This window comes from Numenius arquata, chromosome 2 (genome assembly GCF_964106895.1).
Source record: "Numenius arquata chromosome 2, bNumArq3.hap1.1, whole genome shotgun sequence".
NCBI lineage: Eukaryota > Metazoa > Chordata > Aves > Charadriiformes > Scolopacidae > Numenius > Numenius arquata.
Window position 1 is genome coordinate 125,643,724 of NC_133577.1, and position 72,089 is coordinate 125,715,812.

The 72,089-nt window shown below is 43.0% G+C and overlaps 2 protein-coding genes across 2 annotated transcripts; both read right to left on the reverse strand.

The window, feature by feature from the left end:
- Nucleotides 1–349: 349 nt before the first annotated feature.
- PROSER2 (proline and serine rich 2) lies at nucleotides 350–14,028 on the reverse strand. The gene is made up of 3 exons (XM_074144243.1): nucleotides 13,849–14,028; nucleotides 2,227–2,479; nucleotides 350–1,341 (listed from the first exon to the last, which is right to left on the reverse strand). Exons 1-3 carry the CDS (start codon nucleotides 14,026–14,028, stop codon nucleotides 350–352), a joined length of 1,425 nt encoding a protein of 474 aa, XP_074000344.1.
- Nucleotides 14,029–44,054: 30,026 nt separating this feature from the next.
- On the reverse strand, nucleotides 44,055–53,055 carry ECHDC3 (enoyl-CoA hydratase domain containing 3). The gene is made up of 5 exons (XM_074169030.1): nucleotides 52,884–53,055; nucleotides 52,646–52,767; nucleotides 50,323–50,420; nucleotides 46,907–47,107; nucleotides 44,055–44,537 (listed from the first exon to the last, which is right to left on the reverse strand). Exons 1-5 carry the CDS (start codon nucleotides 53,012–53,014, stop codon nucleotides 44,208–44,210), a joined length of 882 nt encoding a protein of 293 aa, XP_074025131.1. The 5' UTR covers nucleotides 53,015–53,055; the 3' UTR covers nucleotides 44,055–44,207.
- Between the last annotated feature and the right edge of the window lie 19,034 nt (nucleotides 53,056–72,089).

Consider the following 72,089-nt stretch of genomic DNA (forward strand, 5'->3'; position numbering starts at 1 on the left):
TTGCTATGTACAACAATACTGCTCTGTACACTTCATTAACAAGACGCTGCCTGCTACAGTTCAGCATTACTTAAATAAAATTCCTCTTAGTCACAAAGAGCAACAGATGAGTATCCCTGTAGGAAGGAGAGCTGAAACCCACCACTGTCCATGACCACGCATGGTGCCAGTCCTTCTGGGATGAACACGAGAGGTCATTCCACAGCATCTAGTACCTCCTCAGCTTGTCAGAAACAGAGACCTTCCCCTTTCTTCTTCCAGTTTGTTTGATCCCAATCCTGTTGGGACAATTCTAGCACAAAGCCACGCTACGACATCCCCCCAAGTTGCCAAAACATTCCCATCCAAATTACGCAGTCTCCTTCAGTAGCCCCAGTTTCCGAAGTGCCTCTCTCCTCGCTTCTTCTGTTGAGCCGCGGCCAGAAAACTTTACCGTTATCCCTTGGGATCGAAATCCTGAAGGTCTAGGCAGCGAACCTGACCTCCTCCTCATATCCAGGTTTAGACTAGGTTGTTTGTAATCATTAAAAGTTTTTGGTGTGTTCTGCTGCACGCTGCTGACCTTGTTAGCAGCAAGGGCTACCTCTGGTTTGATTGTTACAGTTTTGCCCATAGGAAGGAAAGGGCTGGGCTCGCTTTTTAAAATCTCGTGGATGTTTTGATATCCATTGGGAACAGCGTCTGCCCGTTTGGGTTGCACATCAAGCTGCTGAGTGCTTGGGGCATGGTCCACTTGGTCCTGAGCTGGCTTTCCCTTAACTAGGCCAAGTTTTGTCAGGGCCTCGTATCGCGTTTGCTCAGAGGAAAGATCCCTTAAGGAAGAACTTCTGTTACGTGACAAGAAATCATTTTTCTGCAGCTTCTCCTCCAGATCAGGTGCCAGAAAAGCTCCTCCATTGATGTTGGCCAGCACCTGAGCTTTCCGCTCCTGGACGTTAACGGCTGCTTTTGAAATAGTCTCATTGAATTCTTTGCCACTGACATTTGTTATGTTGATGTTGCTCGGGAACCGGTGCAGTTTGGGTGCAGGTGCAGGAGGGTGCTTCAGAGCTGCAGAATAGTTACCGTTGGCTACAGGGGTTTTCTTCCTGTCCGAATTCCCTTCCTTGAGGGCACTAGGGAAACGCGCCCTGCTCTCTGTCTGCTGCTCAGACATCTTCTGGGCTATGATGAGCGGGGTGGGGATAGAGCGAAGCAGTTTTGGGTGCTGCACTGGAGGAGGAGGTGGAGGAGGAAGGGGAAGCGTCTCAGACATCGATGGCGGTGGTACCGGGGGGCATGGGGGAAGATCAGCAGGTACAGCTGGCTTAGGGCTCTCGGTGCTCCGGGAAGCATCTGACACTTAAAAAAGACAAAGCAGCAATAATGTCAGAATACAATACAATGAGCAGAATACAAGGCTTTCTTTCACCTAGGATTAGCAGGCATCAGTACTCCCCTCCCCCAAACTTCCTAATTCAAACTCAGCCCACATTGCCAGAAGAAACTATAACTGAACTCCCAGCAATGGCATCTTGTAGGCGATGCTATAGTTCAAATCACCATATATACAATGCATTCACTAGAAGATCTCTTTCTGCCATTCATTCACCATCTGCTTTACTGTGTTTCAACGGCTAATTTTTTTCTGTCAGTTATGCAATTCTTATTTATTATAACAGCCAGGGGAGGACACATTACATCCCACTGTATGTACCAGCTGATAAATCCATTCCCTGAAAACAGAGAGAAGAAACTCTACAGGGTGAAAAAACAATATGCCATGTACTACCTCGTCACAAACTTATTGATAGGATCACGTGCCTTTCAGTCCCACACGAAGTAACACTACAAACAATTTGCTATCTTAAAACTCTTTGAGAAAGTCTTAAGAGGTCTTGGAGAGAAGCAGAGCGTGAACACATGGATAAGCACAAGTCTGCCTTGCTGTGATGACTCTGCATAATACTCAGTTCTGTTACAACTCAGTCACCCGGCGGGGCACTGAAATAGCAATCCAACAACTTAATCATATGCATGACCTCCATGAGAAAAAAAACAGTTACAGTAACAGCAAGAATTTCAGAAATCCCAAGTCAATCACAGTCCTTAGAGCTCCTGATGTGTAACAGATTCATGTTGACATAGTAAGGAAGGTATGGAATTTCTTTAGCTGTTTCTATTGAGAACTGGAGTATGTCAGGGCTAGGTCAAAGGGAAAATCACACTTTCAAGCAAGACTACTACCTGGTTCTGCATCTCTGCTAGGAGGGCCTTCGTGGTCACTGCTCTCAGGTGTTGACTGTACTAAGTCGATGATATCTTCAGTCTCTGAATGACTGGACACATTTTCTTCCGTTGACCTTGGAGACTGACAGTGGATGCCGCTGTCACGTAGGACCGACTCCTCCAAGTCATCTTCTAAGGCATCTATGGTTTCCTCAAAGAACATGAGAACATCCTGCTCTTCGTGAGTTAAGTGTTTCAGACTCTCATCATCCTATGAGGGGGGAAAAAAAGAAAAAAAGCCAGAAAGATTAACACCCTACAGGTGAGTACAAGTAAGCACACTGATAGCAAACACAGCACCCTTTTTCGAAGGCTGAAAAGGGCAACACGAAAGAAGTAGCAGTCACAGTAGAAGCACCTCCTGCTTGGTGTTTCGTCCCTTCCCAGACATGGCATGCAGCCACTACAATGCAAGAGAGGAAAAAAAAAAAAAAAAAAAGCAAGCCAGGAGTTTACAGTGCATTAGTTTTGACCAAAGAACAGCAACTGGTATTTCATCCTTTGAAGTACCGTTCAGCAGACAAGCATCCATTTGACAATGGGACAAACCGGGACAGTTGGAAAGAACAAATTGATAAAAGATCATAAAAGCAGACCAAAAAGCAAACCCCACTCCACACCTGCGCCTTTACAAGGATTAAGACGCTTCTTCGGGCTCTAAACTGGAGTAAGGTGTTTCAGTTGCTGTGTCAGGTCAGGGACAAGGCTTGGGAGCAGCATGGGAGGGACAGGGGGCATTTAGGACAGGCCAACGAAGGCGTTGATTCCCTTTTTGTTCTAGAACAAAGTGGGACTTTGCTTCTAGAGGCAGAGCTGGAGCTGAAATCTGGCTCTACCTCTGCAACCTCTGAGTTAATCAGAGTTACACGGTAGATTACAAAGAATAATATGGAGGGAGAGAATTTCTGAAGCTTTTGACCTTTGAGTTACAGAAAAGAAAAATTTTAAATAAATACGAAGATGTGTTCTGTAGCAAGAAAGTGCCTTGGGCTATTTTCTCCAGCAGGAAATAAACCTGTAGACCACAGAAGTGATAAATAATCACTTGAATTATCCAGTCTTCATTTTCTATGAGTCACTGCTCTTGATTAACTTGATTAACACAACATCACAATGAGAAGGTAGGCAGCAACGCGTAAACTCTCCTCCCTCCACCTACACCCTGGGAAACACTCACTTTTCCAGAAGCTTGGAGGTGACAAAGGATGATTAGGAAAGACAGTATGTTAAGACAATGGATACAGGAAAGATATTTCCCAAGAGAGCTGTGTAAGTTCTGGAATGTAACTAAGTATTGTTGAAAATTAAGTGATGTTTTCCCTCTTCTGGATTGAATTTCTCTCCCACCGGGCATATACTGGAAACTTCGCCATCAGTAACTTGACAAGGCGGCACCAGCAAAGCAAGGCAGTTTCATTTATCATCTGTACTCTTCACTTCTCCAAGGATATCTCACTGCGCGTGCAGGTAAGGTAACAAGGCTACTTCTCAATGGTGGATCAGGGGAATTTAGGTAAATACACAAAAATACGCAGTGCAAATATCCAAGAGGTAGACATGTTCTTGCTGAGGCAGCACAACTTGCTTCAAACTCACCGTGCCTGTTCAGATCATCTTACAGTACATTAGGATAGAAAAAAAAAAAAAAAAGATGTGCAGCTCTACCCATTAATTCAACTCCTTGCGCAAACAAAGCTTTTATCCCTGTCCCCAGCATTAAAAATAAAAACAATATACCCCTGTAGAAAAGTAATGCCTATAGATTAAGAACTATGAAGTGCCGCATTGTACCAAGTGGCAGGTAGTCTCTAAGCACTCAACACACTACAAATGAGAAAATAAATGCTTCAGGGCTCTTAGTTGCCTTCTCCTGTGTAGCCTGTTTTTTCCCTGTAAATAAATGAATGAAAACCAGGAGACAGTTGCCTTTCAGCCGCTCTTATTCAGCCACTTCAGGACAGGTTTGCTTATCTGTGGCTGCAATCATGTGAACACTGCAGTGTTCAGTCACAGCCGGCAGAGTTTTCTGTTAAAACAGAAGACTGAAGCTTTGCAAGGAAATATAAAGTTGGTTTCAACAAGAGGCTCATGATGCAGCTACATTTCTGGAGATTCAGATCTATTGTCGCCAGGGTGAGCATGGTTTGATGGCTGGGAAAGACATACAGAGGTGTGGGTATTCGTAACTTAGCCTCACCATCCACAGTGCACTGTCAGAATAAGAAGTAGCCTATTCCAGCTTGCAGCAAAACTGCTACAAAAGTTTAAATTTGGATGCCATTTGCAATTGCCTATTTAAAGGCCTAACTTCAAAGGCTGACGTATTCCACAGCTTGCACCCACTACATGGCAGAGCTCAGTTTTCAAAGGCCAAGGAAAGTTTTTTACAGCTGCATTTGAAAAGCGAGAGACAGACAAACCTTCCTTTTTTTTTTTTTTTTTTTTTTTTTAAACTTCTTAATGGATGTTGCAATCTCCTTCCTTCCCCACCCAAATACTCATAAGGCTGCTATGTCTAGTAGGCGAGAGAATGACAGGAAAGGAGCCGTTGTTAGGTAGGCCCTGGCTGGAGCTGAACAAGGCTCCAAGGAGCTTTTGTTGCGGGTGAGCTCATTGCAAGAGCCAGACTTCCGCAGGCAAAGGGGAAAAAAAAGGGGGTTGTGTTTAAGAAGTTCATGGTGGCAGCAGAGCCAGACTGCGGCACGGTATAGAAGCGACTGCACCACACTTTGTTCACTTTAAAGAACAACTGCTCCCACGTGAGCTTAACTCATTTGGTTAAGAGCTGAGCAAAAGAGCACGTGGATTGAAGCAAGGCTTTCAGAAGGCCTTCCTTCTATCTGTTTTTGTGCTACAAGACCGAGTGCTTTTCCACGTCAGGTAAGATGTGCAGGAGGGTCGGTCAGCAGAGCCCTGCCTGACTTACCATCCCTCACGGATCTTACCCAAGCGAGCAGTTTCCCGTTAGGTGAAGGATCGGAAATGACTAATCACCCCTTTGCAATTCCATATAGTAACTGGCATACCTAGATTTAAAAAGGCCAACCTCATCTCAGTTAGCACTTTGATCTCTTTCCTCATGCTGTTTTCCTTCAAGATGACCAATGTCACACTTCCTCAGGAGGGGAAAAAAAAAAAAAGAAAAAAAAAAAAAGCACAGTTCTAGAGATTAGGCAGCATTACGGCAGGTCACCATACTGGGATGCAAGGCATCCAGCCTGGCTAGAAATTCCCTCAGGCAAGCCATGTTTCAGTTTGCTAGACAAGGAAATAATCCCATTTCAGACACAGAAGCACAGTGAAGATAAATCTACTTAAACTGGTCAAACCAAAGGAGCTCTGAGATCTAAAGTACAAGCAGTGACTTGCTTTACTACTGGTCTGAAAACAGTGGTATATTATTAAATGCTCACCTGTATTACTTATATTATAATAGAGCTTTCTGAAAAAGATGTAAGGAATTTTGTCATGGTTAACTGATGCCCGTTTTAACTAAGGTTACCAAGTCTATTTCTAATTAATTTATTTCCCACATACTCCAAGTAGTGGAAGAGTTCATATTCTTTCTGGGCTGGTTTTCCAGGCCTCCTGTCTCCTTGAACAATCTGGGTTTTTAACGGTCAAAGCAGAGTCTTTTCAGTCACTCGAGTTATTCCTCTCGTTATATATAACGAGATATATATATATATATATATTATATATATCTCGTGTATATATATATAACGTTATATATAAGTTATTATACTTTCCACCAACTCCCTACACGTAATACACAAAACTAAATCTCACCTGCACCTAACATTATGGACTTTAAAGCTACGGTCAAAAGACAAGATTAAATTTGAAACTTGAAAATTGTGCCTTAGCTGAGGATTAAAGAGACTGCTTGGACAGAAGAAATTTTGGATGCAAACAGCTGAAATAACTGAGTCTGCTCAGCTGGCATTAATATTTTAGATCCCTGCACAGTCAAACATTTCCTGCTTATCCCAAACAGGAAGGAGTCTGTTATGACGGTATTTGGTATAAAAGAGGAAAAAAAGAAACAGGAAAAAAAAAAAAAGAAAAAAGAACAGAATCTATTTCATAGAAAAGATCCCTTTCCTACCTGTCCAAAACAGTGACTTAATATCAGAGGCCCACGATTTTTCACATGGATCTGAAGAAAAATCTTAATATCACATCCAGACCTAGAATCTTAAGACCAGCACAGCTTTGGCAGAAACGGAACAGCAGGGGAAATCCCAAGACATCTGCAGTGGCTAAAATAAATAATTAAATAATTCTTCTAAAAACTGCTAGAAAACTAAACTTCAGTTAGCAAAATACCAGCATGACATCTGATTTGATAAATCACTTGATGGTGCCAAAGAATTAATAGGCACAGCTCCACGGGAGAGAAATGACTGGATGCTTCTCAAAAAAACGTAAGGGGAGCAAACTATTCTAATATGCAGTAGAAAGAGACCAATGTAGCACCACTTAGTCCTTAGCCTGTTAAGAACAAGGCAGGCAGTTCTATTAGTAAAAAGAAAGGGTGGGAATAAAAAAAAAGCCCTGCATGCAGGAACAGCATCAGAACAGGTACAAAAGCTTCAGCACAGAAGAAAAAGGCAAGCACCTCTGATTATATTTATAGAAAAGGAAAAGAGAATGGCTCATACCCCTGCATCGCTTAAGTCGGAAGCAAGTGAATTACAGATAAGAACAAGGACTACCACTCAGGATCAGACCAAGTCCATTCAGCCTAGCACCCTGCTTTCAGCCACCAGTAACACACAGGACAGGGGAACGGGGTTGGGAAGAGCACTGCTGTAAATTGGATGGATTTGTATGTTTTTTCCCTGCATTCTTCCAGTTTCCAGCAATACATGGCTTAAGGACTTCCCAGTTGCATCCGCATCTGTGTACTTAATAGCCCTTAATGAGCTTTTCTAGCATGAATTCATCTTATTGTTTAAGCCCATTTAAATGGCTGGCATTCACAACATTCTGTGGGAATGAGTTCCATAGTTTAATTGTGTGCTATGTCAAAAAGTACTTCCTTTACGACACACTATCTGATAATTTTGATAATACCATCTCATTTGGTGAAGACGACTATAATACTGAATGTTCTTTTCTTCAGTTTATTAACATAATTGTACCTGTGTGCTTCATAATAGTTAGCAAAGCATATAATCAATAGGTCATAAGTGAGGAAACAAATGATCTAGAAATATTTAAAAAAAATAAACTAGACGAACTGAAGTCATAAACTGATTAAATTACTCCTAGCCTACTTTTAAAAGAGCAAGCTAAAGCAATGCAAGATCTACTTGAACTCTGAAGACATCTCTTTCGTCATCAAAGTTAGTCTGATCGTCTTACAATTTCCTCTTCCCTTTAATTTCTATGTTAGAACAACATTGAGAAAAATTGGGAGATGTTTCAGGCACAAGCCACTAAACGCTTTTTATAAAATTCAAATAATTTTACCCCAATCTCATTTCTCACAAGAGGGTTACTGGCTTGGCCAATGGGCATAAGCACGAGGCATGATAAGGCTTGACTTGAAGGCTTTATTACATGGTCTCCAAAAATACACTCCGAGCTGAACAAGGAAACTATGCCTAGATGAAGTTACTGAAGGTACCTATGGAACCGGGGTCACAGGGGAGAGACTTGTTTTTGAGAAATAGCATGATGGATTGTAAATTGTATAATGAAACAAGACAAGTCCTGAGCAGATTCATTCCTACACCTCTATTATCTGATACTTCACTAGCAACAGCAGACAACTCACTTAGTATCTGTTGATGCCCTTATGCTGGAAGATGTTGCTGCAAGAACTAGGTAGGACAGAATGAGACCTTCACGACCCATGGAAGTGCGCTGGTAATCCACAAGACGCAATTCAGTTGAAAGACACGTAAATATAGAGTGATGAACAACATCTAAACGGCAATACAAGACAGGAGTTGCAGATCAGTTAAAGTGCCGTAAAGAGGAAAGAGAGGGCTGTTCAGGTACGCAAATGCTGTTCTGGGATATATTAACCTGGGTGATGAAATAACAGCACATCCTCGTTTGGAACACAGAGTTCAGATGCAGTCGCTGAACTTTGGAAAGGATGCGGCCAAGCTGGGCTGGGTCCAGGACAAAGCGAAGAGCACTGAGAGTTTAGCTACACCCCAATGCTGGAAGAATAGAGAATGTTATGTTTTAAAACAGGGAACGTTATGTTTTACTGGGCGGCAGGCAGTCACAGCCCTGATTGCATTTTTATATATAAAGTGTTGACCACTATGTGCACTAAAGGCAAGAGAAGTGAAAATTGGCTCTCACATTACAAAAACGCTCATCCAACTATCCCTTGAAAAAGAAAGTAGAAAAGTAGTGCCATACAAAGCAACTGCTTTGGAAGTTCAGGAACGCCTGTCAGTGAGGGCTAGGGAGCACAGCTGCCCACCTGCTGGAATAATCTCTATCTACCAGATGCCGCTTCGAAGCGGAATGATGTAGTTTATAGATCCTGAGGGTAATTTCTGTTCTATGCACATTCTCACCAGCACATTTTACAGCAAGGTCACTTCTTGTTAGGAGTCAGGCTTTTTACCTTAGTTCTATACTCATGGCCCAAAGCAAGCCGACTTCAAGCCCCTCTTCCTCTCCGCTTCTTGCCCTGCTGGTAGGAACAATGACTCTTATTTTTCTAAGGCATACTTGCTTTCAAGTCACACTTAATATCAGTTTAAAGTGAATGAAGCATAACATAGCTCTCTCCACACCCTGTAAGGAATGGCTTCCACCTGCCCAAAGACAGCTGTATCCACGGAAAGCATCAAACGGTCATAAAAATTCTTCTCCTTTTTTTGTGTATTGTTACTTACCAAAGTATTTGGACACAGCGAAAGCCCTTGTAGTACAGTAAAACCTGCAGAGTATCAGGATCAAGGGGGAAAAACACCTTAATTTTATGAAAGGAGTCTCTTTCAGGACTTTCCCTTGAATGTACCTGAAGTGCAGCTCAGCATCACAAGACTGTGCACTCAAACTGTGAGAGAAAGGGTGGCAGCGGGCTAACAGACACACAGTCTGTCCTTTTGCAGTAACTCCTAAAATCACACTGGAATCCCAGGACCTCTTCAGAGAGGCTGGGGCAAAGAGGCAGTAATGCAGTGCACTTAGAAAACCAGCTCTGTTGCATTTGAATGATCCAAAAATTATAAAGGTCATAGCAACTAATATTTAGGCTCCAAGAGACATCATGACTACAAAATAACCAGGTCAACCCTCAGTTAAATGGCTGAGTGTGAGAAATAAGATAGTGAGCCACCTCAAACTACTCAGAAGATACTTGCTCTTCTTGTGTATGTACCCAATGTTCAAAGTGTCACCTGTACTGTAAAAGGCATTTGTTAGTGACAAACCATCTTCAGTGACTGGGTATCAGGTCTTGTTAGAGCCACAGAGGAAGCTTGTTAACAAACAGAATAAGCAAGGCAAGGTGTCTTTAGAATCATGGCCATCTGCTAATTTAAGCCATTTGATTAGTAACCAAAAGAGATAGTCACTCGACCAAATTCTCGAGGTCACCACTGCCCCAAAAAGAGCGGTGATGAACAGTGGCATTAACCAAGGATCTGTCTGAACCAAAGGCAAAAATAAAATAAAATTAAAACAAAACAAAAAACCCACAGCACGATCCCTTGAGAGTAACAAGAACTCATTATCCCTCAAACCTATCACTCAGTAAGACACGTTCAGATACAGAAGGTAGGTACTGAAGTCACATCAACAGATCCAAGGCCCTGACACAGCTTATTACTAGTGCAGTTCCAAGTAGTACAGCTCGCTTCAGGTACAACCAGCACCTTCTGACATGATTTTTGTAGGCGATACCACTGTCCTGGCATGTTACTCACACCTGGAAACTGAAGCAGTTACTCATGGCTGAGAATAGATAGACGGTACAATTACCAGAGTAAAGCACTTGAAAAAGAAGGATTGGCTTTACGTAGTCAGTCTGTGCCTATTCGGTCAACGGAACAAGACAAATGGCTTCAAAAAAAGCTGAGACCTAGTTTTATCTCTGAATTAAGTGTCCTTAAATTGCTGCAAGTGTATTTCACTGCAAGTTAATTCTTATACTTCATACCAGGGAGTGTCATTCAAGAATGGGTTTTGGAAGTCAGAATTGCCAGGCAGAACAGGGTGGGTTTTTTTACCTTCCCCTTTGGATAGTGCAACTCATTCTGTGTATCAAGAAGGGACACTTGTCTCATCCTTTTGCCAAGCATAAGTGTGGATACCACCTTCATTAAAAAGAAACCATAATATATGTGCAAATTCATGTCCTCCTATATAAGAAATTCTATGGTTTCAAAAGTTGGCATGAGATGAAAATATCAAGGCAAATATTCCTCCCATTTAAATGTAGGCTCTTGTACTCTTCAGCTGCTGTGACAGATTTCACAGCATAAATCCAGACTCAAACATCTATCATTTATATGGGAAACTCTACTGCAGTCAAGACAGGACATCAGCCCCTTGTTTCCCATTTAAAAAAATAAATTGGGCTTTAAGGCCTGCAATTGTCAAAGATTAACTAAAAGCACCATTGTGTAGGTAAGAAGCTGAGAAATCTGACAAAATTAAATGGAACTGACAACAGCGGACTGGCAAGAATCACACACACACAGAATTTTAAGACCTTTCTGGCACATGGCAATTCATGTCCATCTCCTAGTCGTTCCTAAACTGACAACCAGTTCCGCAGCAAGTAATGCCAGCGCAGACACAGCCAACAGTCAGCCGCAGCAGCTCCAAGCACTCAGCACAGGCTAAAGACGGTCCAAGTGTTTGTCTCTATTATCGCATCCCGAGGTTTGTTTGAATTCCACAGATGCAATACAAAGGTTATATTTAGTGACTAATGTAGTTGGACTCCGAGAAGCTTAAGAGCCCCCTTTTTTTTTTTTTGTAACCGAGTAGGAAGAAGCCTGCAGCAGTACAGGCCTGTCGTAAAAATAAACAACACTGCTACACTTTTTAACTCTGCAAGGCCATTAAAAAAGAAATTCAAAGTCAACCCTGACCTTCCTTGTTGTGTCTCTAGGTGAACAGACCCAGAAAAGCAATAAATGAGGAGGCAGGTAAGTCTGTAGTTGCTTCTGTTTCAGAGTTAAGACGGTCTGGTGTGCTTGAAAAATCTGTCCCTTCTTCCCTTTCTCTCAGAATTTAGGTCTAAAATGGAATTACTTGTCTACACAAAGTTACCCATCCCCTCCCTCTCACTAGGCCATCAAAACTCTTGCATCTTCTGAACCTTTACAGCAAAACTACTGAAGCACAAAGATCAGGTCTCTAGGAGCATGTTCTAACAACTAGCTTTTCCTCTTACGAATCCCCTGATGCTTAGCGCACTGTGGAAAAAAAAAAAAAAGAAAAAAGAAATTCCTACTTTTAATACACAATTACACAAGCATGTAGAAATACAATTATTTGAATAATATTGCTCTTTAGCCTGAGGTTTTCTAAAGCCTGTTTCAGTGTTGAATAGATAAAAGGTATCTGTCAGTGGAACAATACTGTTTTCTTACATCAGCTCACAAAAAGGAAAGATCTGAGCAGCACTAAAGACTCGAGTGCTATTTCCCCAATTACAATTGCCCAAAATCTCCTTCATATTGAGTTCACCATAGACCCCCCCCTCAAACTCAGAAACTGAAATTATGCCTTTATTGAAAAGAGTTTCCATTCCCCAGCCTGTTATTGCACGCATGCCAGTTGTCTGCTTACTACACTGCTGGAAGAAGAGTCATGGAAGGGGATCCGTGGCACCAGAATTAAACTTGTCGGTACATGCTTCAGTTTCTTCATGCACAAACTCAGACAAAGGCTTCAGGAACTTCTCCTGCTGATGCACAGGTCTGATGGGAATTGCCTAAACCTGCAGCCAGCTTTTACTCTGTCTATAAATTACTGCATTACACAGTAGGAGGGGATTCCAATTCCAGCTGATGCATCATCATACGGGTTATCACATGGCAAGATCCAGTTAGACTACGGGAATCTATGTCATTTTCTGACACAGCAGACTCAGGATGAGACTCTACAAACATATGGATTTATACATAGCCTCACTATTCAATACTGATTTTTTTTTTTTTTTCAAATAACCAGTCTCATGCCAGCTACTGCAGCTAAGAATAAAACCCATGGAAACACGATTGGCTACTAGTTTGATAACCTGGAAAAATGGAGTCAAACATAAAATTAACATGTAATTCCACATAAAATTAAGTTGTATTTCTTTAACAAAGTGCAATTTCCACTGTAATTCGCTAAGATCCTATCAGTTTTCATAACATAAACAACATACTCTAAATACCTGAGTCTAAATGGTGCACTTGGCTACTCTCTCAACCTCCTCCACCCTGACCCTTCACAGCTTTTTTTCTAGAGCAGATCAGAAACAGTTAAGGGACTAAATTTAGTAATACTGGTTTTGTGTTTTCACTAGCAACACAAGCTGCCTTAAGGATATAGCAGAATATTAACCGAGTTATATTTTTGCTAGAAACAACCAAGACAGAATATCTTTAGAACCACCCGAGTTGCCAAAAAGCTCACAAAGTAGCACAAACCACTGAGAATTTCTGAGGTATATAGATAAATACAGGTCTCGACTTGCCAACTTATCTTCATCACTTACTCTTTCACAGCAACAAACTACTTCACTAAAAGGAAGCTGGCAGGGAGGACAGAGGGAAAGATATGGAAAGGTTAATTTCATGTTTAAGGCAAGATTGAGATTCAGATTCCCATTTAGGGAAAGCATGTTTCCGGAGTGCACTTTGTTCAATTAAAAATGGATGTTTTTCAAATGGTTGTGATGATTAAAAAAAAAAAAAAATGCAGGGAACCATACCTGCTTTCTAGGCTTAGCCTGTCACAGTACAAACAGTACTGTTGAGTTCATTGTCTGAATCATCCCGCTAATTGGAAAAATGCAGAAGTGCATCCTACTCCCTCAATTACTCACACGCTATTTAAATAGCCACACACTCATATGCACTAATGTGAAGACAGCTTTGTTTATGGTGACGTATTTGTTACTCACCTAATTACCTGAAGGTAGAATAAGCCGAGACCTTCATTCAGCAGTGTCAACAAGGAGCTTAAGCAAAAGAGAGTGTATAGAACCAACACTATCCTTATGTTCCTTTACGAGCTACTTAAAGCGAGAGCAGAGATGGGCACCAAACTGTGCACCACACGCGGGTGGTCGCACCGAGCTGCCCAGTGGAATGTCTGCTCCTTACTGCTTTTCCCAGTTCTCGAGGAGGAATGGCCAGAGAGGAGCACTCTCCCAGCTCTCAGAGACAATCAGACCAGAATAACAAACTCTTGTACCAAATCCGAGTAGTTATTTCTGGCCTTGCAGTTTGTTAACGAAAAAGACCACAAGCAACCACTTAGGACTAGAAATGGCAAAAAGCAACGCTTAGTAATAAAAAAAAAAAAATCCCACGAGGTAAACAAAGCTACTAATGTAACATGTATCACTAAGCATAAGGCTCATTAAACACTTACCAAGGCAAGATTTCTGCATTTAGCTTGGCTTCCACGGTTCTCCATGCTGCCACCGCTCTCCGTGCTCCCGAGCGCATGCTTTGGAGAGATCTCGGATGCCATTTCAGGAGAATCTGACAAGAGATTTCTAGGCATCACACCTTCTTGACCGATCGATCCCGATGCAGCGCAGAATGCCATCAGCATATTACGTCAGGCTGCAAGCTTTACTCATTTCTGAAAACAGAGAACAAGGTATTATATTTAAATCTGGTTTTTAAAATACTTGAAAAGGAGTTGAAAATGAATATCCCACAGAGGTTAATAAAAGGCATATCTTTATGCTCTAGAACACATCTACCACCTATGGGCACTTTTTAAACCAATTAGTCTTACTCTAAAAGGCGATTTTAAAAATCCAACATAGCAAGGTTCTGTACCCCATCTCGTGTGCTTCCATTTTCTACAGTTCCAAGCACAGACCCTGTATACATACCTGTCCTACAGATTCAGTTTGTGTTTTCCATAAACAATAATAAAATCCCATCGGCTGAGATATCAACTGACCCAATTCAAATATCTTCATCCTTTATTAGTTTTTAGACAAGAACTCTATTTATGAGATCACATGAGAGAAACGGAACCCAGTTCCTTTCCTAACACTGCTGCAGTTAATTCGTGTGTTACCGAGGCAGCTCTATGCCAACTACTTCTGGTGAAAGACCCATGAACAGAACTTAGCACCATTGTGTTACACAGCAAAATTGCATTTTAAAGCTTACAGAGCTTTCATTTCACTCAGCCATGAAGACACAGTGCTTGTACATTTGGAAGATGCTTACTGGAAAAGCAATATGCACCAGCGCTTACTGGAGCAAAAGCTCCCAGTTTTTTAAGCCATCCTAGTGCGCAGATCTGTTATAGACCTCCGAATTGTCATCGTCTCCCAAAACACTCTGGTAGAATCTCTTCCTTCATTCTCAAAGTACCACAAAGATAAAAGTCATCCTTGTACACAAACAGAGGGTGGGTAAAAAGCAGACCCCAGCTCATTTCTCTCTCCAAAACATTAAAACATCCTTTGCAACAAGAAATTGCCTTGTTCTTTAACAGTCCATCATTTTACCCACTCTGCCTGTGACCAGGAAACAGCAGTGATGCATTCATTCCTCAAAACACTTGGTTCTGAGGTACCACATTATATGCAACCAGCTGGGAACTGGACACCATTACCCTGACACTGCACAAATGAAATGAGATGGTCCTGCTTCCCGAGTGCTTCTCCCTTTATTATGGTTTGAGAGGTGACATGAGAAGCAAAGTCAAGCCTGCATTTCCAATTCAATTGGATTACTTCTCCTTCCTCCCTACCCCGTCAGCTGAGGGATGAGAAACCAGAGCCTCCTGGTAAGCTGATTAGTGTTTCATAGTAGTGAGATAACATCTGCCAATACTGAGCAACAATTCCATCCCGCTGATCATTTCCTCCCAGGAGAGGGCTATGACATTACCAGAGGTACGTATGAACCAACGCTCCCTCGTCTACACCGTAGCACCAACATGAGTCCTGTGGGAAGGCTCCCACACAGTGTAGCTAGGCTGCAGTCCAGCAACTCTTGGAAGCACGTTCCACATAAACAGAGCACTGGATTGCCACAATAAAAGCATCTGATAGCCTTTCTTATGAACATTAGGTCTAACAATTAAGATTCAGCCTTGCTTTTACATAAAAAGAACATTCTTCCTTTCTTCTATTAATAACATTAACTATAAATAGATACAATGCATCCTCAGGATAATGATCTTTAAGTGATGCCACAGCGGAAGAAACATGCTCTTGGTGCTGTTTTTCAGAATCACAGGAGACAGGCAGAGAGGAGAGCACTGTAGCAACTGCTGAACCTCTGGGTTGCCACATACCCAGGCCCAAACCAAAAACGTATGCTGCAGAAAGTCCAACTAGAAAACAGTAGCGCAAGTCTAGAACATATCCTGCAACAGCAGCCCCATCTACAAAACCCATGGCACTGAACAGCCATCCACGAGCAAACATACACACAAGAAAATATATCTTATTTTTTAGAAGACAACACTATCAGTGAAAATCTTGACTCCTCTGAAATGCTACAAACACACACACAAAAAACACATACATAATTTTTCTAAGGCAAGACTATCAGAGAAAGTCTTCACACCTCTGGCATTCACAGAAAACTCCCACTGACTTCAGATTTTATCCCATGACTTTCAAGGTGATGTTCAGATGGAAGAGAGTATTTTTCTAAGGAGGGAGCAGCAAGAGGTGATTACTCCTACTGACATCCAACATAAAGCGAGTACTATTTTTCATCAGCACTTTCAAGCTGCAGCATCAATTTTTATCCAGGTGTCCCCAGTACAAACTGAACACGCCATGGTTGTTCAGTCCCTCAGTGATGCCTTATAGACAACTACTAGACTTCTAGAATTATACTCAAAACCATTTGTGAATGTTTTATAGACTACATTATGAGATGTCATAGCTCCAGATCACAATAGGTATCATAGACAAGACCCACATTTAAAGACTAACCAAATGAAGATAGTAAAGTTCCAAGAAACCAATCAATGGACCAAAACTTTGAGGCAGAAGAAAGTATTTAAGAGTACTGTTCTGTTTTCCCCAACAGCAAAACCTCAGCTTCATAGCAGGCTATCTACATTTAGGACAGCAGGAACACTCAGATTTAGTAGTAATAAACATTAAAGCCACAAATTCTAAATAACAACAAATAACTCTGCTCCCAGCAAGATCCTGTTACTCATTTTGGAGCTCAAGCCCAGTTGTTTCTCAAAGCTCCTGAACAATGAATAAAGGCAGTGACTGCGGCTGGTTCAGAGAGCCACCCACACAAGATCAAGTAGCAAGCACTATGGCACGGGTTCTGCATTCTAAGCCGTGGCTTCTTTGGAGGTTTGATTCATTCCAGCAAAGCTTGGGAGCAATCGCCTGTGAACCTGCAGAAAAGGGGGGGGGGTGGAAGATCTTTTCCTCTTCTCTCTTTCACATCATCTTCAACATTTCAAGGGTACACATCAGTAAGATCATAACCCATTCATATAGGTTATTTCTTCTCCACTTTTGTCTTTTATGGTCTAAGGGAGAAACTCTTAGATATCTATTTGCACAGTGCTGAGTGAAGTTACAGCTGATGTGAGGCTGCCCAGCGCCGCTGCAATACATACAACATGCCTTACAAATTCCCCTCCTAACCACGGAAGTCCCTTCGCCCTTTCTGTGTCCCCTGTATTAAGTGAAAGACTTTGTGGATTTAAGACAGAAGTAGCCAAGAATCTAACGAATTTCAAGAAGACCCCACAAGCCTGTTTCAGTAGGATTGCCTAGGTAACAAGCAAGGGTTCAAAAATAAGGTAACCATCCTCAGAGAGAGCAAGAACAGCAAGATGACAGGCGGCTGTTCCTCCCGACCTTCAGAGGTGCATTAAATATCAAAGTCGCTCGCAACAGGATTTGTTGGTCTGTTCAGTGCATTGTTGTGGGGTTTGGTTTCAGTTTTTTTTTTTTTGTTTTGTTTTTTTCTCGGTTTAAGAGATGTGTGACTGTACCATTAAGGATTAATTAAAAAATAAAATAAAATAAAATCAGACCACGACACTAAAGTGCAGAAGTGTGATAAGAACAGTACTATTTGGAGAGAAGATCCCAAATGTTAAACCAAAAAGGCATCTTAGGGCAGCTGTGATTCCATCAGCTGAAACGATCGCCCCCTGGTTACACTAGAGCTAGCCCTTATGAGATATTTAAAACAATACAATTCACATATCATGCATGTTTGTCAGAGGGCAGTAGGAGGAAATTGAAATATTCTGAAGTTAACATTGAATTTTACCTCCAAAGATTTAATTTTGCTTTGACAGAGGCACATAATTCAGAGACACTATATTAAGTTGTGATCAAAGATAAGGTGCAGTCTGCCTTCTTTTAAAAGGATATTTTTATAGTTTTGCTGACTAAGTTTACCTCGCCACTGAAGTTCAACGTTAGCATTTACAAGGGACTGCTTCTGTAGCAGCAAGAGATTGAAAAAAATTGTTTCTTAATAATCCTGTTTGAAGACTAGCTTAATAGGCAAAAAAAGATCAATCCCACAAAAATGGAAGACATTTAGAGGCTAAAAGTCAACTGCTACATGAGCCAGGAGCCAAAAGCCAGGAAACAAACAGCATCATCCCATTTACTGCACAATATATTTAAGACAATTAGAGTCGACAATTTTTAGAAAGTTATCATACATTTTTAAAAGGGCACAATATCAGTCCCTCCCTCCCCTCGCTGTACATACGATTTCTAGAATACTCTTTGCATAAAACATCTTTTAAGCTACATTTCCAAGCCTAGACTGTACTCTGGGCATCACACACACACGCTTTACCTCTTCTTAAACAGTGATACAGCTGAAACAGAACCGGCCAGTGAGCTTCAAGGTTTGTTTAATCCGTCAGCTGTACCCAGGCACAGCAATGCACGCACTCAGCTCCCCGCACACCAACACTCGCCTTGTACTCCACGGCCCTGCTTGAGTTTGGAGAGTTAAACGGCAGCTGGAAAAAACACCTTGAAGTACTCCGAGGTCATTCCAAGCGTTACTGTGGGACAGTTTTTATAAAAACGAGGGTACGGGGGCAGACTAGAGGCCTGTATCTCCACTAGCCACTGACAGCGGCAGATGCTGAGGGAAGAGCGCGTGAAACAAGGCGAACAGAGACTAGGAATTCACTCCGATTCCTGCACGTTGTGGTCAGGAGACCACAGGGATTCCCAAAACAGGCCAGGCGTTTGTGTCTAATAACGTGACGGATTTTTCCTTGTATTACGTGCTCCTGCAACATACCTCTGAGCGTGCTGTACGAGATCCCAGCTAAACAAAACCAACCGGCCCGTGACAAGCCTTCACCCAGCCACTGCTGTTACAGACTCCTCAAAAGTAACCGATCCAGCACGGTGCACACGTTTCCTCCTCGGGAACAGAGCTATCAGCAACTGAATTCTTACCTCCTTCGGTATATGAAATACCTTGAACTTCAGAGGTAACCCGCGTCCTACCCTTGCGATATACAGTAGGATTTAAGCTTTCTGGGAGAAGAATAGACAAAGTGACAGCGCCGCCTACAAAGGACAAACCTCACGGGCATGCTGACTAACGCTAGCAGCACACAGGATGGATGAAAAGGTATTACTTTGAGCCCATAAAAAACACAGAACCAGACAGTAAATTTATAAGCTGTTCTTACAGAAAGAGTCAAACCAAAAATGAAGTAACAATCAAAAATTCTTTACATTTAGGAACCAAGGCAAACCAGAACTGGCCAACACAGTTAAATTCTGACTTTTCTTCTCCGTTCGTGCAGACCCTTCTGATAATGTGCTAATGCATTTTATTATGATGCACATTCCTTATCTTCTTGTGAAAAATCCTGTCTGTCCAAACCAGCCATGGGTATTTAACATCCAGTAACCAGGAAATGTTCCTGCCCTTGTTTAGAGAGGGACTGTCACCATAGTACAGCCAGCCAAATAAAAATGGTGACCATTAAAAAAAGAAAACAACAAAAAAATGACCTCACCGTATGACAGACGGTCCTCTAAACAAGAGCCAGGCCAACAGCATTTTTATGGTCATTACCTTGGATATGAATCCTGATTGATATTTTCAGAGCAGGCATTGAGTAAGCTGAACACTGTTTAGCAAAAGTGGGAACGCGGGGTACTCTCACAGTAGCATGTCAGCCCAGGACAGACATGCAGCTACAATCAAAAGTAATTAGAGTGTGAACAATCATGCGAGACTCCCAGAATTCAAGGGAATTTAATGCAAGTAACCCCAATATTTTGTTTTAAACTTTCTGGTTTCTGTGGTGCACTTGTGACAATTCAAACTTTCCTCTACAGGCTGGAAAGCTGCAAAATCCGTTAGTTTTAAAACTAAAAACAAAGATTCTCTCAGTCCTCTAAATCTGGAAGCCAGAGCCTCAAGAAACACACTGAATGTCATTCATACAACTTGCACTAGAATTTGAGGGAGCTGCCAACAGTGAAATAATTAATCCTGTGTACATAAGTTTTTAAAAGAACTAGATGGGCAAGGCACCAATTCAGTAAAACTTAAATCCAGTTGACTTCACTAGGATATTTCATCACACGCTTAAATGGTTTGCTGAATTGGATCTCAAATTAAATGTAGCAACCACTTAAAAAGAAAGGAAACAATCACAAACCAACATTTTCATCACCTCAGTAATAATTCAATTACTACACTGAATTCTCCAAATCATCTTTTGCTCAGAAACAATGCTTAAGGTCACACCTTTGAGCACGTTAATCCAAGCCTCAAGATACCAGAAAAAGAGGGTTCAAAACTGTGCTTCGTTCTTAACTGGTCTTTCTGGATTTGCAAGAGCAGCCTTTTCATTTTTTTTGAGACCCAATACTTTAGAAACTTCGTCACCTACTGAAGACAACTAAGCCAAAGCAAGACAATAGACCTTTTGCAAAAGCCTAGATCATCATTACCTCATCATCCTCTCTGCAGCGCTTGGGAAACGCTGCTTCTTTTAAAACAGGCAGTGAAATACCAGTGCGGGATTTGATGATGCTAAGCACACTGGTCCAGATTCAAGACAGAATTTATTCAGGAGAAATCTGTGAAGCAGGATCTCACATGCCTTATCCCTTGCAAGTAAACTGTTCCCAGTTCACTACATCAACAGCAGCTTCAGGTGAATCCTGTTGCCTAAAGCAAAGAAGGCCAGTGGCAAAGGTCCATATACAGCAGCATAGCTTAAATCACCGGAGAAGGATCCCCGAAGTGCTCACATTTCCCATGCATTTACAGCAACAGAATCCTTCACTGCCCCAACTAAAAATAAAACTAATAGCCAGTGACAAGTAGTTACTTTTCTTTAGATTAACGCCTTACCCAAGGATAAGGATAAGGCTCTCACTGGGACTCTACAGCTGAGATTTGATGACCCGTGGGAAAACTACATACGATACCCAGGGCTGTCCAGTCCAGTATTACATGGGGCTTTCAACACATGCAGGTGATGGCCGAGGTCTTCTCTGACTTCAAATGCCCTTATGCCAATTTCAACAAGGAAGGCATCCAATTCTTTTAAAGTTACTCTTTTAAAATCTCCCCTGTTAACATCAGGGCGGTGCTAGCTATGACAGCCAACGCTTTAGAAACAGGAAATGTACATAAACAATTTCAGGCACAGACTCCTCTGTAATTAGTCAACTTCTGCCTTGTTACAGGTGTAGCATCACCGGGGTTTAGGGTTTCATTATGTAACTGCTGCTACAGTCATAGCAAAGGTGAACCAAATCCTGTTTTACAAAGCATTTAAGACAGCAAGATAATTTTCAGCCCCAGTACGTCTGTGTCACAGCCTCACAGCTGCATCTTAGGTAGCTTTCCTATGTTTCTTCTAGTGATTGCTGTACTGGTATAGGGAGGAGGGCAGAAGACATCTGAAGCACAAAGCAGAGGTGTTTACTTTAAAAAGCAGGTAATTTAATGCACGTTTCATTCCTGTGTAAGTACATAAAGGTCTGCCTGCCCAAGGCAAACAGAGCTGAAAACAGCACTGGCAAAACATAGCAGTAAAGTCTTGCCCTAGACATTCCTTGGTACAGGGAAAAATCAATACACGCCCAAATGAAAATGATATCTTTAAGCAGTTAGTTACACTGGAAATTAAAATTCCTTGCTTTTATTTTTTAATTAAAAAAAAAAAAAAGGAGGAGAGAGGACTTGGTAACAGTGTTTGACACAGCCTGTTTGGCTGGCTTTGAAAGCCACATTCATATGCTCATTTATTTTCATGCTCCAGTATTTTAGAAGGTCAGTCAGCCTGAGACTTGTCAACTGTTCAGGAGTTAAGTTGTTCCAGTTACTATGTCCAACCAGCAAGCCCCTCTGCCAACATTCTTGGTTAATATTTCTCTCAGAGGCATGCAGAGAAAAAGCAGCTATGACCAACAGGAGTTTTACTATTGACAAAATAGAGAGATGTAGTATAGAATCTCTCCGTTCCTTTCCAGTGTCTGGCATTACTTGTACTTCTAGTCATAGAACCTCATTTTACTCATTTGTTCTCTGTTGGAAAAAACCCAAACAAATCCTTGATAAGAAAGGCAGAGTTGGAAAAATCTATTCCATTTCTGAGAAATAACTAGTATCTTCATTTCTTGGAGTCCTAACTTTTTTTTTTTTTTCCTGTTTAAACACCAACTCCCCCCTTATACAGCAGTAATTACTGCAAAGGAAGGAGAAAAGCCACAATCGCTATTCTCTAATAGCACCTGTGCAATGAAGGCCATCTGCAATGCTGCATTAGTCAAGGATCTGTAGAAGAGTCTTAAAATAATACCTTTTTATTAGCCTAATCCAGAAATTGCAAAAGCTTTTAAAACTAAGACTTATGCTTTAGGGTTTGGAAAGATGTCTTTCCTGCTGTGCCCTTCATAAAAGGAATGGGAAAGAAAATAGTTGTTACTTACATTTCTGATACCTGTTATAGCTTAAAATCCTTGCAAAATTTTATAGAAAGGTAGACAATAATGTCCAAACTCTTTCCTGTTTCATCTGCATGCTCGTTACTGCAGGAATCACCTTTTGCTGCACCCGCGCACAGGACCAAGCACCACAGAGCTCTGCTTTCAGCTACCTCCTCTCCGTGCCACACTAAAACAAAAACTCTTCAGGAAACATGCTCTTGAGATCCCGGATTACTGGAAATCCCATGAGTGTTTTTAAGGCTGTGGTTTCTCTTACACATACTAAACCTCGCCCGAGCTACCTAAGATTACGATCTTAAGAAGCACCAGCCATCTCACGCTTGCCATCTCCAGATGGAAAAGGCACCTGACACAGGGTAGGGGGAAAAAAAAGCAGCATTTCAGCCTAAAATCTGCTACTGTTTGAGCCAATAGTTTTCGCCAACGGTAAAATTAAATTGCAGGCAGTCTGAAAACAATGCAGAGGAATAAAGCAGCTCTTTCCCATCACCCTTGGTCTGTAATACCATACATCAAAAGTTTAACAATGCACGGGTATGAAACCATTCTTTAATTCTCTTTTCCTCCTTCTTTTCTGTTGGCTTGGTTTTTGTTTTTTTGGGTGGTTTTTTTTTTTTTTTTTTTTTGAAGTTGCCAGTTATGACACACAAGTTGTTTGTAGGCAGGATGTGATGGGGAAGAAATCCAAGGAAAAAAAAAAGAAAAAAAAAAAAAAAAAAAAGAAAAAGAACCCTTAGCGCAGCTCCATACCGGGAAACTACACCTCGCACGCAGTAGGAAAGCGGTTATCAAAGAGTTTTTCTCCTTCCCCTCCTCTGTACACAGGGCAAACCCCGTCCCGGGCTCCCCTTCCCGCCCGCTCCGGAGAGAACAGCGGGGCCAGAGCCCGCACAGCGACGCGGAGCAGCCGCAGCAACTGGCGTAAGGGGGGAAAAAGAATTATTAAAAATCCATTAGTGAGTAATAAGGCCAATATTGAAACACTGCTATCGAGGGCTGACAAACGCGCGGAGCGCTCGGCGGCCTCTCCCCGAAGGGGCCGCTGAGGGAGACCCGGCCGGGGGCAGGCGGAGCGGCGGGGGCTCCTCGCCTCACGCCCCCGGACCCCCTCGCCCGCTCCCGGGAGGCGGGCACCGACGCCGGGCGCCAGGGGGGGGAAGTGAAGATCCCCTTCAGCCAGAGCAGAGCGAGAGGACAGGCAAAGATCCCTTCAGCCGAAGCCGGGGGCGAGAGGGGAAAGCGAAGAGCCCCCTCAACCGGAGCCGGGGGAGAGGGAGGAGAAGCCAAGATCCCCTCAGCCGGAACCGGGGACGAGTAGGGAAAGCAAAGAGTCGCCTCAACCGGAGCCAGGGGAGAGGGAGGAGAAGCGAAGATCCCCTCAAGCCAGAGTAGGGGGCGAGTAGGGGGAAGCGAAGATCCCCCTCGGGCGGAGCGGAGCGAGGAGGGAAGCGAAGATCCCCCTTCAGGCGGAGCCGGAGGCGAGGGGAGGCTGCACTCACCGGCTGCGGGGAGCCGCACCGGCAGGGCGAGGAGCGGGAACGAGCCTGGACGAAAGACGGCGACGGGCAGGTGGCTGGAGAGACCCCTCCGAGCGGGAGCGGGCTCGGCTGAGCAGCCGGCCCCAAACTCATGCGCACTGCGGCCGGCCACCACCCACGGCGGGCGGTTAAAGCGACAGGCGCGGGCCGGCTCGTCCCATGTGGGGAGCGGCGCACCGTCACGGCTCCGCCTCGCCCGGGCGGGACGGCCGCCTTTGTCCCGGGCCGTCTGGGCAGGGCATAGGGCCGGTACTTCTCCCTCCCTCCTTCCCGGGCGGCCGCCAACGCTACGGTCGGGTTGGAGGGGCTTCGCCTGAGGTAAAACCCTGCTCAGACCGTCGCCTCAGGGCCGCAGTCCCCGGCTCCGATCGTGAGGGGAACGGCCCCGATCATGAGGGGTGAATTGTGTCAGATCTGGTGTCTGTGGGGCTTGTCCCTCCGCTGAGCCTCCCGGAAAGTTTGAGGGCAAAAGAGGTGAAAACAGAGGGTGGAAAACGACTGGCCTGGCTGAGCTCCCTGCCTGAGCCTTCCTCTTGGATAAGGAAAAGAAAGGGGGTTGCGTGTCCTGTTAATGTGTGCCACCCATATATTTAATAGCTCAATAACAAATACTGCCTATTTGTACTCTTATTTATTGCTAATATATCAGCATACTCGCTGGTATTTATCAAATAACCATGTCCCCTCCCTCCTTCAAGGTACAAGGCCAAGGCAGCCATCAAATGAATGATTTGGCTTATATTACACTTTGAAAACTTAAAGCCACTCTCAGGAATCCTTATTTCTCACCCATGCAGTGGTGGCAGAAATACTACTAAAGCAGAATGTACCTCAAAGTATGGAAGATGGAGATGTTTCAAAAAGATGCGACCCTACCCAAAACAAATGGTGTAACAGAACCGGGAAGCGACAGCTGTGCAGTGTGGGTCAGTAAGGGCTGGGAAATGGTAAGACCATCCCCAGTCTGTAGCTTTCTCTTGAGCGTCCTCCAGAGCGGCAGGAGTGGTGCCCAAGAAGAGAGCAATTGCCTGAGATTCCCAAAAGAAATTCACCTTACGTAATTTTTGGTTATTTTAAAGCTGGCGTCTAAGCTGTTTGGTCATTCTGTGGTCAAGAGAGATAGGGTATCTCCACCAGCTGCTTAAGACAGCTTGGACAAATCATGTTGTGAAGGAACGTGTCTCCAGTGGTTGTAGAGTGGTGAAGCCTGACCAGAGTCCTACGTGTCTCTCTTGAGTGAAGGGCTAGTTTATAGCTTGCTAATGTTAGGTTAGATCAATCCCACCTCTATATTTTATTCTTGGCTCTACCAACAGCTTGGTACAGGATCATATGACTTTCCCATGTAACATCTGTTACACAACAGTACGGGAAAGTGCCTTATTTCATCAGGGATCAAAGTGGGAGTGGTGTCTACTATATATAGCATGTAGACCCTGGTTAAGAAATACATCTTTCTTCAGGAAAACATATTCAAGAATATACTTAAAGGCAAGCATGTGCTTTACTGATTTCCAGTGTGGGAACATCAATACACAGATGCAGAGTGCTTTGAGATTCATTCATCAATGTGGGATGTTAGATAACTTCCATCTATTACTCTTACAGCATTATGTGTAAATATATGCTAACTCACCCTGCCTAACCCAAAGCTCTCCTTGCTGAGTAGGACATCGCCTTGAGGAAGCTCTTAGAGTTCCAGGGCTTTGTCAGCTCCACAGTGTTATATTCTTTATTTCTTTATTTACTCTCAGCACCTTGTAATATCAGGTCTAGTCTTACGTTAAAAATGTTCTCTGTCTACATTTTTTCTACCCCGGGCATGTCTGAAAGAGTTTTTTGTCCTTTTGCTCATCATTTTGTATGTTTTTTCTTCTTTCCTCGTTCTTCAACATTACTGACTGCTAATCCCAACACTGACTTTATTCTAGGAGGGCAACTGTGTGTTGACACATTCTGTCCTGCAGGTGGGGAAATCTATGGTGCACGTTTCCAAGTACACAGCCCATTACTATGTATTATAGAGAACTTCCCTCCTCTTCGCTGCGAAAACTTGTTATACCAGTTTAAAAATATGTCAGGCATGCATCTCCTTCCTCTAACATTAATCATTAATTAACATGCGATACTGACATTTCTGGTTGCTACTTAATAGAGCAAAACAGTATTTTGTGTGCACTTCTGACTTCTTCTATCATACTCCAACATCGACGTCTCAACATACCCAACTGTCAGTGTCAGTACAGTCCTATGTACGGGAAGCCCATTCTGCAGCCCCTCTGGAAGTGCTGCCCAAACCAAAGCCAAGAGAACAAGCCCATGTTTGCAAAACTCCTCTTGGCTCTCTGACTCTTTTTCCTTGTGTTACAGGCCAAAATTCAAGTTTCTTCTCACAGAATGTGCTAGTTGTAGTTATTAATACAAATAGCTGAGACTAGACACGCTGAACTAAGCAACTATGATCTTATTCACCTGTTTTGGACTTTCTTCACAAACAGTTTTCATTTTGGGTCTTTTTTTTTTTTTTTTTTCTCTCTGCATGTGGCCTGGATTTGATAAGCAACTGGTAGAACTGATCAGTCAAGAAAGAAAATGTAAAATGGTGGAAAACTATCTGTTTTTAATTTGAATTTCAGTAAGCTTAAAAAGCTCCAGAGTAAAATACAGAGCCCTCTTGTGTGAGGCAGTGTATATAAAGTAAAAAAAAAAAAATCCATGTTTTAGGAAGCTGGTAATTTACATTTTGAATGTAAGGCAATGGATAGACAAAATAGGGAATAAACGTGCACTGGGATACGAGAGAACCATGAAAGAAACAGGGTTTAGCTAAAGTGAAGGTTGGGTTACATTGATGGTCATTCTAGTTGACTTACCGTTGTGATAAACATGGTATTATGATTTGTTGTTTGTGTGAGAGTGGCTGTTGGAAACCTCAAGATAAGGCCATGGCTGATTGTACAAAGTATTGTACAAAGAGCAGGTAGCGTACAGTCACTGCTATTCTTGTTTACAATCAGTAATCCCACACGAGATATGCTTCCTGACTCATTTATACAACTTTTCCTCATGATTGACCACGTCCTTTTTTTGGCCGGGCACTTGCAGCTAGAGCCAATGAAAGGCTTTGGTGTCACAGCACGCCTTGCCTTTCGTTGGCTGGCTGGCAGAACGAATCTCCAAACAGCAAGATAAAATTACAGTGATCAAAACTTTGGCATTTGTCTGTGACTCAGCTGACGTCCCAGCCCAGATGTCACTGCTGCCTCTCTCGTACCAGCTCAATGGCTTTTGTGGTGCTGTCAGTCAGGTCTGTGTACTGATCGAGACTAAAACAAACAAGACAAACCTCCAAGATACAGATGAGATGGGTGATCTGCAAGATGGGTAAGAAATTGGCTCACAGGCCACACTCAGAGGATAGTGATCAACGGTCTTTACTCAGGCTGGCCAACTGCCACAAGCAGCGTCTCCCAGGGATCGATACCACACTCCATGCTTGTTCAACACTGGATGATGGGATTGAAAACACCCTCACCAACTTTGCTGATAGCACTAAAGTGGGTGGTGAGATGGACATGTCAGAAGGAAGAGCCATCTGGACAGGCTGGAAGAATGGGTTAGCACAAACTGTATGAAGCTTAACAAGGGCAAGTGCGAAGTCCTGCACCTGGGACAATATAACCCAAGAGCCCAATACATGGCAGGATCTGTGTGGTTGGGGAGCAACCTTGCTTAGAGGGACCTGGGGGTCCTGGTGGACAACAAGCTGAACGTAAGTCATCAGTGCACCCCGGCAGCAATGAAGGCAAATACGATCCTGGGCTGCATCTGCAGGGACATTACTAGCAGAGATAAAGACAGGATCATCCCATCCTACTCAGCACTTGTCAGGCTGCTCCTGGAGTGTTGCGTCCAGTTTGGGTCTCTGCTATTTAAGAAAGACACAGACAGACTGGAGAGGGTCCAAAGGAGGGCCACAAAGATGATCAAAGGGCTGGAGAACTTGCCCAGTGAGGATGAACTGAAGGAGTTAAGTCTTTTCTCCATGGAGAAGAGAAGGCTCAGGGAGAACCTCATCACGGTATTCCAGTACTCAAAGGGCTGCTACAAGGATGGATGAGGCTCTATCTTCACAAGGAGCCACATGGAGAAGACAAGGGGCAAGGGGTACAAGTTGCACCAGGAGAGGTTTCATCTTGTTGTAAGAAAGACATGTTTTACAGTGAGAACAATTACCCTATCGCTGGAGGTTTTCAATATGTGACCGGACAGGGTGCTAAATAATTTCATCCAGGCTCCCTTTCCCATGAAAGGCTGGACCAGGTGGTCTTTTGAGCTCTCTTCCAGTCTGGGCTGTTCTATGGTTCTATGAACATTTTTGGAAGGAGCTTGTATTTTTTTTTTACCCAGATATTTTTGCATTTGGTTTAGAGTGTCATGGGATAAAACCAAGCTTTAGGTTAGAGACGACAGATAGCAACCTCTGAAACCAGATCCACTGCCGTAGGGACAGGATTATGGAACGCCAAAAGTGGTGAGCCAAGCTTCAAAAAACCTAAAAGTGTTAACTTTCTCATAAGTAAAGATGGGAGGTTTATCTCCTATCTTGTAAGCTGCAGAGAGCAGCTTTCATTCCTCCCCTGGGTGATTAGGGTATATGTGTGGAAAATGAGAGATTAATTGGAACAGTCAGATGGCTAAGAGACAACTGAGTCTCCTAGACTGACTCTTCCTAGACAAGCACTTGAGATACCATCACTTGCTGTAAAAAATGGCCAAGATAGGATCTGTGGAGAGCAGAGACAGTCAGCATTTATTGGGAACTCTCTAGGAACGCCTTTAGCGTTTAGTTCTATTTGCAATTAAGCCAGAAGAATATCTAATTTCCAGGTTATGTTCTAACTTAATTGAGAAATAGCCCGAAGCTACTGTGGCCAGTGCTGTGCTTTGCCTGTATAGAAGCAGATCCGGAGGCATTGAGAGCTGTGGTTATTAACTTCTCTCCAGCCAGCCTTCACACTCTTCTTCTGGATCTCCAGATTCACCCCTATCCCCTTCTCTCCTCAGTACCTTATATCCTCCTGTATTGGTGAGGCCATCTCACTGTCCCCAAGCCATTCCTTCTGCCTCCTCCATCATCACCCCCACCCCACCAGTGCTTCTTCACCCCTCTTTTTCTCCAGAACTCTCCATATTGCGGAGAGTGGCTTCCTACTGCCTTCTCTCTCCATCAAGCCACGTTCCTCTTCCTTGCTGGTGGCTCCAGAGCCTACTCTGATAGACGTACTGGTGAGTCGTCCAGTAAGTTGGACCTAACTTCTCTCATCACCTTACTTTTGGTGTTAGTGCACTTCACTGCTGAGACAAGATTTGCAGGTGTGAGGAAAACTCCACAGAGGAAGAAGTTACCTAGTGTGGTGTGCTGTCCTCGAGGTTTGTCTGCAGTTCAGCTGGGGTGGGGGGACAGGGGAGCTGGGGTGTATTTTTAGCATTCAGTATCTCAGTTGCACTTAAATTCTAGTTTCAGCTCCTAAATCTTTTATTGACTCTAGTCCTTTATATTTTCCTTCAGCTGATTCTACTCTCAGAGCAAATACTTCCCTTTTGCCATGTTTTGTCTATTTAGAGGAGGGTGAGACTGCCTTCTGCTGGTTTTGCAGTATCTGGTTCAAAGTGGCCCAATTTTACCAGGTTCCTATAGTATTAATGCAATAAAAAGGTATACCTAATAGCTCTTTCTTGGCTTCTACTATTTAAAACATATGTTTTCTGACATTTAATGATAGTTTCTTCTCCCGTACATCCCAATGAGTATAGACAGCTAGTTATTTACCAGTGTCAGTGAGTTTGGAATGGATGCAACTTATTTTCCTGTGGGGAATGGAGACATATGTCACTGAATTGAATTAAATATTAATCGTATTATTTCCAAAGGGGAGGAATGCAAGTAGAATCATAGAATCATAGAAGATGATTTATTCTATGAGAGCATAAAATACATATACTTGGAAATAAACTTGTCTTTTTAAATTTTTGTGGGGTTTTATGGTTTGGCGTTTGGGTTTTTTTGGTTTTGTGTTTTGTTGGGGTTTTTTTGTTTTTTTTTTTTTTTTTTTAATGTCTGTTTTGATTCCTGTTAGAATTGAAAGTTAATTCCTCTAATGGTCTTCCACTGGCCCACGGTATCAGTCTGAATGATCTTAACTCCAGTTCCCAAGGACAGGGTGTCCTGTCATACAGTGAGCCATATTTTGCATTTGAGCTGTATTTTCTGTTTCAGCAGAACCGAATGGTTTATGGAGAAGGAGAGCAGCATGGAGGGATTCCTTATCTGTCATGTTTGAGGGAAGGACTTGCTGTTGTCATCCAGGATAGGATTCTGGTAGGGCTCTGGGCTCTGCCCAGGGTCAGCTTCAAGTCAGTGGAACAAATCCTGGTAATTTCATTAGGAGCTGAATCAGGCCTTTACTAGATCAAGAAAGGGGTATAGACCTCTGTAGCAGAATGTAGATGGACTTTAGACATTTACATTTCATCTGCAATCCAAACAATCTCTGCTTATCAGCCGTCTAAACCTGCATCTGCCTTATCTCTGTAGGTGCCTCTCAGTTTGACCTGAAAGTTCATTGGATGCACATGCTGTGTGAGGTGAACAGAAAACTTCAGCAGAAAGAGAACCTTGTTCAACATCGTGGCATACACATTTTCCATCCTCAGTGTCACTCAGGCTCAAAGTGTCCTCAGAGCATTTGGGGACACTCGGTGATATTTATTTATGAGTTGAGTTTCTATGTACAGTATCTTCACAGAAACTGGGCTGGGTGGATAACCTTCATGCTTCAGAAAGTGAAAGCAGAGATAAAACCTTCTAATCAAGGTGTTACAGCAAGAAGATGGAAGGAGAAAAGAGGGATGGAAATCCTCACCTCCAGATCTTCAAGGACAAATCATGTATTTTATATTGCCATTGATGGATAAAAAAATTCCCCATCGTGGCAATCCTCTAATCCTACAGGACAAGGCTATTAGAGGATAATCCTAGCCTAAATTGCAACCTTGTGCTTGAGCATTGGTTCTCCTAATGCTGTAGGATACAATTACAGAACAAGGCCTGGAAACCACAGCCTTTGTTCTGCCTTATTGCTTAATTGTTTAATGAACTATTCACTTCATCTAAGTGAGTGCTTTGTAATTTTGCACTTGCATGCAGCTGGCAGTGGCAACGAGCAAAGAACTGGCATTTTTACAGAATAATTTGTTCTCTTGGTAAAAGAAGGTACCATTAAAGATATCAGGCTCTGATAGTAAATAATTTGAGAGTTCGCCCCATAAAAGGGAAATCTCACCCTTAAAAGTGAGGAATGAAAGCACATTTGTTACTGCTTTTTTCCCTCCTCGCCTTTTCATCTTGATGCTGTGCAACGACAGATGGAAGAGGTAGTGTGACAATTAGTCTTGCACTAACAGCTCAGTGTCTAAGGTCAGGACACTGCTCTCATGCACACCTCTAAAACTGGAGTGGGAGATGCATTCCTGACTGGAAAAAAGGTATATAAAAAAAGGCTCATATCAAGATGAGAGCAATATTCAGGCCCTTCAATAAGTGCAAAGTCACTATATATAAGTGCAAAATAACATAAAAAAAGTTTATTGTACTATCTTCTGTGGGTTTCAAGAGAAAAACAGTGGCCCTTTTCTATTCTTGAAAAATATTCCTGTGCTCAGGACAATGTGTCAGACTCCAGCTCCCAAGGAGTTCCCTGGTGAAGGTCAAGTGTTCAGAGACCTCAGTTCCCTACCAGCTACTGCTATGCAGCTCTGTACCTCCCAGCATTTTGGGTGTTTTGATCTTTTGAAGCATTTATTTCTCTTTATAACTACAGAAGAAACTTAGACAATTAGCTCTGGGCTTGGATGTCATTTTTGGCTGGGGACCTGAGCTCCGGACACCGGATATCAGGAGATTTGCAATAGGCTAGTGAGAGAATACGACCTTGGGAACAGGAGAAAATTGTTTGAATGCCGGAAGCTTTTTTGAGTTCCAGCCATGCAGGTTCTCTTGCAAATGCTGAATACCAGAGTAACATTGCGAGTCTTTAATATCAAGCTTTTCTTTGGTATCTGTAAAAGTGTTTTATGAATAACATCAGTACAAACAGAACAGGTGAGGTCACCTGTGCACTAATCCTTTCCTCTTTTCCCAGCCCTTGCCTCTTTGGAGGTAGTGCCTATGGATATTTTGGTGGTCCTCACAAAGAAAGGTGCTGTGTCACTGAGACCACATTGCTAGATGAAGATAGCAAGGAGAGCAGTGCTTTACAGCTACTTCACTTGTCACTTTCCATGTAAACTCTGCTATAGATGCCGTTCTTGTGAAGTCCCATGAAGACGATGGGAAGGAAGCCATCACACAGTGGCATTTGGCACATCAACAAACAGTATGGTATAGGGCACCTTTATGTATATAGTAGGTACATGTTAATACGTTGTTCTTGGTCCCAAAGGGGTGACAAATGCATGGCTTGTACCTGTTCCACTTAAAAGGAAGTACAGTGCAAACCTTTTGTTTGTTGGGATGCTTTGTAACTTGTTTTCATGAAACTGCCATTTTCAACATCGTTTAACAAGCCATTATAGGCCTTTTAATAAATTGTAGTCATTAACCTTGCCTAAGGTAACTGAGGGCAGGGTTTCAATTCAGGCAATAAAGAGTCTGTCCTCTAGGCCTGAATGTTCAAGATCACAAGAGTGTCAGAGCCAACACCAATTCAAGGACCAACAGGAGCAAAACTGGCTCGTGGCCACCTTTTGTACCTTTACAGTGCTGACCAGTTCCTGCCTGTGCCAATGTACAGAGACTTCTCAGGCTGCTTTTATCTGCGCTCTCTCCAAGCTGCTTCTGTGATCTGTTCTTGCAGTTGGAAGAGCTAAAGCATGGGAAGACCCTGGTTCCTTTGCCTTTAAGGACGTACCTGCCAGCTTTTCGCTGGGGAGTTTCCTGCAGAAGGATTGTCACCGAGGCAGTGATCTGACTCATGGCTGCTAGAGACACCTCCTGGAAGAGATGTCATGGAATAGCCACCGGGCAGTCGTGAATCAGTCCGGAGCAGTCTCATTAGCACCTGATTTCTTAACGGCATCCCGTATATACTTATGTTACCAGCTATTTTTGTATCCTCTACGCAACCACCGCCTTAACAGGAACTCTCTGTCCACATAAAAGAATGTGGTGTTTTGGTTTTTTTCCCCATCTGTATGGAAATGCATATAAAACTTCTGTTTAAAACCTTTAAGAAGCAGATTTTTAATTAAGAAGAAAAAAATAACTTTGCTTAAAACAGATGTTCAGTACCCTTTTCCTAAAATGAACAATTTAGCTTCTTTGGAGAAAAGATTTCAAAATAGGCTGCAAAAATATATCTTTAGGACATTTTTGGCTTAAAATTCTGTCTTGCCAGGTCTGTTATTATAGCTGCTTATCACTCTGAGGTAACATTTGCTTTTTGTTTCAAAGTTTCAATTGCTTGCTTTTAGTGTTATTACTGGCGGTGGCTCAATTTCTGTGGTTACAGATGGCCATAGTCTGAAATGGCCTCAGTGTGAACCAGTTTAAGCCTCCACACTGAGTCAGAGAAGGATCAGAAGTGGCAGGGAGGAAAATGACGCAGAGGGCACAGATCACCTCGGTCTCGGCTGTGCAGGAGCACAATTGTACAACAGGCCCGAGGGCTGTCTGGTGGAAAAGGCACTGAATCATGACTCTGGTCTGAGTGGAGCCTTCATAGTGAAAACTGATGAAGCAGTTAGATTACATCTTCCACTGGTTCTGCTGGGGAGAGTTGTCCAGAAGCTGCCGGGCACAAAGCTGACATAACCTCTACCCCATTACCACGGGTTCCTGCAGGTTTAGTCTGGGCTGGACCCCTCTTGTCACCTTGCACACTTATCAGTAATCTTGTTGACCTAGCTGGGTTCACTGCATTCCAGAGCTGGTCATTGAATGTTGTTTATTTGAATTCCTCTGCAGCTTCAGCTGGCTCTTTTGATGTTTGAAGTTAGAGGCTTCCCTCACCGTGATGGTTTTGAACAATGTAATTTCTCCCCATCCTTTTCCTACAGTATGGGAATTTGGGGAGAATTGGTTAATTCAGACTGAAAACCAGCGTTCTCTGAAATTCCAAATATTATTAATGCTATCATTATGGGCGTTCACGCTTTCTTACTGTTCATGAAGCCAGGCGTAAGGCTGAAGCTCAGATAAAGAGACACCTGGCATTTGTATTCTTTAATATTTGCAATAGTCTAATGATTACCATTGCAGACTCTTGCAAGGTATTCACCTGCCCTGAGGGATGGAATGACTCGGCAGGATATCTGCATTACAATTGCAATATTGTTCCTGCTGGGAGAGGAGTTGAGAGAATATTTTTATTTTTCAACAGTTCCTGCTGTGCCTTGGCATTTACAGTCCATCTGGACTAACACCTTCAGCAGTTTTCTTCTCTACCCAGAGGCTCTGGGCCAGCAGTGTGACAAGCGCATTAGTTCACCACCAAGTTGTGAGTAGCACAGTTGATGAGTTTTTTATCATTCACTGCTTCATAGACAACTTTATAACTTCCCTTACAGGTGGGGAAACTGGGTCGTGGAGAGAAAAGGTGGTGTCATTTAATTCACCTGTTAAGGACAGTGGAAGAGGTGACACTGAGATCCCAACTGGCTGAACTCTGGCTGGGAGACCCATCCTCTGGATTGCTACCTATTCCTGAAAATCCGAGGCGTGAAGGTATGATTGTCACCCTTCGCTCACCTGTTCTGCCTGGCTTGCTGATCCAGTCTCCTGGAAGGTCTTTCTGAATCAATTGTTCCCTTCAGAACCTTATCAATCTACAGAAACTCATTTGGATCTAGAATTAAAACTCCCTAGGAAAGCCAGAACAGCCAAGTTACTGGTCCTCCAATGTAATTGGTGAGGATGCAAAGACATGGGCTGCAGGAAAAGTGGGAGAAGAGAGTTTAGACCCACGACTTGCATGACTTCAAGGAGTACTTGCTCACGCTTGCTGTGCAGAGCTGCCTGATCAAACCAGGAGTGCATTCCCTGCGGGCAGTCAAGTAGAAAAACAACACTGGCAGAACCAGCCTGGCACAATAACAGAATCACAGAACCAGGAATTGCTTCAAGATGTGAGCTATTATTGCCCTCTGCTGACAGTTTGCTGTATAGTGCCTTCACTTGAAAAACGAAGTCTTTTCTGTTGTAGCGCAAACAAGGATTTCTGAGGATCTGTAGTAAACTGAAGGAACCTCCCTCAGACAGAGATTTTTGGGGTTTATTGCTTGTTTTTGTAATGTACTTTCTCACTGTTGTAACTCAGATGCTACATATCGATTGTCCCACATCACAGTCCAGTCTAAGCTGTTGTGTACAAGGACGGCCGTTATGCACTGAGTGCACACAATGAGAGAGCAAATTTTCCCCTTGAGAGCTTGTGGTCTGCAGAGACAAGACAGATAAAGGATATATATATATAAATAAAAAATAATGATCAGCCCCATTTTACCTATAGGCTGCTGAGATACTGAAAGATCCAGCTGAGCCCACAAAAAGGCAGCGCTTACCCTGCCTGGAAGCTGTAGTCAGACGAATTCAAGGCAGAAATAAGCCACAAAACCACAAGTTCTGATTACAAGGAGAATGGATCACACAGCTGGCATCTTCTTTTTTTTTTTTTTTTTCCTTTTTTTCTTCGCAAGGTTGGATAATTCCTTAGTTCAACCAAAGTTGCAATTCAGTCAAATGACGTATTGGGGTAAGCAGGCCAAGAAGTAATGACCTATGATAAATAGGAGGCTGGACTAGACAGTCCCGTTTCTTTTCTGCCTCTATCAGCTTGCCCAAGGTCACACTGGAGTTTTGTGAGACAGCCAGGAAGTGAATCCAGGGATTTGGGGTTTTTTTTTTGGTCCTGGGCTTTAAAATCGTTTTTTTCCTCCTGTTGATGTTTCAGAATTATCTAACAAATGGCTTATAGGAATGTATTTAAATATTATAGTGATGAATAGGATGTTTTAACAGGGTTTTTTTAGCCTATGAACTGCTACTGAGCTCTTTGCCAGGATTTTTGCCACGGTAAATTTACTGTTTGGATTTTGCTAGTTTGGTAGTTGTGAGTGCTGAACAAATTGGTGTTGCATTTAAATTATCCAGTGCCTCATAGAGGTTTCAGGCTGTCCATGGAAATATTCCTGGATTTTCTGCTCTGGATAAATGGTCATGTGGAAAAAGACTAAAAGCTTACAAGAGTATACACAGACAGCAAACAAAAAGGACTGTTACCTTTGACAACTTCCATTTTACCATGCTGAGTACATGGTAAGTACTAAGTGGTTTTTCACAGCCTGTGTAAAAGGATAAAAGTCTCCTCTTGCTGCCAGACAAATGCTATTCCCCAACTCAAGCAGCAGAAGCTTCTGATTTCAGTGATTAAGACCAGTTTCCAAGTCTAACGATGGGGAGGAGACATCAAAATTTAAAATTCCTAACCTGTAGGGGTGTCACTGTGTTAAGTAGGTTATAGCAAAAATAATAAAAACAATTAATAATATTAAGTAATAACATTGATACTTAATAATAACCTAGGCTAATGACTAAGGGGCAGATTGTCCTTGTGTGAATATTCTTGCTGGTCCCAATGCTGTATTTTGGAAAGCTTTCCAGATTTGTGTACTTATATAAGAATCCCAGCATTCATTAAAAAAATGAAATAAATTAACCCCCAAGAAGGGAGAGAAAAAAACGGAATAAGAGTTCTGACTTCACTCTAAGGACTCAAAAACAAAAGAGCAAGAAAAATATTTTTAACCTAATCTAATGAGGTTTTGAAAGAGACGGGAGACTAACTCAGAAGTATTTGCCATGTCTACATTTATACAATATCCTAACACTCAGAATAGAAATTTTTGTTATAGGATTGACTTCCTTAAACAACAGATGATAAAGTTTTAATGGCCTGAAGGGCCATTAAACAGGTTACATTAAACAGGTACAAGAAACAAAATATTTATATCTAGACTGAAGACCACATTAGGAAAATGACTTCATGAGTTCATTTGCTTTCTCCTTTCCTCCATGTTTTGTATATGTTTTACTAATTCTTTATTATTTGTTTCTAGAAGCATCACTCGGTGTCTACACTGGGAATGATTTTGGGCCAGGAAGTGGAGAAGACCAGAGCAGGTATGTATCACATTATCCTCGATGTTGACAGGGCAGAGTTGACAGGGAACACATGGTTCATCTTTCCAAAAGTGATTTCATCCGATTTAATTGTTTGTAGGAGGACAGGTCTGGAATAAAACCCGAGTGCCACTTTGGAAGACCTAACACCTCCTCTGTCACCAGCGGCTGAGGCAGCCTGAATCTCAACATTCTCTTATTGCAGTTAATTTGTCCTTAAAAACTCCTTCAGAAAGGAGACTACGGTTGGAGCTTCCGCTCTTTTAGACATGACCCATTACATCAGACCTCGGTGACATATGGCTCTAACGAGCCAAGTTGCAGATAGTCTAAGACGTTGCCATCCGTACCCGTTCTGCCTTTCCAGGGGGTGACTTTCCTTCAGCAGAATCGGTGGATGAGATTAATACCTATATCTGTATTAAATCCAACAGGTTAACCGGCACTGCTGTTGAAGTTAGTTTACAGGGTTGGTTGTGTTTTGATCTAAGCTATTCTAAATAAGAATGTTTCTTATTTTTAGGTAACTCCACAGTGCTACAAGTTTTGGTTTTAGCAAACATTATCCTGCCTAAGGAGGGAAAATGAAAGTTTTTTGTATTAATTATTGTATTAAGTAGCTATGAACAATGGTCATGAATCAAATCCATTAATCTGGCTTGAATTTTAGTAGTACAAATTCATTTTTTTATTTTATCATCTGGTTTTGTTTTTGTTTTCTCTATAATAAACAAACATAAAATATACAATAACCTTGTGATGCTCCCACGATCACAACTCCAGGATACAAATATTTAAAATAGCTATTAACGTTTTAAAAGTCATATAATGAAAATTACTACAGTTGGCCACATCAAAGGTTAATGATTTTCCCCTTTCCAAATACACAGTGGTAGCAGGGGTGCAGTTCTACTGTTTTTATAAAAGCTAGGGGTTTGACAAAAATAATTCCTTATATTGACAACAAGCAGCTAGGAGGTGGTCCCTCATACAATGGAAGGTGAGAAAGGTATAGCTCTGATGGTTTTTTCCTCCTTTGCGAGTGTAAACCAGGATGGGGATGCATTACTCAGTGGCTAAATTCAGAATTAGTATAATAGCGGTGCAATGCCAGTGAAATCAAGAAAAATGAACCCTACTTATTGCAGTATGAGGTTTGTCCTATAGCTATAGGTCTTCATGGAAATTTAACCATTTGTCTGTTCTTCTTTATTGCTTCGAGAAGGCAGCCAGCATTTCCATGAGATTATTTAAATGTAGAATTATTAGAAAATTTTGCAGCTACAGAGACAGATGGGTTTTACATAAAATCTCTGCTCTTTGTAGGAACCCAATGTGATATTGAGCAGGATAATGGTCAGAAAGCACATTGCCAGGCTCCTAATGAGAAACTGTTGACAGTAAAATTACCCCAACATTCATCAAAAAGCCAATAAATGTCAAGCACGGGGCCTTTGATGCAGTAGCTCATAATTCCTGTTCAGAAGCCTTTGCAGTCTCTTCAGGGCATGCGATCATCCTGCATTTCTGCTGATTTTACCAAAAACTTTGCTGCTGAAGAAGTCCAAGGAGCAGGTGTCGGCATTCTGAATGCCACTGTTACTGTGCCCCTGGCTCACCGTGAGACCTCGGGCAGAGTACATTTGGCCTCAATTTCCCCATCTGCAACACAGGAATTGCAATATAGGGATTACCCAAAGGCAGTTCTCTGAAGGACACGGTGTCACCATCCAAATGCTCAGAAATCACGAGCTAGATGGTAAAAACTATGATGCTGGCTTTTGCTAGTGAGTCAGTCATGTATTTTTAATGCTAACTACGTCCAGCTCTTTGTGCCTTTGTAGTACATATTTTCAAGCTCTCTCTCCTCCACACCTACAGGAGATTACTTCAAACCAACCCAGTCTGCTGAATTCTGGCTTGGGTGGCCTTAAGAGAACCACATGAAGTTTATGTAAAAGCTTATATAAAGTCCCATTCTGGTTTCTGGCGCTGTGGAAGGTATAAATACCTTGTCCATCACCTGAGCCCTCTGTTTAACTGTATATTCAGCATATATCCCCTAAATGGTGTGGTGAGGCAGATCGTTGCCTGGTCCATGAATTAAGAACAACCTCATTCTGTTACTCCAGCTATCCCTGCCCCTGGCTTGTTTGTTTGCCTCATTCATGAAGGGAGCCTGAAGCTACATCACAAGTGATGGTATGATCGTATCCTCCATATTTGTCCTATATATCTTAAAACTTCCAGGTTAAGGCTCCAAGCCGTTCTTCTAAGGCCTCCCTGGACTCTGAGGTCAGTGGCTGGATAGTTCATTACATTCATTCTGGCAATTCCTTGCTTGCATTTTCCCTGACCAGTTTCCAGCCGTTCCTGCGTACATGAATAGAAAACGTGTCCCTGTCTGTCATTTGCAGTGACAAGCTGCATCCTAGGGGCTGTACACAGATGGAGTGGTATTTAGTTTACAGAGAAGGCTGAGTGTACGCCACATGCTATTAGGGTCACTTGAAACTAGGCTAATTACCTGGCAAACATTGCTGCAGAGCAGATTCTTTAATAAAAATGAATGGGATGACAGGGGATAGACTCCTTGCTATTTTGGGACAAACTGTCTCCTCAGGCAGCAGATCGCCACAGCAGTAAGGCTCCCAATATATCACTTGGTTTGCTGTTTCTTGGCTGTAGAACTTAATTAACAGTTCTGGAACTGGTCTGTTTCCCAGGAATAGCCTGTGAATCCGTTAAATTAAACAATAAAGGCAGATGTGGGTAAAAATAAAAATCCCAGACAAGTTAGAAATGAAAAATGATGTTGCTTTGTCAATCCACAGGGGCCGGTGCAGGAATGTTCTAAAACCTTCTAAAGTTTTTCTCTGTAGCGGCTCAAGCAAGAGGGGAAATGTTCCTGTGGATGCCACCATTTTTGCAATTGATGATTACTAATTACCCAATTGCTTTATTGCATAAAATAGTACAAACAAATACTGTGAAAACCGAGTTAAAACATACTTATAAATATTTTTTCTCTTCAGGGTCTGAAAGTACAACACAGAGGTTTGTCATACCTGGGAAACAGACTGAAGAAGACCATGAGCCTAGAAGAGCAGTGTTCTTAAGGACCTAAACTCAGCCACCCAGAGTGCTCTGCTTCCTCAGCTTCCATGGATTTAAACTGTGAAGGAGCTCGAGGCGTTGTGGTGTTTGGTCTTTTACAGGGAAAGCCAAGGATAAGGTAACATTCCTACCCTCTGCCTATCATGTAAACAACCAGAACATCCTTTTTGATTGTTAACTCCCCCTCCCATCACCATTTTGTCTTGCTAAAGTACACCTGTTCTTAACTTTACACAGCGCTTCCATTAATGTCAGCCTGCTCGTAGTGAATAATGCAAAGGATACCTCTATGTCTTTGTAATATTAGTGTCTTACGAGGCCATTCAAATTAAATGAATCCATGTGCAGGAGTAAGATGACCAGAATTTGATTCCATTGCAGCATAACTATTTCAAATGAAGTAATTATTCTTTAAAAATGTAGATTTTTTTTCTTCAAAAATTACAAGTAGGAGTTAATAATAATGCCAAACCCCGTCTTGTGTAGATGGGAATCAATTGCAGGAGAATTTCTAAATATCTGAAAGAATGTGCTCATCTAAACTATCGCTCATGTTTTAAGATGGCCAGTGAAACCATTTTATTATTCCATTTAGTTGGAAAGAGCGCTATTCTGCAAAAATCAGATAATGTACTTATTTCTAAAAGCCTGGAACAAAAGAGCCAGTAGAGATTTGCTGAGTAGTTGCAAGATAGCCATTAAATATAAATATTTTTAAAAACAATTTACTCTTTCCTAATGCTTTTAGAGCAGCATGTGGGAACAGAGTCTAAGTGCAGCATCTAACTGCATTAAAAAGGACATGATGAAGGTTATTGGGCTCCAGATTTAACCCTTCTATCTCTTAACTGCTTGTAACAGTTCCTAACCTATATAAACTATGTGAATTTATATAAAACTTACCCATCTTTCCTAGCAATAACAATAAAAGTTTATATTTTTAAAACAACTATTCCCAGTGACCCACATTTTTCACATTCCTATAGAAACAAACTATTTTTAATGGTGGATTCAAGTCTAAGTTTCCATTCCTCAAATGAAAAATAGCAGCAGAACTGGAAATTGCTTTCTTTTCCTCCTGAGTATGCACTGTAGACAGAACAGAGAATTGCTTTGTGGGGCTGTATGCGTATAAATGGTATGAGTATTTATGTCACTGGTTTGAATTGAAATACGCAGGCCAGTTAGAAAGAAGAGAAGCTGATTTTTGCTCCAAACTATCCGGGTTTTGCTCCAGTATAAGGAATAACAATTTAATTACGCTTCTCGGGAAGCAAAGTGTTGACCAACCCCTTGATCCCAGCAGGGGATCTGTACCTGACAGGGTACAGCCCCTTGCTGCTATACGGGAGGCAGATTGACTGAACCATGAGACCACTTCTCCAAACAGGGGGCCAACGACAAGGCTGACGCTACCAACAATGGCCTTTGTAAGGTGGCCCTCATGCTTAGGTCATTCTGAGGTAGACCTGCAGCAGCAACTGCATTGCATAGCACTTGAGTTGGGCTTCCCCTAGCTCCATACAGCACCTTCATGGCCCAAAGTGTTGACTTCTTTTGCGGCAGTTTTTCTGTTCGAAGTGCCCAAAAACACAAGCAGGTGTGCCAGCAGGGCGGTTTTTAGCATGATGCTGAGGATACTCAGGAGTGTCAGGCAGGGCCTATGGGGACAGCATCAGGGCACTGTGAAGGGCAGAGCAAGCCAAAGCTGGTGTGGATTCATCCATACCACCTAGGAGTGGAGATTCATGGACAGAACTGTCCCAGGACTTTACTGGGGATCTGATTCACTCCTGACAAGAGCTGAGGAATGAACACTTGTACAGACAGAGAACCAAGGACACAGGAGCAAACACACCTTAAAAATGTCCTTCTTGATTCATGATACTTCCACATTTGGAGTTCTAGTAGCTGTACATAGGATTCATCTTCACTTCGAGGGTGGCAGAGCACGGGAACAGGCTGCCCAGGGAGGTGGTGGAGTCTCCGTCTCTGGAGACATTCACAACCCGTCTGGACACGTTCCTGTGCAACCTGCTCTAGGTGGACCTGCTTTGGCAGGGGGTTGGACTAGGTGATCTCCAGAGGTCCCTTCCAACCCCGTATCATTCTGTGATCCTGTGATCTAAGTCTGAACTAAGCACATTTGGCTACTTTTACTGTCAACAAAGGAAAAAAGGCCCATCCACACAGCGATTCACCTGGTCTTAGATGTCTATTTAAGGATGAAATGGATGAGCCTTCATGATTTGGCCATGTGGAGCTTCAGAAAAAATGTCTTTGCTGGATGGCCATCCCATGTTGATCCCCATGGATTTATACTGAGGCTCGTATCATTCAGTATCGTCATCAATAATAAATCCCCAGCAAATCTGCAGATGATGAGAAATTGGGGGAATGGCTGACACACCAAACGGCCTGGCTTCCATCCAGAAGAACTATAATCTAAGGAGAAATGCAAGGTTCTGCACCTGGAGAAGAATAACTCCGAGCACCAGTACAGGCTGGGAGCTGACTGGCGGAGCGGGAGTCCTGCTGAAACCAGGCTTCAGTGGATGCCCAACTGAACACGAGCCAACAGTGCACTCTCATCTCAAAAAAGACCAAATGCATACTGAGCAATACGGACGGGCGGGGAGCAGCCAGCAGATGGAGGGAATATTTTGTTCTCCTCTGCTCAGCACTGGTGAGGCCATATTTGGAATACAGTCTAGTTTTGGCACAACCGGTACAAAAGGGATGTGGAGAAACTGGAATTGGTCCACTGGAGGGCAACCAAGCTGGTTACCTACAGAACATGACCTATAAGGAGAGTGGAGGAAGCTTGACTTCTTCAGTCTGGCGCAGAGGAGTCTAAGTGTGGTCCAACTACAGCCTGTGACCGCTTGAAGAGAGTTAGAAAGGTAACAGAGATGCAGTTTTCTCGATAATGTCAGATGATGTAACAAGGAGCAAGGGCCAAAAAACTGCTGCTTTGAGGCTGGACATTAAGAATGGTGGTTTTTTTCACCAGCACAGTTGCACAGCACTGTGACAGATCACGCAGAGGAGCAGCTGAATCCCTGTTGATGGAGCTTGGCAAGGCCTTACATCCATGACTGACCTGTTCCAGTGTGGGTAAAAGCCCAGCTTTGAGCACAAGGATGGACTTTCCGACTAACACATCTAAGATTCTGTGATAAACTGAAGATGTACAACATGAAAACTACAGCTGGGTCAAATCACTGCCAGGTGAGAATCTCTGCTGAAGCCCACTGGCGGTGGCTTTCGCAGTGTGCCCTTTTGAAACGAAACACCCCCAAGCCATGCTCGGCCTCACTGGAGTCAACAGCAAAACTCTAGAGCTGGGACAAGTGCTTGAACGGATGGTGGAAACCAGGATTTGCTGAGGGAGACAAACTAATAATACATACAGTTCATAAGCAGATATATTCATAAGGAGCAATGGACTACTCTGATAGGCTTTTGCCTGTAACATATGAACAGTATTGGAATCCATTATGATATGTTCTATCATCATCTCCGGTGTGTATCCCAGCCCTCTAATTCTCTATTAATAGCAACAAATGGAAATTGTTATCCAGAACTAGGGGCACAGGCACTGAACAGGGTTATATGAGTTCTTTCCCAGTCCCTGTAATTCCCCAAGTAACTCGGGACATATTAAACAGATTTTTGCAGCAGAGTTCCTTCTAAAACCATAGATTAAATTAATTGCTGAAAAAAAAAAAAACATTTGGTTTGATTTTTTGTAACATTTATTATATGCTTAGAATAAATTTATTGTGGCTTTGGCATATGTAAGAAGAGAAATTCAACTTTTGGTAAGAACAAAAATATAGTTCCCAAAGGCAACTACGTGGAGAATCATAAAGCACAGCTAAGGTTAGCTTAGAAACAGGATTCATTTCTTCTTATCCTGAGAGTGTGACCAGACAGGCTTACGTTTCTGAATAAAGGCTTCAATACCCTCCTGCCCATCTCTCAAAGTCAAATTGTCTGTCATGACCTGAGTAGTCATTTTGTAAGCAGTATCGAGGTCCTGTGTCATCTGTCTGTAAAAGGTGGCTTTCCCCAGTGCCAGGACGGATTTGCTGCTTTCGCAGATCTTTTGAGAGATTTTCATGGTCTCTTCTTCCAGCTTGTCTTCTGGTACCACCTTGCTGACGAGCCCATGCATTAATGCTTCTCGGGCAGAAAGAGGTTCACCCGTGAAAAGCATCTCTAATGCCACCTGAACAAGAAAAAATATTGTATTAAGTAATTTTAAGTGCCTTATTGCTTTGGTTTGTTTGGGGAATTTCAGCTTCTTCCTTCAAGTACAAGCTACTCTTTTGAAAAACGTCAGATTTAAATCTTTTGGCCTCTTAAACTGCCAAGGAAGTTAAGAGGTTTCAGCAAAGAGAAGGACTGGGTTTAAAGCTGGCCTTATTGCAAACCTTCCCACTGACTGCGGCTGTCCTAGGCTGACACCTCTGGGTTTCTTCTCAACAGCCCAGAATCTCTAGCGATTGCAGTAGGAGTTACGAGAGATGTGGATGGTCCACAATCATAGAATCATAGAATCATCTCGGCCAGAAGGGACCTTCAAAGGTCATCTAGTCTTACCCCCCCCGCAGTCAGCAGGGACACCCCCAACTAGACCAGGTTGCCCAGGGCCTCGTCGAGCCTCACCTTGAATGTCTCCAGGGAAGGGGCCTCAACCACCTCCCTTGGCAACCTATTCCAGTGCTCCACCACCCTCATGGTAAAGAACTTATTCCTAATGTCTAATGTAAATCTGCTTTTTTCCAGTTTAAAGCCATTACCCCTTGTTCTGTCATTGCCGGCCTTTGTAAACAGACTCTCCCCAGCCTTCCTGTAGGCCCCCTTCAGGTACTGGAAGGTTGCTATGAGGTCTCCCCGGAGCCTTCTCTTCTCCAGGCTGAACAACCCCAGCTCCCTCAGCTTGTCCTCATAGCAGAGGTGCTCCAACCCCCTGATCATTTTCGTGGCCCTCCTCTGGACCCTCTCTATCAGGTCCATGTCCTTCTTATATTGAGGGTTGTACACCTGCACACAGTACTCCAGGTGAGGTCTCACCAGAGCAGTGTAAAGTGGCAGAATCACCTCTCTGGATCTGCTGGCAACACATCTCTTGATGCAGCCCAGGATGCGATTGGCCTTCTGGGCTGCAAGTGCACGTTCCCTGCTCATGTCCAGCTCTTCATCCATCAGCACCCCCAAGTCCCTTTCCTCAGGGCTGCTTTCTAATACCTCATCCCCCAGTCTGTATTTATACTGAGGATTGTTCCGGCCCAGGCGCAGAACTGCACTTGCTCTTGTTGAACCTCATGAGGTTTACTTCAGCCCACCTCTCCAGCCTGTCCAGGTCAAATGTCAAATGACTGAATTTGGTATTTTAAGCCAGGCATATAGAGATAAATACTTACTGTGTCAATGTGTAGTTTTTGAAAATACCTGCCTTAGTTTAAGGTTGGTGTTTTTAAATATGTCCTTCTTATAGCCACATCTATTTCAGTCTCTTGCCGCTTCCAGTATCTTGTACTTGAGGTTTCAGATTAAAAAGTCCCCCAAATACTCAGTGACTATTCAATGTTAAATATCAGTAAGAATTTTTTTCCCTGACTCCTGATACAATTGACTGATGCCCTGAGTCATACCAGCTGATTATCCTCATTAGTATCTTTGCTCTGGCAGATACAAACAATGGCAACTTTTCATTTGATAAAAAGTAAGATCAGTAATCCTGAGATCTGTAGGGAATGTTCTTGCTACTTCGAAAAGTGGCACAAAGAAAAGTATATCCCACACATTTTGAAAAGGTAACCATAAAACCCAGATACTAATTGAGAAACAGCTAGAACTGTACGCTATAGCACACTTCAAAAAACCCCAACACCACAGACAGACTATATTGGAACAGGATGGCCTTACAGATGGGAAATTTAAAATTGCAGCTTCTATCCAACAACTGGACTTGCGCAGTTAAGTCCCTGCGTCTCAGCAGAGCCCTGCTGGGCTTGCAGAGTCTGTCCACATCAATCCAACTAGATCAGAACTTAAAATTTCTTTTCTCAGTTACGGAAGCTTTACAGATTTACTATTGTTTATGTAGTGAGGGACAGGTAGTCACAATCAGTAGGAAATAAAGCAGGAAGAAAGTATAGGAGGGTTTTAGATGCTATTTAAAGCATCTTGATCTACACTCAGGCAGATCATGCTGGCAGTGAAATGTCACTGCCTGGCAAGAGTTGATACCTTGGTGGGATTGATATCCTGAACTTGCAGGGGTTTCCTCACCAGGGGAGAACATCATTGTCTAAAGCACAGACCTGTCTGTTGGAAAGGAGAGGGACTGCTGAGCTGGTGTGCTGCTCTTATGAGTTCATGCTGGTTGGAATCGCATCAGTAGGAAGCTGCTTTCCCTAAACAGAGTTCGTCCCTTTATTATTTTGCCCAGTCCAAAGAATTATGAAGACGTCTTTTGCAACAAAGTATTTTGAGTGCAGGAAAATAAAGTTTAGGCAATGGAACTAAAACTCCAACCATGGGAACCACCTTCTTGCAAAATGACAAAGAGCATCTGGGAAGGAAGCCTACCTTTCTTGGAAGAGATCTGCCCAAGGCCACAGCTGGTGTGGAGCAAAACAGTCCGATGTTTACTCCAGGAGTAGCAAATTGAGATTTCTCACTTGCCACTGCAATGTCACAGCTTGCCACAAGCTGACAGCCTGCTGCTGTAGCCAAGCCGTTGACTTTGGCAATCACTGGTACAGGAAGTTTCTGGATTAAAGTCATAACCTGCACACATAAAAGAAAGTGGTCAGTTAGTCCCTGAAATTTAAGCAGTGGCTGTTCTAAAGCTTGCAATCGCTTCACACACCTGGTGTGTGCGTTTTTTATCTTTACTAACTGGAATTTAGTAAAAGAAGCAAACTCTCTGCAAAGCTGGTTTAAATGCACAAGACCACTGCTGTTCCTGTAGCTGCTCAGTTGTGTTGAAGTAGCATGAGCTGGTCCTGCTAACGCCGGCGGAAATGGAAAACACAAGAATGAAAGGCACAAACACTCGTTATCAGATCTGCAAGGAGCCTGGGTGCCTCTGCACTGCAGGTCTAGTGTTCCTGGCTGTGGGAAGCTGGGAAGACACACCATCCCCACCTTCATTTGCCCCATAAAGGAAAACTGACTTAATAAAAGTCTCTGTCCCAAGAAATTAAACCAGCCTTTTGCTGGTTTGGGTGAGATCAACCCAGGCTCAAGATCATGCAGAATGATCTTGAGCCTGGGTTGATCCTCACCCAAACACAATCACTGGATGTCTCTCTAGGCTTACTCTGCATTCCAGGGAGAGACTTACCTGCCAGGAAAGAGTTTTTCCTGCTTGCATTACACATAAGGTGGGAAAGCACACTTATTCTCTCAGATAATTCTTGAAGGTTGGACATCCAGCTTCAAAGAGCTGAAGTTAAGAAAGATGAACTTGTCTTAACTTTTCTAACTCAGGGTTTCCTTCCATACAGTGGAAATCAACGAGTTCACCTAATTTTAGTGCCTGAAGATAGAAAATGCTAGTAAAATTATTACAGTCATTATCTGACTTAAAAAAAAAATCTCATTAGCACAATGTAGCAAGATAGCAAATGTTCATTTGCTGCTTCAATTTCTCCAGTAGATGAAGTCTAGCAAATTTTACCTTGCTTACGTAAAATTACCTACATTCAGTTTTGAATTTGATCAGTCTTTGTCTCCGTTCTTCTATGTTTGTTTAAAAACGATTTTTCAGTGGATCTTAAGAAGCAAACCACCAAAAGGGTAACAATATGTACATGTGTGCAGACACGCAACTCTAGAGTACTCTTGTGGTTATAAAAATTCAAAGTCAACTGCTTCTCCAAAGAAAACCCCAGCCTGGTACCTATGGTTTTGTATTTGAAAAGCCTCTGGAGAAGTGATATTCTCAGGTGTCTCAAACTTGTACATGGAGAGTACTTAGTTCTTGGATACTGTGTTATATAGTATTGCTAACACTTTTCTATGCAGGGGGAACCAGAGGTGCAGCAGCTGAGATGATCTGTTTAAGATCACCAGTCATAGACAGAGGTAGAAGCCAAGGTTCCCATAAACCAGTCCAGTGCTCTGGAACCCCTAGTCCCCAATGCTGTAGGCATGTCATTTAGGGTGGGATCCATTCTAATTAAGTATTGAAATTTAGGAAGCCACGATCCCATTTTGGAAGCCCTCAAAATTACCTTTCTCTCTCTATTAACCAAAAAACAGCAAAAATCAATTATTCTACCAGACAACTAAAAGTTAATCTTAGTTAGGATCCTGAATAAAGCCTAAATTAATTTCTCTATTTCTGTTTGCCTGTAAAGTGCCATTATTATTTAACAGTAAGACCTTCTTCCTCCATGGGAATAATAGTAGTGATTTATGAGAAACTTAAACCCTTTTAGGATACCCAGGTAGAGAGTTTAAAGCACTTATCACTACCATCAACATCAGAAAAGGGATCACTTCAAGTGTCATTTCATCTCCTATTGTCATTTCATCTCTTATATTTAATTTCTTCCTGAACTTGCGTTGCCAGTTTCACAGAAGCATTGGGGTTGGCAGTGACTTCTAGAGATCATCGAGTCCAACCACCCCACCACTCAAGCAGGCTTGGGTGGAGCACGACTGTGTCCAGTCGGGTTTTGAATATCTCCCTATCTCTGAATTTCATGGTCTCAGAAATATTCTTCTGAAATTGGTATACAATTTTTTATTTGTAATAATTTGTAATATACTAAACATACTACACAGTAGGGCACCATTCACACAAAGAAAGCTAGGCTCGTTTTTAACTCTAAACACTGACATTCTGTTATTTTTTGCTATTTCTCTTTATTAATCAAAGTTAAGCTTGCTATACTGTTCATTAATCCTGAATATAGCCATAATGCTAGATATAGATACAGGACAATTTAAATTCTTCCAGTTCTTAAAGCGAGAAATTTACCAGCTCTTGATTTCACACTATATGGAATAAGTTGCATATTTTTTTCTGTCTGATCTTTCCTAATCTGTGACCCAGAAGCTGCATGGTTCAGTTTTCCACTGACAACATACTGGTATTCTGCCCTGCAATGGCAAAATTAATATTAAACTGTTAGCTGCTGAACTCTTGGACCTTGGCTCCTTTCTGATGAAGCCCGTCATTCAGTCCTATTTGTGCTTACTTCTCTGTGATCAGCACACCAAGATGAAATCCAGGCAAAGCTGCCAGGATCATTGCTTCATGTTACACTGAAGGCCCTTCAGCGGTAACTTTCACGCATGGCTTTTACAGCATTTGTTAAGTATGGGCTTGACAATATGCAGAGATATCACTATTACTGGAGAAACTAGAACAAAAGGTTTCAAATTACTTTCTGTGGTCACACTAAGCAGGATTAGGGTTCAAATTCTAGTGCCGTTACAATCAAAGGGGGGTTTTGCTATTCTCTTCAAAGGCTCCAGGATTCATGTTTACTTCCCAACCTCCAGGTCTGTGCCTTTGTTACAAGAACCTGTATAATCTGCTGACTGGACAGCCAGCGAGGCAGACCTTACTTTTACACTGTCTACTTGATGTTTAAGCTGGTCTTGAGTTATTAGCTACGTGCTGGGAAAGAATATTTGACCACAGGTGATTTGAAGGTGGTTATCCTTAGATTTCTGGGAAAGACATTGCCCAATACTCAGCTGCAAGGAAGAGTTGGCTAAACCAAGGAACAGGCCATGACTGTATCCACTGTAGGAGACGTGCACATTGGCATTCTAGCCCTTTCACTTGCATGTAGAGAAATCCAGGGAAAATATAATTTCACCAGAATCAGGTATTAAAAAGGCAGACCAGCAAAAAGCAAGGAATCTGGAGCAACAGCCTGTGCTTTAGCTGGCAGGTGAGCAATGCTGTCCCTCCTTAAACCAATATCTTTGTTGCTCTTAATACCAGGCAAAAGGGGTGGCACTTAAGAAGAACTGCTTACCTCTGCACATATTTCAAATACTTGGGAATGGTGCTTCACATCATCTTCACTTGACAGTTCTTTTAAATCATGGCCAGAACAAAATACAGGTCCTTCAGCTGCAAAGAATTTCAGGAAAAGCCAGTTTGAGTTAATGAAGAAACCAGGGGCAGCAGCGTATCAGTGCTAAAGGTACCTCAATGAGATGTCAATGGTCAAAAAGGAGCCTGGGGAGGGAGTTTTACACAGAGTTCCCAAACATTGCCCTCTGGGTTTTGTAACAACTTTACATTGCCACAAGGCAACATTTAACCACAGGAACACCCATAAACATTTTTAAAGGGCTATATTTTACTTCCATTCCAAGTTAACTCAGTTAAAAACAACCTCTGAGCCCAGTTTCTTGTAAGGATACTGTTCTAAACAGCTCCTGGGTACAATGCAAACTAGTCCGCTGCAGCAAGGATGGAGCGCTCTGCTCTCAAACTAATACATACAATTAGTTCCTATTTATTGTATCCAGCATTAATGATTAACTTTTGCTAAATAAACATCAAGATTTTTGTGTCATGGCGCTCAAAGCCACAATAGAAAGAAAAAGAAAAAAAAAGAAAACAGGTTGTTCTGTGAGAGGAAAACCAGAAGGGTTGTTGGGGCATCTTTTCCTTCACTGCTAAAACTGTCATCTAGAGAATCCCAAAAAGCATGTCCAGGGTTTGGGCAGGAAAAGAGCAGGTTTCTGCAGACCTAAGTTTTGGATTTTCTTCTCTCCAGTCACAGCTAAGGTCAAAACACCCTTTACAGGTATACTATCTTTACAACAGCTTTCCTTTGTCATGAGGGTATCTGCTGTAAGAATAAACCAATGTGATGCTTCTGAATCATTCAGAACTTCTCAGATATTTGTACGGAGGTGACATTTCCAGCTACAACTACACAGACACAACCTTAGCTATGCATTTGTTTCTTATGGACCAGATTATTCTGGCACAGTCTATCCAGAAATAAATACCTGGAAATTAATTGCATCTGTATTTGTGCCTCATTGAAGAAGAATCCATTGCGAAGTTTGTGTTAAAGACTCAAAGCATTCCCTGGGAAGTCTTTTATTTGCTTGAGATTTATTCCTTTGCATTCCATTCAGCAAGGGAATTGGAAATCAAGAGGAACATGCAATTTCTTTTTAAATTAAAACAAAAACCCAAATGAAATCGTGTTTGCAAACTCCCAGACTGCTGTACTCCCAAAGAAGAACCTGAAGTGCTTCAAAAAATTTGTAACTGCTGTTTGAAATGTTGAATATATATATTTAAACTCACCCCTGTGAAGTTTGCTTACTTCCGCTCCTATGTGTGTGTGAACTAACACACGGCGTTTTCTTCTACGTACAGGGAACAGCAGCATCCTAAAGTAACAAACCTATTTCTCCGAGATGTTTGGAAGGGGGACAGTGGAAGATTATCTTAAAATAGCAGAGGAAAAAAAGATGGCTTAAGAACAGCTCAAGTTTTATTATCTTTAAGAACTCTGCAGGTTAATACCTAAATGGAAGAAAACTGCCACAGACTCTGATAGAGAATGCTTTACATCCTCAGGTCACGGGTGACTGCAGAATCGCTATGATGGTCTCTCCTTCATCAGAGAGTTTTAAAAACACTTTTGACAAAGCAGTGGCAAAGATACTGAGGCTGATCCTGGCTTAGAGCAGGGGAACAGAGCGCAGGATTTGAAGAAACCCTGTGAGCCCTGTTCGCTACGTTCTAAACCTGCCACCGAAGGCAACAAGCGTCACACCAGCTCAGCCCGTTCCTGTATGAAAACCTGCACCTGGGAATGTTATTCCTTTAGTTTGGTAACCATTAGAGCCTGGCTTTTGCCCTGCTTATTCTTTACATAAAGTTTTTAAACCAATTATTTTATCTACTGATTGTTTTTACAGAAGGACAAAGCTCACCGCCTCTGTAAACACTCTGCGTAACCCGCCTGCAACACCGACATTTCAAAACACTCTTGTTTCTACAGTGTTTCTTCTTAACACATGTTAACTATCAAGAAAAATATAACAAAACCCAAGGCAGTTGTTAATGCCGTGTTCAAGGATGAGGAATTAAGTACAAGAGAGTGGAAACTGGGGTGACTATAAAAGGGCAGCATATAAAAGAGAGCCCGGGGGTGGCGGGTGAAGGCACCGGGAGGATCCCCTGCGTGATCCTGGCCACTACAGGCAATCTCGTCACATTTTCCGTAATTCTGGGAGGGATTTGGGGTTAAACTCCGTATTATCCCCTTTCTGCTCCTTCACCCCCTCCGCCTTCCCTTCCGTCGGCCTTAAATGACGAAGTACCTGAAATGATGATAACTCGGAGCTCTTTGCTCTTGACGTCGTGCAGCAGGTCCTCCCTGAGGGACTGCAGCATGGCGAGGGACAGGGCGTTTCTCTTGCTCGGGTTGTTCAAGAGGATGTTTCTGTAGAAGCCGTGAAAGACAAAGAGAGTGTGTATAAAGTAATAATAAACGCATTCACAGCCCCCAGGGACGGTCCCGCAGCGCTGCCTCCCCTCTCCCCCCCGCCGCCGCCTCACCGGACGCCCTCCGCCTGCCGCCGGACCGTCAGCTTCTCCGGCGGGGAAGGCCGCCCGCTCTCCGCCGCCGCCGCCTTGCTGAAGGCGGCGACCAGGGGCCTCCTCAGCCGCCACAGCCCTGCGGCAGCCATGGCTGCCCGGTAAGCGCGGAGGGCGGCTCGCTACCGACCTCTAGGCCGGCGGCCTCCCGGGGGCCGGGGCCGGGGCCTGTGGCGGGCTCGGGGCGGTGCTCTCCTCAGCACGGCCCGCCTCGGCTCCCGCGGCGGTGAGTGCTGCCAGGGGACAGCATCAAACCTTACCGACCGTCCCTCGCCCACCTGATTTCCCTAGATCAGATATCAGGAAGAAATTCTTTCCTGTGAGGGTGGTGAGGCACTGGAACAGGTTGCCCAGAGAAGCTGTGGCTGCCCCATCCCTGGAGGTGTTCAAGGCCAGGCTGGATGGGGCTTTGATCAACCTGCTCTAGTGGGAGGTGTCCCTGCCCGTGGCAGGGGGGGTTGGAACTAGGTGATCTTTAAGGTCCCTTCCAACTCTAACCATTCCCAACATGTTGGCTGTAGAACCAAGGAGACCTCCTGGGACCTCCTCCTGTGGAGGACCTGGGTGGGAAGGTGGCATTCATTAATGAGTATCTTGGGGATGCTGGAGGGGTGTGAAAAATGTTGACTTTTGCTATAGTTTCTTTAGATTCCACTGAGCATGTGCATCTAGGACCATGGGATAGAGATTAGGACTGTGCTGAGAAAACTTGCTAGTGACAATAAGTTGGGATGTACCATCAACAGAATGACTCCCACGGCTGATGACCTCCCATTATCATAGAATCGTAGAATGGTTAGAGTTGGAAGGGACCTTAAAGATCATCGAGTTCCAACCCCACCTCTGAGAGTAACTGGCATGGGATGAAATTCAGTATTGCAGGGTTTGGGTTCATATACTTGGGAACTAATAAGATCATCATTTATTCAGTGGGAGTTCATAATTTTGGAAATGGTTGCGGAGAAGACCTTGCGTATCTTGATTGGTTCCACAGAGTCAGTCTGTAGTCTGTATGATGTGTCCAAGAAACTGAAAGACAAATGTGATTTTAAGAGGTGATTTTGAAATTCAAATGTGATTTTAAAATTAAATTAATTTTAGGTTCATTCACAGGTACATTCACAGCTCGTCTTGATTATTGCTTCTGGTCATCCACATTCAAGAAGCCAAACTAAACGAGGGGCAGAGAGAACAGATGCAGCATAGAATGGAGACTGTTACAGGGGATGAGAGGAGTGTTGTTCCTTGAGTCTAGCAAAACAAGTACGAAAGGACTTGTGCCCACTGTCTCTAGAGGACAGGCGTTTTGCAATCTGAGAAGGCAAAAAGCTATGTGAGATGGAGAACTATGCTGACACTTTAACAAATGGTTATACACTGAACATTAGCACCTTTGAGCCAGAAATGGAGGAGCAGCTACTGCCACCAGGGGAATGAGACTGTGGAACAGCCCTGCCGTAGAAGCCACATGGATAAAATCTGGGGTGTTTTAAAAAGGGAGCTCAGGAGGCTTCTAAAAGAGGTTATATGATGTCTTTGCCTAGATTATCACAGGGACGGATCTGGGGCGGTATGTCCCTCTCCATCTGCGTTTCTGTTGAACTCCAAAGCTCTCCTTTGCCAGCTACTGGTACGATGCATAGTAAATCTTTCTAGTTTGAGAGATGCACGACTCTCTGCAGACCCCGATTACTCAAAATAGTTCTTCTGGAAAATGTCACTTTGCAATATAATCTCTCACATTTCTTTCCTTCTTCTGTTCTCTGTTTACTTGCAGGAGCGACGACCTCTCTTTCTTCACACCTGGCTCAGGCAGTCTCCTGGGGAAGAAGCAGCTGTGCGTGTGGATGAGGCAGTCAGTGAACATCTCATCTGCCACGAGACGCTGACGGGCCCAAAGACCAAGCAGCGGTGTTCCAGGAGATACAGGCGGCCCCAATCATGATTGCCTGCTCTTCCTTATCACACCTACTCATGGTGTATCCTTTCCTAAATGCGAGGGGAAAGTATTAGTAATTGAAGAGTTTTGTGCACTGCAAATCTGCATTGTTTGCTCTCCATTTTCTGGCACAGCAGTAAGTACCCTAAAATAAAATAGATATATGTCTAGTGTATGTTCTTTGTAAATGTAAATCTGTGTTTCTGCTTCCTGATCTCCCTGTTCTTGTGAGTTCTCGCAAAGTCCTTGTAGGTTCCCAAACATGTCTCTAGTTTTCATCAGTGTCTGTTGAACCCCGGCAGCTTCTTCTGACTGTAGTGGCAATTGTGGCTTTTCAGTTCTGAGCATCAGCCTCATAAAAGAACCACTTGAATTTTGTGTTTAATAAGATATTTACAGGTAGTAATGGCTTAGTGTGGGGATGCACTTTCTGCTTACTGTTTTTGTATTGCCTAAAACAATGTCCTCTCAGATCACTGGGCTTTGTGGCTCTATTGTAATAGCAGAAGTGGGTTTATTTACATTTTAAGGTGTTGAAGGAGACTGATAGGCCTGAGAGCCAGGTCTGCACTGGGCCTTCCCCACTTGCCCAGTTTCATTTTCTCATGGTTGTTTGTACCTCATGGTCATTCACTGAAAAAGTTCTTCCAAAATTTAATTTTAATTTGTGGCAGAAATCTGTAGCAAAAATAATTTGCCCATTTAGAAGAAAACAGATCATCTTAAACAGAACACAGCAGTTTTCAAAGTCCGTGCTTGGTGTGGCAAAGGCCAGCACACAGAGAACACAACATGTGTGCCAGCTTTGGGAGGAGTTCTCAGTCCCCTGTAACTCTGACCAGTGACCTCTTTCGTGCTGGCCTTGTGAATTACAATCTTTTTCTCTTCCAGTTCCTTCTCTTTCTCTGTCTTCTTGTCCTTCTTCTGTCCATCTCCAAGGAAAGAATTTTTTTTTTTTTTTTGTCTTCTCCAAAAAGCTTCTTTTTAATATAGTGTTTCCAGCTCCCTGGAAATTCTGTTCCTTTTTCACTTTGATTGACAACCTCATGTTTCCTTTCACACCCACCCACATTACAGACTTTTTTTTGGCTGCAGTTTCCCCGATGCATTAAACAGACCTGCTGCTGCTGCCTTCTCTGAGAAAGTGTTGGAAAAAACTTTTCCAATTTCAGACAGCTTTTCTTTTTATAGCACTTGCTAGCAGCATTGTGGTTACGGCTGAGCTCACACTTCCAACTGGAGACAACTAGAAGCCAAGATTGCAAGTACCAGACGGGGCTTTTCTAACCTTTAGCTGTATTGATCCTTCATATAAAATAAAAAAGGGAGATGATAAGGGACATAGTGCAGCTTCATCGTTAGATCATTACTTTCAGGGTATCATGCTGTGCTAGGTTAAAGATGTTTTGAAATTTCAGTGTGCTGAGCTGCTATAAAGCACTCTGGGGTCTCCATTGCTTGATAGCATGCATGGACAGCAAAGATAATATACAGGAACCCCTTCTTTATGAAGCACAAATATGTATTTAGGTCTTTATTTCCTTGGCTTTCAGTAAGCCCAGATGGAACATGCACCTTGTAGGAGTATCTGCTTCACTCCAATGGTCGGTATCATCCCAGCTCATCCCAGGGCAAAGGCAGACCTTGCTGGGATGAGGCTGAAATATGAAACATATGTAAATGAGTAAATATATATATAAAGACACTTCTACCTATTAATTCCTGTGATGAAAAATTGGGACTATCGTATGGAAGGTGAGGCAGGCACATCCCCGGCTGAGTTTCATGCAAATTATTTCTCCTGAAACACTGGCATTCCCAGAGGATCTTCTGACCTGCTTTTCAGCGCTGCTGAAGGCGTTCAAATCCCACTGGGAGCCAGAGGGGTTCAGCACCTTTAAAACTCGAGGACTGCTTAATTCTGGTCAGGTGCGTCGCAGTTCCAGGATAACAGAGAGAGCAGGGCCCTGTTCTTGCACCCAGGCCAAGGGAAAAAAATTATTTTCCTACTTTGTGAATTCTGCGAGCAAAGAGATAGATTAGTGCATTACGGTTTCTCTGATGTGGAATCCTCTGGGACTGCCTAAAGAAAAGATGAAAACAGATTTTGTATATTTGTTTGGTTTTAGCCAAAGGACTCGGAGCTGAGTCCCAGCACTACATGATGGGTGCTGTCCATATACCAGTTTTCACTGTATCCTTAGACAATTCATGTTTTCTATACTGGTGTTAAGATAGAAATACCACAGAAACTTCAGGACAATACTCACTCGGGCTGGGATTTTCTAATGACATGAAGCTAAGGGCTCTTTACTCTGCCCACTCTTGGAATTCATATGACCTTGCTACCTAACCTTCTTTGGGACCTAGCCTTGGTTTGGTTTTGGTTTTGTTTTGTTAAGTTGAAAATATACTATTCCGATTTACGTTAGTCACAGACAGACATGTCATATATCAATCCTCTCTTTAGAAAGGGGGGCTTCTTTTTATTAATTCAAAATCTAGCAACTCAAAATGATTTATAGAATTAATGTGTATGAGCATCAGAAAAGCTTAGTCTGTACTCGAAGAAAAAGTGATTTTTAAAAAATTATTAATTGTTCTGCTAAAAGGACGGAGTTAAATCAAGTTTTAACTCCGTGACAGCCGTTGATATTTTGTACTAACCTGTGAACCAGGCTCAACACCTCCTGCTCCAGTCAGGCTCAGATTAGGTCCTTACCTGGCAATAACGCTGCCTCCCGTAATTACATTTAGCATTCTTTTGGCAAACAACCCAGTGTCCTGTTTGACTTTGACAACAAACATAAAGCTCCCAGTGTCATTACAGCTGCAATTTTTTGCGATTACTGCTCAGAGGTTTTTCTCTGTCACTGTGTGGCAGCACTGCTCCATGTAAAGGATGCCACTTACTTTCCCTTCACTTTGAGAACTAGGTGAACGATCAAAGCCCTTTTGTCACTAGACCCATCCCCGTTCCTCTTTATTTCCTCTTTTTCTCTTATCCTCCCCTCACTCCTTTTCTATCCTTCATTGTCCTCGCTTCCTCAGAGGTTTTCAAGTAATTCCTATTTCCCTGGCTTTAGCATTAGATTTTTCATATGTGCCTTCCAATTATGAGAGTCTTAAGATGTGAGCAATGATCAGAATTATGAAATATACAGGAGGTTATAACAGGCTTGGAAAAAAAAGGCGGTATTCATTCCTGTCCTCAGAGTATCTAACCTTAGTTCCCAATTTAGATGCTTAATCCTGCAAGGCTCCCTGCACAATCAATAGAGATGTGCTCTCCTCCGCAGGGCTGGTCACAGTGTCTAAGTGAGACGCCTGCTCCTGTGCCTCTCCAGGCTGCCTGCTCCTCGCTATTGATTGCACGGAGAAGCAAGGGAAACCAGTCAGATGCCTCTCACAGATGATGCGAACATTCCCCTCAACCACACAGAAGGTACAAACGCTAATCTTGGCCCAGGGACCTTGCTGGAGGGAACAGAGCACCAGAACCCTCTCAGCCTGATGATCCTCTGTCTGTACCTCAGGATTCACTTCCAGATGTCACTGTATCCCTGCTGTGGTTACAGCTGAAAACACTGCTTGAAAGATGAGGTAAATTGTAGCTGCTGTTTGGGGCCGAGAGCAAAAATTTGCCAAAAAGTTCTCTGTACTTGGGAACAGGCACTGTCGTTGTGTGGCTTTGCTCCAAGCTATGTCTGCAAACGACAATTCTCACCACAAAATTACACCCACTACCCACCCTGTCCCCACCTAGTCCCTGCTAGTAACTTCTTTTCCATAGCAAGATACATTGAATTTTCTGGACTCTTCCAGTTCACCTGTTTCCTGCCCTTTGGCCAATTTCAGCTCAATTCATTCTCTTTCATTCCTTTGCTTTTCAACCCATAAGAACCACCAGAGGCATCATATTAGAACTGGGGAAATATTGATTTATTTTCGATTAAAAAGGATTTTTATCCAACAAGAATACCAGAATCTTACAAATGCGCGTGAGTTTTATAGCGGAATAGGAGAATGACAGAATCCTAATAGTTAACGGTTCCTTGGTACCACCAAAGTCAGAAGGTCCACAGTGATAACACAGATAAAATCCACTTTAGGTAGAAAAGTTAATAGAGTCACAGGAAAAATGAGTTCAGCTGGGAGCTGAAGCCGGGCATGTCAGTACCAGATTGGGGCACAAGGAGAAGGATGCTTTCAGGTGTCCTCAGGTGAAACATTGCTTGCAAGGGGCTTGATCCAGAATGCTGCTCACTAATGGATTGTCAGTGACTTTCCGTATCTTAACGTCGTACATAGAATCATAGAACCATAGAATGGTTCAGGTTGGAAGGGACCTTAAAGCTGATCTAGGACTGCCCACCTCCACCTGCAGCAGCAGCCTGGCACAGTAAGACAAGAGCCTCATCCTTCGTGGCCCTACGAGATGACACCAGCAGCTGGCTGGGTGTCACACTAGAGAGGCTTCTTCCCACAGTGCCTCCAGCAGGGTGGAATGTACGGACTGACAGCTCCGCAGCCCCACAGACTCACACCTGGTAGTGTGTACCTACCTGGTACCGCCTGGCAGTTTATTTTCACATTTGCTCATCTGGCGTGGAAGCTGAGCACATGAAAGATTAACCAAATCTTATTTTAGAAGCATAGAATGGTTTGGGTTGGAAGGGACCTTAAAGATCACCTAGTTCCAACCCCCCTGCCATGGGCAGGGACACCTCCCACTAGAGCAGGTTGCTCAAAGCTCCACCCAGCCTGGCCTTGAACACCTCCAGGGATGGGGCACCCACAGCTTCTCTGGGCAACCTGTTCCAGTGTCTCACCACCCTCACAGTAAAGAATTTCTTCCTAATATCTAATCTAAATCTCCCCTCTTTCAGTTTAAAACCATCACCTCTTGTCCTATCATTACAGTCCCTGATAAAGCGTCCCTCCCCATCTCTCCTGTAGGCCCCCTTCAGGTACTGGAAGGGGCTCTAAGGTCTCCCCAGAGCCTTCTCTTCTCCAGGCTGAACAACCCCAACTCTCTTGGCTTGTCCTCACAGCAGAGGTGCTCCAGCCCTCTGATCATCTTCGTGGCCTCCTCTGGACCTGCTCCAACAGGTCAACGTCCTTCTTACGTTGGGGGCTCCAGAGCTGAACGCAGTACTCCAGATGGGGTCTCACTGGAGTGGAGCAGAGGCGTAGAAACACCTCCCTCGACCTGCTGGCCACGCTTTTTTTGACGCAGCCCAGGTTGACTTTCTGAGCTGTGAGCGCTCATCGCCGGCTCATGTTGAGCTTCTCATCCACCAACACCCTCAACATCTTCCCTTATCTTACCTTACGTCTTATCTCCCCTGTGCTGTGTTGAAGGTGGCAGCCATGAGGCAGCACAAGGAATCTCCAGCAAAGGTGTTGGCTCCTTGTATATATTTTCGTCCCTTGTACGGGTGGGAAGGCCAGGAGGAGTTTGGGCTCAGGCGGAACGCCAGCTGGCCCCCGTGCTCTCACCACACCGTTTTATCTTATCAAGGCCACACATGTTAAATTCGCAGCGTGTTGGCACTAAGGACGGGGCGATGGCCTGATTCAACACAGCTGTCTGACGCTGCGGAGAAACATCCTGTAACTCTCTGTGTCAAAGTGCTCATGGTTCCTGTTTCCAGGCAGAGGAAATATTAATACATAATGAGCAAAAAAAACCCTATTTTGTATTTAGGGAATACTAACGCATAAATTTAAAGGGGCATTTTTCATGACAAAGGGTTATTTTTAAGGAAAAAAAACCTGTTCGGGGAATTATGTCTGCCAGCCACCAGGTCTGTCAAGGAGGTTGGTTAAAAGTTGCAGGAAAACTATTGCTGAGAAGAACAAACAGACGGAAATGATGGAAATGAATGCTCGCTATGAGGAAAAGGCTGCAGCACAAGTTCAGTGATCGCCTATCTCGCGTGCCCAATGAATGGGCAGGCGTGTGCCAATCGATGCCCATCGCTCGGAGCCCAGCCAGCAGTTAGAGGCCACGGAAGGAGGCTGAGACAGTGTGTTTGTGTATGTGCCAAACAGAGACGCTGTAAGGGAGGGATTTATAAATAAGGGGAACTTTAGGTTACTGTGACGGTGCATGAATGAATTTGAATTCGTAAAAAACACTCGTTACTAGTTCTGTAGTTGAAGAAATAACTTGTGTTGCTATGTCCCCAAACCTTGTGTCACCTACCTGCTCACCCCCCCCCCCCCCCACCTCCAGTTCCCCCTGTCCTCCTCTCCATTAATGGAGCGAGACGTGCTGCGGTGTGAAGAGTGCAGGGTTTTGGCAGGTCACACACGACAGACGATTGCCCAGTGAACGCCGCAGCTTTTCTCTTATTAGGGGCGATAATTTGGGTCTCGACTCATCGGTGTTCTTAAGAGTGATGGATACTTAAGATCACTGAGAGCCCCAACCCACTGTCAAATGTAGCAGCAGACAAAGAGTATGATCTTATTTCCGAAATAAACCAGGCTAAAATAACATCCATGAGAATGCTAGTCTTCTACATTTAAAATTATGCTGTTGTTTTAATGAAGAGTATCTATACTACACTACTACTACAATATCTACTACTACATTAACTACAGCAACGCTACAGTGAACTAGAGATTTGCATGGCTATGTAAGTGTTCTATGGAGAGCTGAGCTGATGAGTACTGGAAAGATTCTTAATATGGCAATGGACTTACCAATTATCAATGAACATTTTAATGAACTAATCGCATTAGTGAATATTTAGAGTTCAATTTTAAACAGCCAAATGGATAGTTTATCTTTGTTTTTATTTTCACTTTTTCATTCCACTTGTATGAGAAACTTATGCTTGGGCTTCACAAGACAGCAGGAGAGACATGTGCATGCCAATTTCCCCCTCTTCTCATCAGAGGCAAGGAAATCAAATGCTTCCCTGATTTGCATTCTACTTAATCCCACTGACATTAATTTACTTAAATCTGGGTATATTATTTGTCCAATGAGATCTGTACAGTATGCAAAGTATGAGGGTTTGGCTAGGTCTCTTAAATAAAGCAGTTTAACATATCACTTATTTTAAAACATGGCTACCTGCATCTCTCCTTCCTCAGTATTTATGTTCTTAGTTCTGGAGGAGGCCAAAAAAGACTATTTATAGTCATTAATTTATTTAAATTCCACTTTTAAAAATTTCTTCTCGTTTCAGGAGTATCTTTTGTGCTTGGCATGTTCAGCTCCAGGAACCTGGGCACCTCAACTGGTATTACTATTCTCAGCAGGAACCTTCAGGGAGATGAGCAGCATATATTTGGACATCTGAGGTAAACAAAATATGATTATATGAATTAATTGCGGCTGTGAAGTTTTTCAAGTTCTTCACGTTTTTCGTGAACGTACAGATTTGGTTGTTGATAGTGGCGTGAAGTTCCATTTGAATTGCTGAGGACAGAAGAGCGTCTGACTTTGTAAGGCAGCTGAACCTCCGTCCTCTTTGAAGTCGACAGCTGGATTCTTACGGACTTCACGGGCACCAGGTTTCCATCTGCCGGTTTTCTGGACGTGGCACAGCAATTCTCAAGCACTAACACTAGTGGCAACTCGTGATGGTTCATGAAGACTTACTTTCCAGCTTTTGGATACGCTGTGCTAACAACATCTGCGCAGTCTCAGAGCTATAAATGGAATTCAGACAACACCTGGCCTCCCCGGTGCTCCCAAAATCGCAGAGCAGCATAAGTACATAATTGCACAGCTTTTTGATAGTAGAAGACCAACTACTTTTCTTCTGTGCACATTAATATTAATCAGTTGTCTAGGTCTGGATCGATCTATAGAAGGAAAATTACAGGGACATTAGGAAGGTAAATGATGTTTATTACATGAGTGCCTAAGGCTGAGAAAGTCTGAGGCTTCCTCCCACAAGACACTGTGCTCCCCGCTCCAAAAAAGCTCAGAGCTGGAGAAAAGCAGCTTAATGTATACATAAAAGTGAAGGTTGCAATTTGACAGCAAGCATGTAGGTTGTGTAGTATTTTGGTGATGTAAAACGAGTTGTGAGAATACCAATGGAAAGAGAAGAGAAAGGAGAAGAGATATTGAAAAGTGGATTGTTGGAGCAGCAGTCTCAGGAGAGGAGTGACGCTGATGGAAAGAGGTTTTCAACGCAGGGGCTGGAACAACCAGTGAACGTGGGAGAAAATGGAGCCAGAACTGCAGGGTGGCTCTGGGGGTGGTTGTCACTCCCGCCTCAGCAGCTGCTCTGATGGCTTGCTTTTTCCCCATCTGAGACCTGACTCCCCCAGGAATGGGGACTGCTGTCATTTTAGAGGTGAGCCAGAACATCTAGAACATCTATAGTTTATTTTTTTCTCCTTGTTTTTAAGCAGACATAAGGAGTGAAACACGCAGCGTACATGGAGGGACGTTTGCAGTAACGTGTTGAAAATATTGGCCCAGACCTTCCAGTTTAGGAACTAAAACTAGGTATCCCCAGGCTAAATTAGAGCAACTCTAATGCTGGTTTTAAATTAAATCTGGCTGCTCACAGCCTCATTGATCATGTGACATAACAATAGAGATGTCCTGATGCCCCCTTATTTCTTCACTACATCAGCTCTGGGCCACCTCAGGATTTGTCCTGCACCGAGGGAGTTCTCCTGTAACACACTGAGCTGCCTGTTTCTTCCATCTGCTCCTATCTGCGAGAGAAGGGATTAGAATTTGTCTGGAGGAATCCCCTTTTTCTTTTTATAGCTTCACACTGATTCAGCATGAGAAGGGGCTCAGGTATGAGGAATGTTGCAGGCTGTGAACTACATCCTGCTCAGCTGTGCGCCTACAGCTTCCACTCCTCGGCAAAAAAAGACTGACATGCATCCAAGAGGGTAATTTGGTCCTGTTCCGGTTATTAGACCTGCATAACTTGGTATTGCTCAGGAATAGTTTTCTGGCTTTTGGAAGCCTGTTATTATCATTAGGAGACTCTGAAGCTCTTAGGCTTTTGACGAAGAATAATTCTCCTCTCCATATCCTCACCCTACTGTTCCGCTTCCAGTGATGTCCCAACACGACAGCTGGAACAAAAGAGCCAGTCTCCTGTCTTTGTACGGACAGGTAATTTGTAGCTGCGTTCTGTACAAGATTCTGAATAAACCAAAAAGCATGGGTTTTTTTGACATATATCTTTGATCCAAACAATTCCTGTCCCCCAAAAGGAAATAAAACAACGTCCAATCCTGCAAAGAAAACAGGAAAGAACAAGATATTATTTTAATACTTTTTTAAAAAAGGTATACTTAGAACCTTTAGGTGTAGCTGATCCAGGTGGAGGTAGGAGAATGCAGTGGATCAGCCCATCTCAGTGTCCCTTCCAGTTACGTTTTCTACGAGAATATGATTGGGAAGAGGACAATTATCAGCAATATCCAGTGTGAACACAGGAGCAGATTTGGAGTGCTGCCTGATTACAAGGTATTTGTCTAACACTCATCGTCATTGTATGAGAATGCTTTAATTAGCATTGAAAACACTTAGTTACCTAGACCACGTCTAGCAAAAATAGATTGTGTGCCTGATTGGTTTTTACACTGTGTTAAATGCTAAGTATTTAGATCTACACGAGTACACAAGGCCATCACCTGAGAACACTAAAACCTATAAATCCCTGATTTTCATTTGCAACAGAAGTATCAAGAATCATTAAGATTGTTAATGTATCAACATTGATTTTGGTGTTGAAATGACCGAAAGTATCAACCAGGCAGCAGATTTCAATGCAAGGTAAACATTTTCTTGTCGGTAAGGATGAACGATCACAAAGTGTGTTTCATCTACTCAAAAATAGATAATCAGCTTGGAATCATGAAGAGGACAAATGATGTCGATCTATTTCTACAGAGGCAGATCCTGTTCTGGCATCTGCACAGCTGAGTGGGAGGTATATATTTAAAGACAAGACACCACACATACAGAGCAGATTCCTGTTTGGTTTTTTACACTGGTTTATATTCAGCTCTAAATGCAGTTCCGATTATATTTTCCAAACCGTTTACTTCTCTCCATTTAGTTCATCAAAGTTATTCAAATCTGGATTTTAAACCTGTGTTTCTACAAAGTTGACTGGGAGCAGATTCATTTACCTAATGTAAAGGTTAGGCTCAGCTCACAGATTAAGACACCTAAATTTAGGTGTCTGCATGTAGGTGCTTACATGTGAGCTCGCTGCCGTAGCTCCCGTGGTGGCCAGAGGAGGCACCTACAGCTGGTCAGCTTGATAGCCCTCAAGATTCATTGACTAGTGATCAGATCACCGTTATGTGTAAAGGAAGCCTAGATACCCAACTTGCATTTTGAGGACACGTACGGTTAGGTGTCTCAAACTGCAAACTGAACTCTATCTATCTGAGGCATTTATAAAATAGACATCTGAAGCTGAGCAACAACTGCTTCCTGAGTAATTTCCCAGTATAATCAATGAAGAGCTGGTCTCACTCAACGAAGAATGAGATCAATCCTACTCTTGGTGGCTACTAGAGGAGGAGATCCTCTCATCTGGACATGTTCCTCTGCAACCTGCTCTAGGTGGATCTGCTTTGGCAGGGGGGTTGGACTAGGTGATCTCCAGAGGTCCCTTCCAACCCTATATCACTCTGTGATTCTGTGACTTCTTGCATGCAACGGGCTGTAGAACTGAGTTCAGCAGTCTCTGGATGAGCAGCCTCACAAAAAAGGTGGTTAGAAATACTCACCCACCTATGGCTTGCCTGGAGACTCTGCACATACCAGGCTTTTCCAAGCTCTTTCCACAAAGTCTAGAAAAGGAGAAAAAAAGATTCCTTTATGTGGGGGTTCACCAACGATTCCTTCCTCCCATGGGAAGGATTTGGGGGGTGACTGACACAGGACACAACGTGAGCGTCCCTTTGTATCTCAACGCAGATGTTCCAGAACAAAATTACAAAGAAAAGGCTGACGCAGCTTGTGTGGCAGATTTTTGTGATTGTATGGAAAGTCCAGGATGTATTTTAAGTGACCAACTGTGTGTCATTTAATTAAGTGATAGAGTGGATATGTTGGCCCTGTCAGAGGATGTTTCTAAACTCTTTGTACCAACTAATTTTAGAATTAACTTACTCCATTTTCTGCATTTTCCCAAATGCACATTTCACCCTTTATCTTAACCAAAGCGGGAGCAGCACCTTGTATTTTCCATCACCTCCCTGGCTGCTTATTAAAATTCAACTATGGGTCAAATCCTTGGCTGGAAAGAGTGTGCAGAGACCAGGATCTGCCTTGTATAAAAAAGTTACAAAAACAGGATGTGTTTTATTTGACTGGAGTGAACTTAACGGTCAGGGGTCATTTTCATTTAAGACACAGTTTTTCTCATGGTTTTCGAATGTATTTTGTTTCTTAAATGACAGTAAAAATAAAATGCATTTTTCTCAGCATTTTTTCTTAAGGGTTGCAAGGCACTTACTGGCAGTAATTTGCTAACTCTTGCAGTCTCCCTATAGAGCGAATAAGTCACTGCTTGTCTTATCTGCTTCCTCAGCTTTCAGGCTTATTTCCCTCCAGCGGGAAGGAAGACCCTGGGTGCTTTCCAATCTATAGTTATTAAGAGGGCAGAAACACCATATATTTTTATGGACAACTTATGTTTTTCTGTTACTTGTGTTTTTCTTTGTATGTCTTCCCAAACTGAAAAGTCGGTAATGGGTTCTTCCTTTCTTTCACTGGCATGCTATGCTTTCCCCGTGTTTTTAACTGCTCCCCAGCGAGTCCCCGGTTTGCCCTGTTCCATTCATTCCCTCTGGACGGGTTTTCAAGTTTTGAAAGTTCACTTCAGGAAGATTTCATAATAAAAACTTAAGGAAAATAATATAATCTTGCTTTAAAACACTTCCTTCCTCTGTTTTGCTGATGAATTGTAACGATTCACAATACCATCTGGCCAGCAACTGGTACAGAACTTATTTCATTGTTTCAAATGTATTTGTTTCTTTTGGTTGTAGGGCACATAACATGAGGATTCCCAGTTGCCGTTACGTGATCAGACAGACCCAGGCTACAACATGAGGTCTAAATGTGACCAAATGTTTGGAATCGGGCTAGAAATAGCCTTGGCAAATGATCTGTAACCTTACAGTGAATTAGAATGCGAGTCCTGTGGTGGAGGGCAAAATGCAGGTCTGAATTTTGCAGCTTGATCCATTTTCTAAAATCAGAAAAAATCTGCAGAGAAATCCAACCTTCTCCTTCTAAAGGGGACTTTGTAGAAACTTCTTAAGCACATCATTGAATTCAAAATGAGAAAGGAACCTCTTTTCTCAATCCAGTTTTGAGGTAACTCAGGGTAACGGAAATAGAACTGGACAAGAAGTTTTCATGAGCTTTCTACAATCCCAGTTTTGAGGAATCTCAGAGAACAGTTCGGGAAGTTGGATGGTGCTCCAGACCCAGGTCTAGGAAGAACAGCCTCCATTCCAAAACCCAAGTGACAAACCAAGCACAGTCCAGTTGTGAATTCGATCCTGCGTGGACCGGGAGCGTTGGTGGTGATGTGGAGGGGATGTACTGCACCTGAGCCTCTCGCCAGATGATTTGAAGCGCTTAATGCACAAGGTAAGACTACAGGGCTTTCTAGGTCCTTCCTCCACGTCTATTTGAAGCATATATGAATATCAGACATTTAATATATGATTTCAGGCCTAATTCAGTGTGGATCCTAAAGTGGTGCAATTTCAGTGAAACCACATCTCCTTATCCTACAACCAAAGTTCATCTAATTCACTTGTGTGTTTTTGAAAAGACTGTGAAAATGAAGAATGACTCAAAACAGTCTCTAATTGTTATGGATGTCCTTACAGCCCTTACGGTAACACCCAATGTTCCGGTGTAAATATACAGACCACTCAGCAACAGAGATTCACTGTCCCATGACCAGATGTTAATCTTCACTGTCAGTGCTGCTCCGGCCACGACCTTGCTGACCAACGTCATGTTTGGTGTTGATTTTTTGATACAGATCTTTTGATTGCCTGCTTTTTCATATAAGCTGTGGCCGGATAATAAGAGGCAAAGGCTCTCTTCACATTAATGACATAGGGGGTAAAGTTCTTATAATTTATTTTTAGTTCACCAAACCATTCCAGTCCTCAGATCTAGATTCTTTAAAGCCAACGTTGCTGTAGACCCAACACATGGTATTTTCTCACGTTGCCTCATTTACACATGCTCGTGTAATTTCTGCGCGAACTACAGCGTATTGTAAAGCTGTGTCGTATTCTTTTAATTTTTACACTGAAGGATTTCAAATGGAACCTAACATAATTAGATTACAGGTAATCTCTTCCCATTTTGATCCTATTCTCAAGAGTGTTTGCAAAGAAGCTTACTTGAGTCTTAAATGCACAACTTTAAATCGTGCTGACAGTGATGAATAAGAGAAGCGCGCTCTTAGGAAAACATTCGGATGTGCAGGACAAAGCCTCATGACTCCATCCAGTGAAACAGGTACCTCCATTGGCAGTGTCTGCTTTAAAATCCTCGACACATAATTTTTTGTAAACTTCTGCACAAAACCTATAACGAGTTGATTCAGAGCCTTTCCTTATCCGTTTCTCTCCGGAAGCAATGCAAACCCTTATTAATATCTGCTCGGAACAGGGTTCCCAACGAGATGGTGTAGTTCCTATTAAGGTGTAAGCCTTTGAGATAAAACGCAGTTTAGAATCATTTTCAAACAGCCATCACCTTCCTGGTAGTATATTAAAAGAGATTATGCGTTGCCAGAGACAGCGAGTCTTGTCAGGTCAGGGCAAAACAACATTTTAAGCCGATTGGCTCATATATCTCAAGGTATGTGTGTCCTTGCACAAATTCACTTTCCCCTCAACCCAGTATTTATGAAAATCCACCTTTCATGATGTTGATTGATCTGAAGTGTGGTCAGATTGAATCCTGCTTATTATTTTGAGGTTAGGGAAGGAGAAAAAAACTCCAAATGTCACAGTAAATTATTGGATTATAAGGACACATTGGGGAAAAAAGCCTGTTATTTGGTGTTTGGTGCCTCATCTTTCGGAAAGCTTTTCTTTGCATAAAAATTTTGTGACAGGATAAAGCATGTTTACACTCCAGACGTATCTGCCAAATGTTTGCGAAGCTCCATACGGCTTTACAGCCTAAAGCTGGCTTTGTTTGCCAGAGGTGAAGGGGACCTTTATTAACGATGGTGGCCGTCTACAGGGTCCCCTGGCTTCCTTACAGGATGAAATTGGGAATCTGGTTCCTGGTCTAAACACCAGCCTCAGCAGTGTCTGTGAGCCCATCTTCTTCATTGGCCAGGAATGAGAACTCGACAACAGTCCCTGAATTTGGGCAGTCTTACGGCCACTAGTGCGATGGCATGGCCCTACCGTGGGAAACGAACTCCATTCCTTACTGGTGGGAAACAGCTTGAGAGAGCTTGGCCACCCTCACAGAATCACAGAATCACAGAATGCTACGGGGTTGGAAGGGACCACTGGAGATCATCTAGTCCAACCCCCCTGCCAAAGCAGGTCCACCCAGAGCAGGTTGCACAGGAACGCATCCAGGCGGGTTTTGAGTGTCTCCAGAGAAGGAGACTCCACCACCTCTCTGGGCAGCCTACTCCAGGGCTTTGCCACCCTCAAAGTAAAGAAGTTCCTCCTCATGTTTAGGTAGAACTTCTTATATTCAAGTTTGTGCCTATTTCCTCTTGTCCTATCCCTGGGCACCACTGAAAAAAGACTGGCCCCCTCCTCTTGACACCCTCCCTTTAAGTATTTATAAGCATTGATCAGATCCCCCCTCAGCCTTCTCTTCTCCAGACTAAAAAGCCCCAAGTCCCTCAGCCTTTTCTCATAAGAGCGATGCTCCAGGCCCCTAATCATCTTTGTAGCCCTCTGCTGTACCCTCTCCAGCAGTTCCCTGTCCTTCTTGAACTGGGGAGCCCAGAACTGGACACAGTGCTCCAGATGGGGCCTCACCAGGGCAGAGTAGAGGGGCAGGATAACCTCTCTGAAACTCCTGGTCACCCTCTTCCTGATGTACCCCAGGATGCCATTAGCCTTCTTGGCCACAAGGGCACATTGCTGGCTCAGTTGGCTTGTTTCACTCTACAGTTGCCATATGGGCTTGGTGAGGGAAAAGATAAATGGCGAGGACTTCCATTTCCCTGGCAAGCGATTTCTACAATGAAGGCTTCCTAAGAAACCTTCATGCTGCTTTGCCCCAGACAGGGGACTGCCCGAACACAGATGGCTCAAGGCAGAGGAGGAAGAACGTGCTTAAAAGCCCAACTCACACCCCCATTTTGTGTTGTGCTACATAAATTCTATGTGAAGTGGAGCCGGGAAAAGACTAAATACCATGCAGTTGGAAAAAACTTATTTTGAACTGCTTTTGAACTGCCATAAGGAACTTTACCTGAACGAACTGAATATATTTCTTCTCCATCAGTCATTTACACTTCTCTGTCTGTTTCTTTCAGCAGCAAATGGAGAAGGTCATAAAGATTTAACTTTTGCACTACATCAGACAAGTAATTACACCTTTTGCAGCAAACGCTATTAGAGCACAAAACATCTACACATGCTATTGTAGGCTCGTGTTTCCATTTTCTTGTAACTTCATGAAAATGTATCCCTTTGAGGTTTTTAAATTTGTTGGTAACTAAGAAATAATTCTATTTTAACTTCGAGTTACCTCTGGCATTCTGGTGGTTACGGGTGAGCGACAATAAACTTTATTCTAATAGTGACTGTGCTCTGAAAACTCTATAAAATACTGTAATGAGATTCCAGGTTCTTTGCCTTACTGTAACTCTACGTCAGATCTTCAGAGTTTACAAAAACGTATCTTCCAACTGGTGTCCTGGGAAACCACACGAAGGCACACAAAAGATGACGCCAACATTTTGGTTTGTTGTACGTGATTGCAAATAAGACTGAAGTTTCTGTTTTCTTTTCTGTTCCTTTTCTTTCTCTGTTCTATGTTCCACCTTTCCTTGATTTGAAGGGTGTCATGATTTGACCATAGCTTTTCCCTCTCTTTCACCAAACCCCTTCTTCTGCTGTAGGAGAAGGATCAAATCTGGTTAATGAGAATCTAAAATTCTGATTCAGGAAAACACCCCAATTTTTTGTTTCAAACATATCCTATGCTTCAGTTTTGATACAGCCACGCGTGCCTCGTTCAGGGAGGCTTCCTAATTCTGGCATTTTCTATGCACAGGCATCTTTCATTATCTACCTCATCAATGTAGAAAGGGATCTCCGGGAAGTGATATGACACGGGATGTACAGGCAAGTGATGTATTTTTGGTATTGTAATGTTTTTCAATTCACTGAAAAACTACTTGGTATTAAGGAAACATTTTTGAAAGTTGCATTGGACTGTATGAGTGTATCAAAGTTTTCTTTTTTCTATGTGTACTTTTCCTGGGTAAATGAATACTGAAAGCTAAATCAACATTTAAAAGGAGAGAGAAAGAAATGAGAGACTATCGAAGTGACAGAAGGAATAAAACAAAAGAGGTGAATGGGAAAAGGCAAGAGAATGCTAGAGGAGACAGAAAATTTGGGAAAAAAGGCAGGAGATGAAGAAAATCTGTCCTGGCAGACAGAGGGGACAGAAATAGCCCCTTTTGTCAGGCAGCGACAGCAAGCGCTGCATACATTCAAATCTGATTCCCATGGCAGGAGCCACCAAAAGCAGGAAGAGAGGCCTGAATTGGTGAAACCTGAAGCTCAGCAAACCAAGGGAGCCTGTGGACAATGGGACTGAGCGAGGGCAAGCGAACAATCAGAAACGAAAGGAAGAGAAACCAGTCTTTTAGGCAGCCAGAAAAATTACATCAGCCATCAACAATTTGCAAAGGGCAAACCCTCCTGCTTAGAATCCCACTCTCGTCCCTGCTTTTAACACATCCCTTCCTCAATATAACGCCGTGTTTCAATATAAGATGGTGGATGGGTGCCACCAAGAATCTACAGGCAAACCTCTGCCTAAATCGTCTCTTCTGCAGAACTGGGTGACGGAAGCTCCTGGAAATGTCTATGGCATCATCAGGCAAGTGACGGACTGAAAGCAACACCTGAAACACAGTCACCCACAACTCTCATTTTGGGGAAAATAAACAAAAGCAAACCCAGCAGGTGGTAGAGCAGCTGAGTGCATTTAATCTTATAAAATATTGATGTAC

Coding starts and splice junctions, on each gene's coding strand:
- PROSER2 (XM_074144243.1), bottom strand. CDS start 14,028: ATGGCATTCTGCGCTGCATCGGGATCGATCGGTCAAGAAGGTGTGATG. Junction 2,480..13,848: donor AATGCAGAAATCTTGCCTTG/GTAAGTGTTTAA, acceptor CCCCCCTCATAG/GATGATGAGAGTCTGAAACA. Junction 1,342..2,226: donor TAGCAGAGATGCAGAACCAG/GTAGTAGTCTTG, acceptor GTCTTTTTTAAG/TGTCAGATGCTTCCCGGAGC.
- ECHDC3 (XM_074169030.1), bottom strand. CDS start 53,014: ATGGCTGCCGCAGGGCTGTGGCGGCTGAGGAGGCCCCTGGTCGCCGCC. Junction 52,768..52,883: donor CGGCAGGCGGAGGGCGTCCG/GTGAGGCGGCGG, acceptor CGGCTTCTACAG/AAACATCCTCTTGAACAACC. Junction 50,421..52,645: donor CCGAGTTATCATCATTTCAG/GTACTTCGTCAT, acceptor AATTCTTTGCAG/CTGAAGGACCTGTATTTTGT.